General features: G+C 50.4%; 3 protein-coding genes across 6 annotated transcripts; all 3 read right to left on the minus strand.

The window, feature by feature from the left end:
* Positions 1-9,304: 9,304 nt before the first annotated feature.
* Positions 9,305-32,240, minus strand: PCYT2 (phosphate cytidylyltransferase 2, ethanolamine). 2 transcript variants are annotated; one of them, XM_039500677.1, is made up of 15 exons: positions 32,224-32,240; positions 31,859-31,965; positions 31,052-31,256; positions 24,118-24,206; positions 22,120-22,281; positions 19,555-19,621; positions 18,936-19,020; positions 18,202-18,246; positions 15,571-15,709; positions 14,792-14,874; positions 14,448-14,525; positions 13,118-13,183; positions 12,664-12,729; positions 12,067-12,155; positions 9,305-10,957 (listed from the first exon to the last, which is right to left on the minus strand). In XM_039500677.1, exons 2-15 carry the CDS (start codon positions 31,863-31,865, stop codon positions 10,849-10,851), a joined length of 1,290 nt encoding a protein of 429 aa, XP_039356611.1. In that variant the 5' UTR covers positions 31,866-31,965; positions 32,224-32,240; the 3' UTR covers positions 9,305-10,848. The 2 variants fall into 2 exon arrangements, with proteins under 2 accessions (XP_039356611.1, XP_039356612.1); XM_039500678.1 differs by lacking the exons at positions 31,052-31,256; positions 31,859-31,965; positions 32,224-32,240 and adding an exon at positions 30,265-30,504.
* A 5,222-nt stretch (positions 32,241-37,462) lies between these two features.
* Positions 37,463-48,840, minus strand: SIRT7 (sirtuin 7). Its single transcript, XM_039500683.1, has 3 exons — positions 48,712-48,840; positions 37,952-38,160; positions 37,463-37,794 (listed from the first exon to the last, which is right to left on the minus strand). Exons 2-3 carry the CDS (start codon positions 38,045-38,047, stop codon positions 37,576-37,578), a joined length of 315 nt encoding a protein of 104 aa, XP_039356617.1. The 5' UTR covers positions 38,048-38,160; positions 48,712-48,840; the 3' UTR covers positions 37,463-37,575.
* On the minus strand, positions 43,369-59,968 carry MAFG (MAF bZIP transcription factor G). Of its 3 annotated transcripts, none has more exons than XM_039500679.1 (3): positions 59,827-59,968; positions 49,569-49,630; positions 43,369-49,473 (listed from the first exon to the last, which is right to left on the minus strand). In XM_039500679.1, exons 2-3 carry the CDS (start codon positions 49,602-49,604, stop codon positions 49,021-49,023), a joined length of 489 nt encoding a protein of 162 aa, XP_039356613.1. In that variant the 5' UTR covers positions 49,605-49,630; positions 59,827-59,968; the 3' UTR covers positions 43,369-49,020. The 3 variants fall into 3 exon arrangements, with proteins under 3 accessions (XP_039356613.1, XP_039356614.1, XP_039356615.1); XM_039500680.1 differs by lacking the exon at positions 59,827-59,968 and adding an exon at positions 57,482-57,629; XM_039500681.1 differs by lacking the exon at positions 59,827-59,968 and adding an exon at positions 49,819-49,871.
* Between the last annotated feature and the right edge of the window lie 1,347 nt (positions 59,969-61,315).

The following is a 61,315-nucleotide window of genomic DNA, read 5'->3' on the forward strand; positions in this document are numbered from 1 at the left end:
CCAGGAGTGGAACCTAGGAGTCCTGCTCACCAGAAATGCTTCCTCGCTGATCTTTAGTGCAGTGGTTCTCAACCAGGGGTCCGGGGTCCCCTAGGGGGCTGCGAGCAGGTTTCAGGGGGTCCGCCAAGCAGGGCCAGCATCAGACTCGCTGGGGCCCAGGGCAGAAAGCCAAAGCCCCACCACCTGGGGCTGAAGCCAAAGCCTGAGCAATGTAGCTTTGCAGGGCCCCTTGGCAAATGCCCTGCTTGCTATCCCCCAGTGCCAGCCCTGGCTTTTATATGCAGAAAACCAGTTATTGTGGCACAAGTGGGCTGTGGAGATTTTATAGCATGTTGGGTGGGCGTCAGAAAGAAAATGGTTGAGAACCCTGCAAGCACCTAGTGAGTGATGTGCCATTGGGGACGTTCTCAAACCCATCAGACCTACTGCCTACCCCCAGTAACAGCCCCAGCAGAACCATCAGTCCCCACTGGAGCCCCAGCCCAGGCCCTCAACAGCAGCCCTCAGCCCCCAGTCCCACCCAACCTGATCGCTGCTCAGGATAGTTTATGTGGAAAGCACAGGCTGCCAGATGGCAGGCTCTCTGCACCCCCTCCATTTACATGGAACTGGCTCTGCAGCCCTGGTGCTCCCGTGGGTGACAAACACGAGTGATCAGCTCCCTCCAGGTGGCAGTTGATGCTCAAATGAGCCAGTGGAAAATTACTGCCAGAATGCAACTGGCAAATTACAGCCCGGTCTGCAACTCATAAACCTGGCGCCATTCCCTGGCTAGCAATTATGCTCAGAGTCACTGGCGGCACAGGCTCAGGCTCTGCCCAGCTCTCCTCTGTTACAGAGACCAGCACTAACAGGGATGCCAGCACCTCGGCCTGGCACCTCCCAGCTGGGGACAACAGGGATGAGAAAGCAGGGAGAGCTTGAAACTGGCATCTGCCGCATTTCCCAAGGTCCTGGTGGGCTCCTGGCAGCAGCCATGCCCAGGGCTGTGGGAAAGGGGGGGAGAGCTGAGAGTCAGGCTCATGCCAAAAGTTATCGCAGGCAGCTACTCAAAACAAGAAGAAACTCCCAGCCCTATGGGGGAGGCACTGTGGCCCAGACCCTCCCATGTGTGGCCCAGGCCGTGTCAGATGTAGCAGCATCTTCCCCCTCCAGTTGTTGGGTTGGTGCCTAAGCAACCACGCCTCACTCCAGGCAGCAGCGTAGAAATAGGGACTGTGCCCTCAGGGCAGGGTCTCTGGAGGATCAGATTCAAACCAGCGAATCCAATCAGCTCATAAAAACAACCACAGCCACTCCTGTGCCTGCCCAGAGCCCGTCCATCTGCAGGAGCCCCAACAGCCAGAGGAGTCTAACACATCTGGCGCTCAGCTATGCCACATGAGAGCAGCAGAGGGAATGGCCCCCAGCCTGAGGGGCCCCCACAGCAACCCACCAGCCCCAGCGCTCTGCAGCCTGCCCCGATGAGCAGATGCCTCGGGCTGCATTTGAGAACACTAGCCTGCCCCCACAGCCCTCACCAGCACCATGCCAGCCCCTCTTGCTGCTTCTGCTGAGGCAGTTAGTGCTGCGTGGGGTGGAGAGACAGGCAGAAACCTGACCACATGGAATTGGGTCTGGATCCCACTGCCAACCCCCAGATCCCAGTGCCAAACACATCGACCTTGTCAAGTATTCCCCTCCCCCGCCACCTCAGCTACTAGAGACATTTTAGGTCTTTATCAAACCAAGCAGGACTCAGAAGCCGCCTGTGTGGGGGGACAGGGCTGCTCGGGCGGGGGGGAGGGTGGTGGAGGGAGGGAGAGCCACATGCCAGATAAGCCCACACGGGGGGATTAATGGGAAATGGATGGGGTTTTGCTGGTCAGGACCAGTCTCCCGATTAGCACAGTCACGTCACTATTGGGAAAGTGTCTGCTTAGCAGGCTGATTTCCTCCCGCCCCACCTCCCCAAGGCTCTGGGTGCTGCCAAGCCAGGCCTGGCCCCATAGTCTCCTCACAACTCATCCGGCCACTCCCTACACCTGTGCGTCTCATCCGCTGGCCACACATCTCACCAGAACACCAGGTCCTTGATCCCAAAGTGGGTCTCAACGGTGCCACTTGTGCACAGTCGGACACGAAGCATGTTGTTTGGTGTGGGCCACAACTCGGGGTGGACAAGCCACTCCATGTTCTCAAAGAAACTGGGGAGAGCAGGGGGGAGATCCTTATAACCTCTCTCATCTACACAGCATCCCGCCGGAGTCCATCCACTCCTCCCTAGCCAGCTCCCCCACCACAGAGCCTGACCAGTTCCCCTCCTTCACCCAACCAGACTGCCCAGCCCTCCTTTCAACCCCACATTCTCCCCCTCCCCAGGCATCTCTCAAGGGTGACATCACAAGCTCAGGAGAGCTCCAGTGCCCAAGCTGTGCCCTACCCCAGTACAGGTGTTTGAGGCAGTTTCTGACCCAGGGCTGGGCCCCTGAACCCTCCAGGAAAGAAACCAAGTCAAATCCTTTTCAAGCCCCCAGCCAATGGTCCAGGTCCCTCAGCAGTAACAGGCAGCTTCTTCCAAAGCAAAACAGCACCCCCCCCCCCCCGCAAAGAGCACTCTTGGCCCCGTGCCCTGGCCCACCCTAGGCCCTGCACCGACTCCAGACCTCCGCAGCTTTAACCAAAAGCAAACATCCTGCAGATGCTGGGGTCCCTCAGCAGAGCCCCTTCTGCTGCCCAGCCCTGCATACACCCCCAAACTGGAAGATGCCGGTTGCCCTTAGGGATCCTGAAGCAGGGAGGCATTGCAGAACCGTCCAGCTGAGAACTTAGGGGCCCCCACAAGCCTGGAGCTCACTGGCCAGAAGAGGGGCCTGGGACCAGGGAAATGGAACCTCACAGGGCCAAGCTGTGGCAGCTTCAGAAGCCAACACATCCACCCACCCCAGCCCAGCAGGGGTCACCCCCGGACTGGGGCTCACACTACGCCTGAGGACGTGGATGAGCAAAGCCCCAGGATGAGGCTGGAAGAGAAGCTCAAAGCCTGGCAGTGGCAGTGGCAGCTCCTCGACAGGAGAGTCACTGAAGCTGCTGGTGCATCCCAGGGCTCCGCCACCCCCTCCTCCCCCAGCTCGTCTCGGAAGCAGCACTACACAAGCTGCTGCAGGCGCATTTCCATAATTTCACACGCGCCACAAACGACTCGGCAGCTCCCAGTCAATTCCCTGTCGGGCAGTGGTGACACTTTATTGACTCTCCCAATCTCTGCTCTCCTGGGGCTGACAAGTGCACAAAACGCTTCCCTCCAGCAGCAATAATGTGCTTGCAATTTCCATACTAATCTCCTCAGCTAGGAGGAGCCATCCCACACCACAGACAGGCTTTCCAAACACTCCTCTGAATAAGAGCCCCATCCTGGTCCTCCGCCCTTGGGTGGGGATGACAAGTGGCTGTCAATCCCCCGGCCTCCCATGTCCCTCCAACATCTTTGGGGGGATACGGTAGTACTGCTGCTGCCCCCCGTGCGTCCCAGGCTTCAGCACAGATGTGGCAGCTCCCCAACCCTGTGTCCTTGGCACTGGCTGCAGACAGCACCCCCAGAGCACTGACTGGTGAACAGTTCATGCTTCCTTCTCCCAACTTTACTCAGCTCAGGCCACTCTCCCCAATGGGCCTGGCTAGCCAGTAAAAATTATCCTTTAGATCAGGAGCTGTAATTGCTTCCACGATGCCAAGGCAGAGACCCAGGAGCTGCCGTCTCAGGCTGAGACTCTCCTCTTCCCCAGCAGCACCGGCAGAAGGATGCAGCAAAATCTGCCCTTTAATTCTACTTCTCTGGTCTGGCAGCTTTGGCTGGAGGGCAAAACCAGTCCCAAGCCCTAGGAGAGAAGAGCCTATCAACAAACACTCAGATCTCTCCACAGCTGCTATGCAGCCCCAGCTTTCCCCACCCAAAGCTACCCCAGTCCCAGGCTCTCTCAAGCAGGTGGCATTGTAGGAATGGCACAGAGCCCTGACTGCAGAATTGGGGGCAGTTTATATCATGGCCTGTCTCTGCCCCCACAGCAGGAGGTGCTGGAGCATTAATGGGAGTTGGAGAGAACACAGCTATTCTGGTCACTTCCAGGGGCGCCCGGTTATTCTGAGAGCAGGTGCACTGACCTGCGTGCATTCTGGAAGCCAAGGCCCCATGGGAGCCATACAGTAACTACAACTTCCAAGAACATCTCTGAAACAGAAAACAATCAAAGCCCAAACTTGAAATTCATGAGTCTTTCCCCCAATCTAACTCCAAGTTTTCTTCCTCCCCACAGGACTTGCAGGCCACAAGCAAACACAAGCACAGAAAAAAAGGGGCCCGGAGGCACTAGGAGACTGAAGAATATAAAATGCAAAAATATTTCTGCTCAGGAATCACAATAAGAGGCTGCGAGGAACTGCAGCTCTGCCAGGCACTGTCTATTCCATCTCATCAAGAGAAGCTGAAGTTCCTGAGCAAACGAGTGATACAAGCAGTCAGGCACCGAAGCACTGGGGAGAGCAAAAATTAAATAACATTGACATTTTTAATAACCATTGCAACTGTTTGGGCCCAGAGGCAGCATCTTTCTATGGAAACATTCAGCCGGGGGTAGAATTGCCACTTTTGTTGGGTTGTTTATATTTAATGACAAACGCTTCTTGAGTCTGACTTTACAGAGGGAGCCGAGAACTGACAGGTCTCACTGCGCCAGGGAATGAATGTGGAAATGGGAACGCTTCCACCCCAAGACGAAAGCTGAGCTCTAGGAAGGCCCAGAGTGGCTCAGGAGACACAACTTGCCCTTTTGGCAGCTTGAGGCAAGAGCAGGCACAAGTCAGCAGCTAATGGATCTGCAGAGGCACCCAGACGTAGCTAGATGAGCGGCAGGTGTGGTGGGGTCAGACACCAACAATGAGAAAATAAAAGTCCAGAATAAAGCATCAGCCACGTTTAGCCAACCCTCCAGTAACTGCCCCCTGACCACAGCCATCTGATGAGGCCAATGCAGCTGCCGTTCTGCTTGGGGCGCTCCAGTCTGCTTCTCCTCCCAGTGCCACCCCTCCTCCCCCACCACAGATGTGCAAAGGAGCAGCCCCAGAACCACTGCTCTGTGTCCTTAACCCCTCTCCAGCAGGCACATACGCCCCCAGCACAAACAAGCCCAAAGTCCTCCTCGATGGATGGAACCAGCAGGATGCTCCTGCCTAGCCCCCAACAGCTGATCACAGCCCCAAGGGCCTCATTAGCTCAGTTAGCAGCGGGGTGGGGCCCCTCCACAACTTCCCCCCCAGGGGAGGCTAGGCAGTGGGCCAAGCACAGTGCAATGAAGGGCCCCTTTCTCCCAGGCCCAGGGCTCTGCTCTGCTCAGCGTTGACTAACTGGGTGAGGGAAGCACAAGCTGAACTCAGGGAGAGCTGGAGGCAGCAGAAACCAACACCCATCAGGAGAGAAGGCCCCACTCCGGGCTGGGAGGCTGCAGAAAACATCATGGACCAGGAGGGATCCCACCCACCCCACTTCTGCCTGGCAGGCTCAGCAGAGACCACAGAGTCTGTTCTCCCTGGCCATTGATCCAGCTCTAGCCACTTTACAGTTGTTATAGCGGGTCCCAAACCACACCCAACCCTCCACTGACAGGGACCACTCTCCCTACCAAAATGCAGCTGCCCGGGGTAATCTGCGTAGCACAGGAAGGGAAAGAGGATGTTTTGCTGGGAACACACACATAGCTGAGGTGGCAGGGGAATGGAGCCAGGCCACCAGGATAACACTCCTACTGCAGAGGATGATTAATGGGCAGGAGGGGCCAGCAGCTCTGAAAGCATTCAGAACCAGCCACGTGGGTCGTCCACCACAGCGGGGCCAGGCTGAGCTCCAGGTGCAGCACCCACACAGTGACCATGCACACACAGCTGGCTGCACATGGGGTACATACAGGCTCCCGGAGCTGAGGCCACTGCACATGGGACTGTCACTGCCAACTCCCAGCAGCAAAGGAATTCAACAGGCTCACATTCTCCCCCACAAGATCAGCCACACAGGACAGCCATGGTACAGTGCACTGATGGGGCTGCAGGACCCAGTAGAGTACAGGGTAATTCAGCCCATATTCGTAGCCTCTCCTGGTTGCTGCTTATACTCCAGCATCAGCCCAGAGGCAGCACAGAGCATCTGACACCCAGGGAAGCACCATCTGGGTCTCATCCAAACAGTGGCTGCAGGACAGCACGGAGCAGGCATGCACCTAGGACAGGGAGAGAAGGGCCCAGATCAGTTGGCCCTAGATGTTGAAGGCAGAAGGGACCATTGTGACCATCGTCTGATCTCCCATACAGCACAGGGCAGAGAACCAGTCAGTGACCCTTGCATGGAGGGAACTATTCTTCCTTACTATGTACATAACAATAGCACACCCACTGACTTGGGGTTGAACTGGAGTGTCCCCCCTGCTCCGGGGCGTGATGCTTATACGGCCTGTAGCGAGGTGACCACCCGCTCCACCCTGGAAGGGGTTGGAAAAGCCCTGCAGAGGGCTGGGGCTGGGCAAGGTAAAACCCTGGCTGATTGGGAGAAGTGGCTGCAGCTGGGGCCATGCCTCAAATTCAGCAACAGGGCCTTATAAGGCAGCCAGGGAAGCCAGAAGCAGCAGTCTTTCTCTGCCTGTAGGGGGAGAAGGGCCTGGTTGCAGGGAACTAGAGACAGGGTACCTGAGTGGAGCAGGGCTGGGGACAGGCTGAGGAGCTGGGGAGCTCCAGCCTGGAAAGTCCCAGGCTGTGGCCTAGCAGAAGGCCAAGAGGTCCTGGGGGTTGCAGAGGGCAGCCCAGGGATAGGCCAAGGTAGCAGGTCCAAACCCAACCTTGCTGGTGATGAGTAGGCTAATACTGCAGCCTGCCCCAAGGCGTGGGAGTTAGATGATGACTGGCAGTAGCCTGATACTGAGGTGGAGATAGTGGGTTCTGGGAGGGGGAGACCCAGAACTGTGGGGTTACTGCCAGGGGGCAGCACCCCAGTTAAAGGGGCACCAGCATCCAGGGAGGGACAGGTGGGGCCAGAGGACAGGTGGATCACTGGCCTGCAGAGGGTGCTTCTGGCTGGTAAAAGAGCTAATTCCCTGAGAGACCAGCAGGAGGCGCCTCCAGGGGTGAGTCTGCACATCTACACTGCCCACAATTGCATCAGCCTTGGTTGCTGCCATCTTACATCTTGAGAGGCTCAGGTGGTCCCTGAATGGCAGGAGGCGGAGATGCTAACACCAGAACAGGGCTCTTCTGGAGGGAGGAGAGCGCAAAGCCAGTGAGGAAAGTCCCACCTCCCTGCGCAAAGGGGGAAATTCCTGCCCCCATCCAGCACAGAGGTGAAAGTGCTCTCCAGGCCATCAGCCCCTGTGAGATTTCCAGATGGCTGCACTAGCATCCACAGGGAGGCTGGGCTTTTGGGAGGGGTCCCCCAGGGCCTGCCCAATTCAAGCCCCAACCCTGACAGCAGCCAGGCTGATGTCTGAGCACATCCCAGGCAGAGACAAGCCCAGGCCAGCAGCACCATTCCCACTCACTCACCAGAAGTGTCTCTGGCCACCTGTTCCACTCTGCCGAGGGCAAGAAAAGACCCAGATCCTGGCCAGGATCCCACTTCCCAGGAGAGAGGCTGGGAAAGCCAGACCTGGACACAGGGGGCAGAGGGGACCTGCTGTCTACAATCACCTTAAAGTTGGCTAGTTCCTCGGGCTGAAGCCCTGGCTGTGGATGATTTTCATCTGCTTCACCAGTGTACTCTTGCCACTTTCTGCACCACCGGCAGGGGCCAGGCAGGAACCCAGTGTGACTGAACCAGTGTGGGGAGGGGACCCAGGGATGTACAGGGGGCAGGAGAGGAGGAGGAGAACAGGAACATACCTGGGCAGGTGCTGGGGGGAGAGAAGAGAGGGGAGGCGAGCACCCACAGTGAGCCAGGAGGGTCGGGGGAGAGAGACAGACAGACTGGAATGTAGCTGGGCCCTGGGGAGACTGGCCCTGGAGGATGGGGGGCAGGAGCAGCCCAAGAGCTGGGGAGCAGGGGCTGGGAAGGAGGGAGGCAAGAGCCACCCCAAGAGCTGGGGAGTGGGGAGGAATGCCCCCCCGAGCTGGGGAGCGGGGCCTGCGAGAGCAGTCCCCTGAGCTGGGGAGCAGGGCCCCGGGGGGGCATGCGGCAGTAGCCCCTCGAGCTGGGGAGCGGGGCCCTGGGGCCTCCCATGTCCCCACCCAGCAGCAGGATCCACACCACGCCCAGCTCCTGCTGGATGAGGCAGCAGAGCCCCACGGACCCAGGCCCAGGGACTTTTCAAACTTCGCTGCCGCAGACCAGCAGCTGCAGGCATGGGTGGCAACTTTGTAGAAATTTTGGTGGTGCCCAGAACCTGCCCCCCAACTCCACCCCCACCTGCCTAAGGCTCTGGGAGGGGGCTTGGGGGGGCGGTCTGGGGTGCAGATCCTGGGCTGGGGATTAGGGTGCAGGAGGTGTGCAGGAGGGGGTGAGGGGTGCAGGCTTTTGGATGGAGTTTGGGGATAGGAGGGAGTGCAGGGGTGAGGGCTGTGGGGCTGAGGATGAGGGGTTCATGATGCAGGGGGGCTCAGGGCTGGGGATCAGGGTGCAGAGGGATGAGGGTTGATGATGAGGATTAGGGTGTGGGGGGATGAGGGCTCTGGCCGGGGCTGAGGATTAGGGTATGGGGGGATGAGGGCTCTGGCTGAGGATGAGGGTTTGGGGCGTTGGGGAGACTCAGGGCTAGGGGGGGAAGGGCAGGGTAAGGGCAGCCTGCCTTGCCATTAGTGGAGGGCAGGCGCTAGGACCCTGGGGCAGCAGACAGCAGTTCTGCCGGGAGCTGCTCTACTCCTGCAGCTCCAGCAGGCAGGGGAGAGGTACAGGCTGCGGTCTGGGGGGGGGAAGGGGCATGCAGGGGGGAAGAGACATGGAGGGGGAGGGGGAGAGACCCAGTTCCAAATATTGCTGGAGCAGGGCACCCGGCCCTGAATATTCCTGGAGCCTGAGCACCGCAAATGTATATAACCTGCCGCCTATGGCTGCAGGGCCTGCCCTGCCTGCTGCGGAGCAAGGAAGGTGGCAGCTGCCGCCCAGCTGAAAGCACCACGCAGCCCCAGCCCGGCACCAGCTCTCCAGACGGCTGGAGCCGGGGCAGCGCCGGTCAGGCACGGGCTCGCTGCTCCAGCCGTCCCCTGGCCCACTCACTCAGGAAATGTGCAGTACTGCCCCCAGGCCCGGGGGCTCCTCCACTGCCCCACCCCCGTGCGGGGCCACTCGCAGCACTCAAACCGCTCAACACGTTTATTAATTTCCAACAAACGTACAATAGCAACAGACAGAAAATGGTTAGGCTGGAGCCACCCAACATCCGCCCAGGGAGGACCCAGCGCCTGCTACTCCCCCGCCACAGTGCTGCGCTCCCACGCGCGGACCAGGCAGGCGGACTGCCCGCTCCCTGGTTAGAACAGGCAAGGCAGCAGCCCACTCGCAGGACAGACCAGCAGGCAGACTGCCCACTCCCTGGTTAGAATACAGGCGAGGCAGCAGCCCACAGGCAGGCGGACTACCCGCTCCCTGGTTAGAACAGGCGAGGCAGCAGCCTATGCGTGGGATGGGCAGGCGGACTGCCCGCTCCCTGGTTAGAATACAGGCGAGGCAGCAGCCCACAGGCAGGCGGACTGCCCGCTCCCTGCTTAGAACAGGTGAGACAGCAGCCCATGTGCAGGATGGGCAGGCAGACTGTCCACTCCCTAGTTAGAACAGGCGAGACAGCAGCCCACAGACAGGAATGGGCAGAAAGGACAGCAGCCCACAGGCAGAAAGGAGAAAGCCCGCTGTGGTGTGTACTGAGGGCCAAAGTCCACATCCTTGCTGCTGTAGGAAGAAGGGCCCAGGGAAAGCACATGCGTGCAGCTAATGGCCTCCCTGATTCCCCTTGGGAAACTGTTGGCACTGAGCCCTCCCCCCCCCCATGCTCCTGCTCGCTGCACTGTCCACCCCACTGGTCCTGTTTCTCAGTATGGAAGCTGGCAATATATTAGCACCAGCCACAGGCACCACCGAGCCTTTCCCCCAGCTGTTTGACCCAGTACCAACAGAGCTGAAGCAGCTCTGAGCACTGCAGAAGGGAGTGGCCTGTTCCCAGCACCTGCCCATGCACAGAGCAAGTAGCTCAGCACACAGTAGCTGGAGGTCATCTCCCACAGACAGCAGCTGATGCTCTGTATCAACTGTGAGGGCCACTGCTACAGGTTAAGGGCCTGAATGATTCTCACAGGTGCTAAGAACCCACAAGCTCTCACTACAAATTCTAGGTGCTCAGAAGTCAAAATCAAGGGCTTGGGCAGGAGCAGACTCTTCAGTTTGTAAAATTCTTGTTGATAGCAAAAAAAAAAAAAAAAACAGGAAGGATGATCTGAAGCAGACAGACTCCTAACAGCATAACCAACCAAAATCCCACACCAAGTGGAGCAGAGTCCTGCAGAGGGCACAGCACTTCCCACATGTCAGAAGCCAAAACTGACAGAAGGTAAAACCACACCATGTTAAAACATTAATCAGAATTAAAACTTCCTTTAAAGGGGTAACGCAGATCTCCCCCTAGGAAAGGAGGTGGCTGGGGGCTGATTAAGAGAAAACTAGGAAGCAGCATCCCAGCTTGTCATCTCTGCACAATCTGCAGTAGGATATGAAGAGGGAAGAATGTGTGAGATGTCGTCTTGTTGGAGCCAGCAGCACTGTCCTTGTCTAGGGTAGGCAGGCTTGGCTTACTTCTCCAGAAGAGAGAACACTGCTGTGCTCTCTCCTCCACACACTTGTTCTCAATCATCCTAGCTCTGCAGGCCTCTCTCATGCTCCTCTTCCTCCATTTTCTTCATGGCCTCCAGCACAGCCAGCTCTTTTGCTTCTTTCTTCTGGTTCCTGGCTTCAAACTCCAACCTGCAACAAGCAGGAGATTCCATGAAATTCCCACTCTCCCATTCACCAATATTCCCAGCAGCCTTTGCCCAGCCTGTAATAAGGGGGCCCATAGCCCTTCTCTTGACCAGCTGGCACTTCAGAAGCTTTAATGTAAGCCCTCTGTGGAGTCACAGCCTCCAGAACAGCCACAGCCTTAACTCAGCCTAGCAAGTAGTTAGCATTATGTAGTGCAGGCAAAGGCACCACAATTTAGATTGCAAGAAGGGCTGTTTGCCCTTCTCCCCAGCCTCTGTCACCTGCCAAGTTGTGAAAGCTGAGGGATTCTATGATGTGCAGCATACACCAAATGCAAGAAACTGCTCATGTGCAGTACAAAGGAAAGGGGCAGATCCAGGACACACACCTAATGAAGTGGTAAAATAACCTACTATACTGATTACAAAGATGATCCTGAAATCCATACACAGCTCTGCCAATGCCTCAGTCCTGCCCAGCCCTATTCCAGTCTTAGCCCCTCCTAAAACAGGTGGCTCACTGCCAAAACTACCAAACTAGGATTTACTAATGGCCCTAGCCAATGTCCTTGGAAAGGAAAGGCTTAGGCTTGAAAGGGCAAAATGCCAACAGCTGGCCAGAGGTGACAGCATAACGGGTTCCCCACAGCAGGGGAATTCCTACTCCTCCACATTTAATAAGAATAGTAAATAAATAAAACACAAGCTTCTGTGAGAAACTCAAAGAGGGCACGAAAGTGCTTTAAGACTGAATGAGTGAAAGCCTCACTGGGAGGTAGGAACTACATTAATTTTAGAGCTGAGGTAAGGTATGTACATGTGTGCGCTCAGCTGCAGAGTTACATACGTGGGCATGTATGTACATGGACAGTCTAGCTACTCATTTTCATGTACAGTTTTGGAAATTGGGCCCTAAGTGACTTTCCCCAAGTTACAAAATAAATCTGTGGCAGAGTTGGGAACAGAAGCCAGGTCTCCTAACTCCCAATTCTGTGCTTTAACCACAAAACCTTCCTCCTCCTGTCTGTTCACTATGGTTTGTCCTGATGCTGGTTATGAGATCAATCCGGGGCTAAATGTGAGAAGAACCACCTGAAGGTCAGGAAAGCCAACCTGTTCTTAATGATTCTTTGCACAATCAGGTCTGTAGTGAGGTTGCTGCCACTGTCCACCAGCCGGAAAATGCCACGTCTCTTGGGCTCCTGAAAACAAACACAGCAGGCTAAGATGGGAAGAACATCAAGGTCTTTGGATTTAAAGCCCAGTGAGTGAACAATGAGCAGAATCCAAGGCAGGTCCTGAGGGCCCCCAGCCTGGCACAAGATGTAGAATCCTCTCTTAGGAAGCAAAGAAAATCTCTGCTGAAAGCCCACAAGCTGCATGGGTGCCAAGGCAGAAAGTGAGCTGGGTGCGCCACAGATTGGCTGCCCAAGGCTGGCGTAGCAGAGCTGAGATTAGAGGATTTTCCACTCTACCATAAAGGCAACAAAACAAGTCAGAACAAAACAATGACTAATGGAAAGGAACCATTCTGGGTGTTCTGTCGGTTCTGATGCTGCAGCTACATCAAGGGAGGATGGAAGCCAAAGCCGCCTGCCAGGAACTTGTTTGGGTAACACACAACCTGACATGCACACTGAGCTGTGAGTATCACCAGAGCCATGCCACATTCGGCATAAAGGGGGTCAGTGGCGGCTGCTGGAGGCTTACCTGGTATGGATCGGAGCCATCCTTATCTGGCACCACCTCAGTCAGCCCATGACACACAAGTTCCACCTGGAGAGATGAGCACATGGTCACTATTATAAATTCCTTTCTGAAAGTGCCACTTCTCCATGTCGGTACCACTGGAACCAGATGGGGACCTGCCCCAAATTCTATGCCTACTGCAGGGGCAGCCTGGCGAAACACCAAAGCCAACAGCTCACCCCATAAAGGTTGACAAAAGCACCACAGAGTCATGAGATGAGACATTCACAAATTAGCTGGTGTTGTGCCAACTCCCCCACACCTAAGTGCTTCCCAATGCCACAGTGTACCTTAGCCAACAGAGTCCTTAGCTCTGCCCACCCTCAGTATGCACAGACATACAGTCCAGCAAGCAGCACCTCACGTGTATGTACACACACACACAGCCAAGAATGAAAGAGGAGCTGGCACTCACCTTGAAATGATCCAGCAGATCGGCAGTAACTGCATACGGGGCGCCAATCACCACCTCGGACACATACTGAAGAAGGAGAAGCCAAGCATGATTCCAGACCCAAGAACGCAGTGTCTGGCCCATCCCTCAATAGTGGGCTAGCTGCTCAGTTGTGTGTGTTTGGAGATTTTAATAGGGGAACTGCAGTATTTGGAAAGGGGTCTCTACAGCCAGTGAACATAATACAAGCGCTTTCTCTCCTCTAAAGAGCCTGGGCCTCATTATGGTTCTCCAGGTAGCAACAGGCTAGTGGTGGAGCCAATATGCAGTGAGTTTGCACCACAGTGGCAGACACCAGGAACCTGATAAGAGTAAAGTACTTCAGCATCTTGCTGCTGGAGAACTGCAGCCGTGCTTGTGCTATGTGAATTAAGTGTAAAAGGATCTAAAGTAAGAGCAAACATACATGTTTCCTACATTAATTCTGGTTGTATGCACACAGCATACCCACAGATGAATGACCCAGGGAAAGTATTTCTGGCGCTCCTTTAATCAGAGATTCCTAGAGTGCTACAAGAATCCTTTCAACCAGTGCAAAGTGCAGCCACTTCTTCGGAAGAATACAGCAACCCTTCTACAGTGCTCAATGACGCTTATCCAGGACACTGTGGTTAACATCCCAACTCTTCATAAGAACGCCTTGGGATCTTTAATGACAAGTGATCATAGCCTTGGTTTTACCTTTATAGCGTTAAGCTGAGGCATGGATTCAATATGCCTTGACAGAAGTCGTGCCAAATACTTGAATGCCAACACTGGCTCCCACAACACTTGGATGTTCAAGTGGTCTGGCACTGACCAAGCCTGCCCTTACTTAGCTCAGGCATCTTATGAGAACGTAGCCCATCATGGCTTGGCAAGCCAGTCAGTTAAAGTCACCTGACTGGTCAATTACTACCTATTTGACCATATTTCAACAGTGGCAAATATTCCAGCAGGAATACCCTGATGGGGGCAAAGCCCTACTGTTTTGATTGCATCATGGTGCCATGCTTTCATTTTTTACAGCTTCATATCATTGTGTTTCATGTTTTTCTGAGTTAAAATAACTCAGGTAACTTGATTTTTGTAATTAGGCATATGCATCTGTCTAAAGCTAAGCCTACTGGAGGCCATAAAGTCTTACTCTTTTGTTACTGTTCTAATAAATCAGTGCTTTAAAACATCTGACCATGTTTGACATCGACAATATTTGACTAGTCAATTTACCAACCCTAGCCCAAAGCACTTTGGCTGCAGAACAGGACAGCAGTGTCTAATTCAAGAAGCAGAACTGTAGCCAGACACTCACCCTGCATGCCAGGACGCTAAGAGTTCTCTCGTGGATGTTCATGATGGGATAGTTCTTCCCTTTGTAGCGATTCACTTCCTATGGGCAAAACATAGCAGTCACCATTAGGGTAAGAGATGAGCCCTCCACCCTCCCCTCTCTCCCTCCCTACATGAAAATCATTCTGTCACTGTGCAAGACTGTGACTCTCTCCTGAAGGCTTCCAGAGAACAATCTGTCTGGCTCAGAGAACATGGCCCCGCAACGAGGATGAAACAGGCATCCCTACTGCTCTGAGCCCACATAGAGGACCTGGCCGCCAGGACAGTTCTCTGCCAGGACTTTAAGCAGCATTTCATACTGACCTGATCAAAGTGCAGCCCAGCAATGATGTAGGGTCTCTCAGCCAGCAGGTGCACTTTCTCCAAGAAATCCACGTGCCCAATGTCTATGGCTTCTGTTAAGGATGTGGGCCCAGCATCACAGCTGGGGCAGGAGGAGGAGGAGAGCAATGCTAAGAAGCTGCAGTATGAGATGGGGAACCTGAGGAATTTTTGTCACTTGCTGCCCTTGTGCTCTGGGCATCTGCCCTCTTCCCATGAACTCTGGGCACCTACCCACACACCTTCCCAGACATTGTGTTAATCTGATTTTATTCAGCCTCTTCCAAAATTTTCTAAGGGCTTTAGAAGCTCTGTGGAAACTGGCCCAGCCCTGGAGACTGGGACAAACAGGGAAAGAAAAATATTCTCACAGGCTGATCCACAGCATTGGCTGACCCTACTGCATGCTATGTTCAGCACTCCCTGAACAGCTGTCACTTAGGTCACTGTGACAGGTGGCTTTTAAGAAGGGAATAAAGGGGATCTTGAAAGGTCCAACCATCTTCACTCCCCAAACCCTGTTAGCTGTAAATCCATCACTAAAATGGAGCTGCAGCTGTTTTCTCAAGCCCATTTCCCTGTGACAGGCCAAAAAGCCACCAGTTGAAGAGCCCTGTTCCTTCCCCTCTTTCTCTCCAGAGAGAAAAGGAAGAGGCAGTGCACAGTCCTAATCCTCTGCTCCAGTGGACAAGTGTAGGACAGACAAAGACCACAGCCTTCCCTACCCATCCCTGTCTAGGCAGCACAGAGTCTAAGGATACGGAACAGGTCAAAGGCTCCAGCCACATAGATGATGGTGTCTCCTGGCTGCGGCTCCTTCCCAGAAGCAAATTGGATGATCTTTTGGGATGTCTGCAGGAACTGAGAGACTCCAGTCCACGGGCTGTGACCTTTAGGGCCCTAAGCAAAGGAGAACAATATTTCAGTCCCAATAGCACAAAGCAGGTTCAAATGGGATATGGGTATCACATAAGTAGCCCGACAGACAGGGCTGTAGGAGGAGAATGCTGGCAAAAAACCAAGCAGGAAACCTGGCTAGCAGCAGCTTGCATTCCTTCCTGGGATTCAGTATTCAGGCATGACCACCTCCCCTGACTCACACAACAGCTCCTTCTGACCCATCCCTGCTAGCTAGTCTCTGAGCTCCACCAAGAACCTCATAAGGAGATGCTGGAAAGAAAATGGGAAGGAGGATGAGCAACAGGGCAGCCTAGGCCTGGTATATTAATTTAGCAGGCAAAGATAAACCAAGATGGGATTAGATTTACCAAACTGGGAGGGGTTGCAAGTGCCTTGGAGGATAGAATTAAAATTCAAAATGATCTAGACAAACTGGAGAAATGGTCTGAAGAAAACAGGATGAAATTCAATAAGAAAAAATACAAAGTACTCCACTTAGGAAGGAACAATCAGTTACACACATATAAAATGGGAAATGACTGGCTAGGAAAGAATACTGCAAAAAGTGATCTGGGGGTCATAGTGGATCACAAGTTAAATGAGAGTCAGCAGTGTAACAGTGTTGCAAAAAAAAAAAAAAAAAGCGAACATCATTCTGGGATGTATTAGCAGGAATGTTGTAAGCAAGAAACGAGAAGTAATTCTTCCGTTCTGCTCTGCACTGATTTGGCCTCAGCTGGAGTATTGTGTCCAGTTCTGGGCACCACATTTCAGGAAGGACATGGACAAATAGGAGAAAGTCCAGAGAAGAGCGACAAAAATGATTAAAGGTCTAGAAAACATGACCTATAAGGGAAGATTGAAAACATTGGATTTGTTCAGTCTGGAAAAGAGAAGACTGAGGGGGGACATGATAACAGTTTTCAAATATGTAAAGGTTGTTACAAGGAGGAAGGAGAAAAATTGTTTTTCTTAACCTCTGAGGATAGGACAAGAAGCAATGGGCTTAAACTGCAGCAAGGGAGCTTTAGGTTGGACATTAGGGAAAACTTCCTGTCAGGATGGTTAAGCACTGGAATAAATTGCCTAGGGAGGTTGAGGGATCTCCATCATTGGAGATTTTTAATAGCAGTTAGACAAACACCTGGTCAGGGATGGTCTAAATAATACTTGGTCCTGCCATGAGGCAGGGGACAGGACCAGATGACCTCTCAAGGTCCCTTCCAGTCTTATGATTCTATGAAACGGAATGGGGTTTGCCCTAGCCCCACCTACCACAAAGCCCCCCACTCACCCACCCTTTCATCAGGCAAGACAGGATTTTAAACCAATTATTAAAATGAGAGCATCCAAAACCAATAAACCAAAATGTCCAAGTCCAATGTGAGCACAATTCAGGAGGACAGCGTTTTAGCCCCACTGTGTGGCAGGATTGTGAAACAGCCGTAGATTTAATCACCAGCTCATTTTCATTTATTTTGGAAACCCAAATGCCAACAGTTCTAAAGACTTAAAAAAGTATGACGAGAACTCATCTAAGACCAGGGACGTTCTCCAGGGACAACATTCCCCCCAGAAGGGATGCTATGTAATGAATCAATAGGATGCCTGCATGTCTCAAGATGCTTTCAGGGAGTGTGGAGCCCCCCAAATCCTACAGCCAGTGACCAGCTGCGATGAAGGGGATACCTTAAAGACCATCTGGAAGAGCACAAAGTTTAAAACAACAAAAAACAAAGAATGACCCAGTCTATCCAGAAGATGGACAAGGTAAAATCCAGAGCATGGGAGCAAGTTCTTCTGGGCAACGTTCCTGCTGCAGAATTAGGAGTGTGGGGGTCTGATAACATACCCTACATTTTCACAAACCCAGGGGGCCGGACCAGTTTGTTCGTCAGAAATAGCCACAGAAATGTCAGTGTGACAGGCTGAATGTTGCTGTAGCGTCAGGAGCATTTTCCTGGTTAACGGTTGGACCTGCAGGTCCCAATTTTTCTGAACTGAGCACGAAATCACTATGATTGTACATGTAATCTGGGGGCACCAATAAGGGATGAAATTGAATTTGTGCACTTAAGTACAGCATGCCTCATGCCCAATCTCCTCTGAGCACACTTAGTTTAAAAGGAGCATCGTCTCCCCTTGGTGGGAACACGGCTCAAGAGAAAGGTCCTGGGAACCAGGGAAAAGTGGCGAAAAATGGAACTTATGAGCAAGAAAGACACAGCAAGATGCTCAATGAGTACTGCAGACCTCTGCTGTGTTTACAACACAGCTCAGTCCACCCAGCTTCCCAGGCCCACTCCAGACTCACCTGTTCACTTCCGTGGCTACTGCAGAGATTGTATAGGCCTGGCAGGGGGTTTGCTTTGGTTGTCACTGGGCAGGAAGATCACCTTATACTGCAGACTGTAAAGCACATGTGGAATCCTTCTCAACTAGTCCACGTGTGCACCACCTGGCTCCCCACTGCCTGGAACCCGCACACTCACCTTCCCAAAGTTATCCTTGTGCTTCCGGTAATCCAGGTCTTCATCCTGCACAGAGGAAGTGGAGAATCAGAATGCTGATTCTGAGGTGGATCTCTCAGCCCAAAACAAGCTCCTGCTAGCAAAAGCATAGGGGAGCCTAGGCACCAGATGGCACCAGATCCCAATCCTGCATCAACTGATTTATCAGCATTTAATACCCAAACCTTGTGACCTGGCCCAAAAGCCAGAGAGAGCATGGCTCAGCATCTGACCCTGATCTTGCCCATACGTGGCAACACCCAGCAATAACCATAGGCCCCAGAGGGGCAGCTTCCTCCCTGGAATCTCCAGGGCATCCTGTTCTACATCCAAGAATAGGATGGTGTCTCTGTAGAGATTGTCATTCACTCAGAGAGGTCACTGGAAAGAGGCGTGTGTTCCCCTCAATGCTGCCTCTTGGTGCCAGGGGGACCAAGCCTTGAGTCCCCTGCACAGCAACGCAGAGTGTCAGCCACTATCCTCTCAGGGGGCCCTACTTCACAGAGGTCTGAGCAAAGATAAGCAGAGGATTCAGCCAGCCCTGCCCACATCTGGCTTGCAAAACCCATCAACATTGTGTGCAATAGACCCAGGAGTTCCAGTGTGGAGCTCAGCTCTGCCATTCAGGATGAAGGTGACTGATGAGGAAATGGCTAAGCAAAGGCACTGGGAAATGCCCCAGCCCCAGGGTTACCACCCACAGCTGTCTGACTCACTATGTTGCTGTGGTGAGCCTTGGTCATGAGCAACATGCGACCAACCAGATCAGTAGTGGACACTCCCTGGGTGCGATTACATTCCCTGCAAGAAAACAAGCAACGAATAAGTAGAGGATGTAGAAGCAGTGGTCCCCTCAATCTGCAGGAACATTCATGAAAAACTTGCCAAACCAGGGGCTGAGGCTGGGAGAGGCCCTTTCCCCCACATAGGCAAATGTTCTTTTCCATGTGACATGCTATCTGAGTCTCTGCACCTTTCCTGCTCCCTTTGCTCACCACTCAGTGTGTGCAGCTCCTGGGAAGACTCACCTTGTTCAACTCCCCAGCACTGCTGTCTGCAGTCCGTGACTTCAGTGCCACATGCCTTACAGCTCACTGGGGACAGGAACAGCCCCATGCTATCTATAGGATGGGAGGCCAGCCAGCTGTTGCCTGCAATGCCTCCTGGAGGCCACACAAGTAAGGACAACTAAAGCAGCAGGGACACACCACAGCTAATAAAGACAAGGTGAAGATGCAACTGGAAGATACCAGCATCTCAGCTGAGCTCCACCCCCTCTGATTTAAACAGGAATTCCCAGCAGGTCTGATTAGAACAGGAGTGGCAATGGGTTACCTGTATCTTCCAGCTGCCTTCACCTCTTCATAGGTGTCCTTGCCATCTACAGTTAGTGTTATGTCATCTACAGAGAGACAGAAACATTAGAGCACCATCCCCTTCTATGCCCTGTGCAAACTGAATGAGCTGGTGGGGAAGTGGGGAACTCAATGGCTGAGTGTGACCAGCACACAAGTCAGAACAGGAGCAAAAGCTTCATACTTCTGCTCTAAATCATGGTGTACACACAGCCAACCTCTTCCATGCCATGGAACAGTTGGGAATTTGCCACTCTTTCCTGACCTGGGAGGAAAGCAGATTAATAGATTCTAAAAATCATTTAGTCTGACCTTCTGTATAACACAGTCCATGGAATTTCATCCAGTTACCCCATACTGAGACCAATAACTTATGTCTAACTAAAGCATCTCTTCCAGAAAGGCATCCAGTCTTGATCTGAAGTCATCAACAGATCGCAAATCCACATCCCTGGGTAGTTTGTTCCAATGGTTAAATCACCCTCACTGTCAAAAATGTGTGCCTTCTCTCTAATTTTAATTTGTCTGGGTTCAGCTGCTAGCCACTGGTTCTTGTTCTGCCTGTTTCTGTTAGATTAAAAAGTTCTTTGGTACCTAGTATTTTCTCCCCATTAAGTTACTGACACACTGAGATCAAGTCACCTCTTGATCTTCTTTTTGATAAGCTAAACAGATTGAGCTCCGTAAGTCTCTGCCTGTAAGGAGTCTTCACTGCAGAGTTAACTCAGGCATTGCTTCCTAAACTCTCCCATGCGCCTAGAAGCACAGACAAGTCACACATGGGCTAATCTAACCCAGGTGCCAGTCACCTAAATTACCCTCTGCAGCAAAAATATTCCTTAAGGCATTGTTACAGTCTTCAAATCCTCTCTGTGGCTTTTTGCTGCACCCTCTCCATTTTTTCAATGTGCACAGCAAGTCGCTATGCAGTATTCCAGTAGCAGTCTCCCCAATACCATATACAGAGGTAAATTCCTGGGGAGGTTCCTCTCAATAAGAACATAAGAACGGCCGTACCGGGTCAGACCAAAGGTCCATCTAGCCCAGTATCTGTCTACCAACAGTGGCCAATGCCAGGTGCCCCAGAGGGAGTGAACCTAACAGGCAATGATCAAGTGATCTCTCTCCTGCCATCCATCTCCATCCGCTGACAAACAGAGGCTAGGGACACCATTCCTTATCCATCCTGGCTAATAGCCATTTATGGACTTAACCACTATGAATTTATCCAGTTCTCTTTTAAACACTGTTATAGTCCTAGTCTTCACAACCTCCTCAGGTAAGGAGTTCCACAAGTTGACTGTGCGCTGCGTGAAGAAGAACTTCCTTTTATTTGTTTTAAACCTGCTGCCTATTAATTTCATTTGGTGACCCCTAGTTCTTGTATTATGGGAATCAGTAAATAACTTTTCCTTATCCACTTTCTCAACATCACTCATGATTTTATATACCTCTATCATATCCCCCCTTAGTCTTCTCTTTTCCAAGCTGAAGAGTCCTAGCCTCTTTAATCTTTCCTCGTATGGGACCCTCTCCAAACCCCTAATCATTTTAGTTGCCCTTTTCTGAACCTTTTCTAGTGCCAGTATATCTTTTTTGAGGTGAGGAGACTACATCTGTACACAGTATTCGAGATGTGGGCGTACCATGGATTTATATAAGGGCAATAAAATATTCTCAGTCTTATTCTCTATCCCCTTTTTAATGATTCCTAACATCCTGTTTGCTTTTTTGACCGCCTCTGCCCACTGCGTGGACATCTTCAGAGAACTATCCACGATGACTCCAAGATCTTTTTCCTGACTCGTTGTAGCTAAATTAGCCCCCATCATATTGTCTGTATAGTTGGGGTTATTTTTTCCAATGTGCATTACTTTACATTTATCTACATTAAATTTCATTTGCCATTTTGTTGCCCAATCACTTAGTTTTGTGAGATCTTTTTGATGTTCTTCATCTCAGCATTCCCATCCCGCTTCTTTCTGAGCCCTCCAGCCAAAAAGGGCACCCCATCCAGAAAGTGCAGGTCCCACAGCACAGGGAAATGAATGGGTTCCAACCCTGGGGTTCTGTAGTTTTTGATCATGGCTCTGGGAGCAGTGATTACAACCCCCTGCAGCAATAGTGCTCTTGCCTATGTCCCAGACAGACCTGTGAGCTGGGAGAGCCTGTGTAGCTGAATGTCTGAAAGTCTCCCCTTGCCCTAGTATGAAGCAGTTCCATACCCTCCCTGTATTACATGGTGGAATACAAGGCTGTACTGCAAGGAACAAAGACCCCTAGTGCCAGGGAAAAGCCCTGAATCTCTGGCAGAGACACTGGAGTTGCTGCTGTTCTGTCACATTTCCAGTTAAACTAGTTTATTTCATATTCCCCTTTGACATCACTGTGCCTTGGAGAAGCTATACCATCGAGGGTGGGGAAGGAACTTTTCTGTTCACACAGAGGCAGTGAATGATCTGACAGAGGGGATGAGCGCAGCAGAACCCACCTGGCCTTCCCTGCATTTGGCCCCTTAGCTATACAGAGCACCCAGAACACTTACTGCCGTGCACACAGAAGTCACAATTATACTTGTCCAGGGTTTCCAGTGTGGTGACGTAGGGAGCTTGTGCAGCAATCTCATCCACCCACTTGATAGCTTGCACCATTTTGTACCTCTCCTCCTGGGTAAAGACAGGTGGTCCTTTGTGCTTGGCAATCTCCTCTGGATAACAAAGAAAACAAAGCCAGTTACACACACACACACACGCTATAGAGGCAATTCCACCAATTCCCCAAGAGTCCCCTCAGGAGCCCCAGTCCCCAGGGCGGCCTCATTATGGGGATAGCCCACAAAACCATAGCTTGGTGTATGGGAGCCCAGCCCAGAAGGGAATAGAGGGCAGGAGTGAGGTCTAACTGACTCCATAACAGGCCTGAACATATTTTACCTTAGACCCATTTCGTAGGTGTGTAACAAGAGCCCATCCCAAAATCCAATCTGAGGGAGGGGTGGTCCATGCCTCAAATGCTACCTGCTCTTACCCTGCAGTTCTCAGCAGCTAGAAAGTGAGTGGGTCTGGCTCCCTGGCAGCCCATGGAAGGGAATTCCCTTTGTACCCATTAGTTTCACTCAGAGATGTGGCTTGGGCACCAAGTCAGTGCACATGGATTTCTCTAGAGTCTAGGGATGGCAGACACCCTGCAGACAGTTACCAAGGCATTGGGGGAATCCAAATGCCAGTAACAGAGGGTCAGGAATGATCCTCACTCCCAGACAAGGCCTGGTCTATGGTGGAAAACGAGTGCCACTGTAATGAAATCAATTTAAAAATCTATCTGGACACACGAGTGCAAATCCCAAATAGACACACGTACACCAGTTAGATAAGTTATTTTAAGCACAGTCTGAGTACTGTAAATTGGTTTAAGGGTATCTCTGCTGGGGGTTTGCACCTGTGTGACTAGTAGACTTAATTGTTTAAGGGGGGCAGTATGACCAATGGTTAGACCCAGCATTGGGACTCAGGAGACTTAGGTTCTATTCCTGCTCGGTCACTGGCCTCATGGTGACCTTGGGCAAGTCCCTTCCCCTTCCTGTGCCTCAGTTTTCCTATCTGTAAAGTGGGGGTAAGGATACTGCCCTCCTTTGTAAAGTGCTTTGAGATCTAAAGAAAAAAAAGCACTACATAAGAGATAGGTATTATTATAAGCTACACTGGTGCAAGTTTTCTAATATAGGCCAGACCGTAGAAACAGTCCCATATGCTCTGCACTCTGAAGTCTTTCATAGAATCATAGCAATATTAGGCTGGAAGGGACTTCAAGAAGTCAACGAGTGCAGACCCCTGCATGTAGGCAGGACCAAGTAAACCTAGCCCATCCCTGACAAAGGTCTGTCCAACCTGTTCTTAAAAACCTGCAATGATGGTGATTCCACAATCTCCCTTGGGAGCCTATTCCAGAGCTTAACTATCCTTATAGTTAGAAAGTTTCTCCTAATATTAGCCTAAATCTCCCTTGCTGCAGATTAAGTCCATTACTTCTTGCTCTACCTTCACTGGACACAGAGAACACAGTTGATTACAGTTCTCTTTAGAACAGACGTTAACATATTTGAAGACTTATCAGGCCCCCCTTCAATCATCTTTTCTCAAGACTAAACATACTGAGGGGTTTTTTGTTAAGCTTTCCTCATAGGTTAGGAGAGCACTGCTGTTGCCCTCCTCTGGACTCTCTCCAATTTGTCCACATCTTTCCTATAGCGTGGCATTCAGAACTGGACACAGTACTCCAGCTGAGGCCTCTCCTGTGCTGAGTAGAGTGTGACAATTATCTCCCATGTTTATATACATTATCTACCAGTAAGCAAAAGGGTAACTAAGACGATAGCAATCCCACTCGGATACTAGCCAGAGATACCCCTCCTTTGATGGCTCTGTTGCTGCTAGAGGAGCTGTAACTGGCAATTTGTTGTGCCTCAGGCTCACCATCCTCAGTGCTGATTTTGTTGGCTGACACTAGCAGCAGCAGGAGATGAAGGACTGAGAAAGCCTCTTACCATCCGTGTGGACTCCCACAATGAGATAGTCTCCCATGGCCCGAGCCTGGCGCAGCTGATTCGAGTGGCCATAATGCACCATATCATAGCTAGAAAGACAAAGGGTCAGTGTTAGGCCTAGTGGACAATTAAGAGAGCTCAGCTGCATAACAATGTGATTTGATCATCCTCCTGCAGTGCAGTCAAAGACCCTCTTCCACTCACTCCTTCCCCACAAAAAAGATTCAAAAGGTTAAAGTCTCCAAGCAGCTGAATCTCTGGTAGTCACTTTTATGCAGCTAACCTAGACCAGAAAGCTGTATTATCACTCTGCAATAAATTGGCTGGAGGAACAGGGCTATTAAGGGAGCCCACAGTGTGTCATCCACACAAAGGGCAAATCAGTGCCAATGTTACCAGAGGCTACATTCCATCAGCCAGCTCTGCTCCTCACATGATTGAAAAAGCCTGTTATCCTGGTGACAACTTGGAGGAGATCCAGAAGTAATTTCCTCTCCCTCACACTCTCTGTGGCAAAAGAAGGTATTTCTATAAAGAACGTGGGTGCCCAAAGATCCAAGCAAGACAGGGAGAACTTAGACCCTTCCCTGGTTTTATCATGTCTCACAACTAAAAGGAATTTCATAGGAGCTGGCGGTACACTGAAGCCTCAAGGAAGCCCCATTCAGTTCCCAGTACTGGACAAAGACAAAGACCAATGCCCTATAAACACCTAAGAGACAGAAATAGCAGGGACAGTCCTGGAGCATCTTCTCCAGTAACTCACTGTTCCTCAGTGGAATTCACCCTGCAGGGCTGGCTCCAGAGCTCAGGTGTTCGTGTGTGCACACACCAGGGTGGATAAAAATGATTTAAAAAATTGGATTTTATTTAAATACAAATTTTAAAATTTAAATACATGTTTATTTTATTATTTTACTTAAGCAAAGTAAGCAGTCATGGGATAAGAGGGAGGGTCCTCTCATGGATCAGCAACTGGTTAAAAGATAGGAAACAAAGGGTAGGAATAAATGGTTATTTTTCAGAATGGAGAGAGAGGTAAATAATGGTGTCCCCAGGTATCTGTACTGGGACCAGTACTGATCAATATATTCATAAACAATCTGGTAAAAGGGGCAAACAGTGGTGGTAAAATTTGCAGATGATGCAAAAACTCAAGATAGTTAAGTCCAAAGCAGATTGAAAAAAGTTACAAAGGGATCTCACAAGACTGAGTGACTGGGTAACAAAGTGGCAGATGAAATTCAATGCTGATAAATGCAAAGTAAGGCACATTGGAAAACATAATCCGAACTATACATATAAAACGATGGAGTCTAAATTAGCTGTTACCACTCAAGAAAGAGATCTTGGAGTCATTGTGGATAGTTCTCTGAAAACATCCACTCAATGTGCAGCGGCATTAAAAAAAGTGAACAGAATGTTGGGAATCATTAGGAAAGCGATAGATAAGAAAATAGAAAATATCATATTGCCTCTATACAAATGCACAGTACTCCCACATCTTGAATACTGCATTCAGATGTGGTTGCCCCATCTCCAGAAAGATGTATTGGAATTGGAAAAGGTACAGAAGAGGGCAACAAAATGATTAAGGGTATGGAAGAGCTTCCATATGAGGAGAGATTAATAAGACTGGGTCTTTTCAGCTTGGAAAGATATGATTGGGGGGGTACGATAGAGATCTATAAAATCATGACTGGTGTGGAGAAAGTAAATAAAGAAGGGTTATTTATTCCTTCTCATAACAAGAACTAGAGGTCACCAAATGAAATTAATAGGCAGCAGGTTTAAAAGAAAAAAAAGGAACTATTTCTACACACAACATACAGTCAACCTGTGGAACTCTGTGCCAGAGGATGTTGTGAAGGCCAAGACTATAAGAGTTCAAAAAAGAACTAGGTAAGTTCATGGAGGATAGGTCCATCAATGGCTATTAGCCAGGATGGGCAGGGATGGTGTCCCTAGCCGCTGTTTGCCAGAAGTTGGGAATGGGCAACAGGGGATGAATCACTTGATGATTCCCTGTTCTGTTCATTCCCTCTGGGGCACCTGGCATTGGCCACTGTCGGAAGACAGGACACTGGGCTAGATGGACCTTTGGTCTGACCTAGTATGGCTGTTCTTATGTTCTGTTTTTCAAAAGAAACCTTTAAAAATAAAATTGAAATTGACTAATGCCTAAACTTATTACATGCAGTATTGTTGTAGCTGGGTTGGTTCCAGGTGGATGAGGTCATATCTTTTATTGCACCAACCTCTGTTTGTGAGAAGCTTTCGAGCTTACATAGAGCTCTTCTACTTCTAGGTCTAGTTGGAGGAGGAAAGAAAGGAGGCGGGGAGGCAGTGTGGACAGGGTTTCTTAGGGCTTGTTTACACTGGCGATTTACAGCGCTGCAACTTTCTCACTCAGGTGGGTGAAAAAACACCCCCCTAAGCGCAGCAAGTTTCAGCGCTGTAAAGCACCAGAGCTGGTAGCTGCGCCCCCCATGGAGGTGTTGTTTTTTTGTTGTTGTTGTTTTTAAAAACAGTGCTGGACGAGCGCTCTCCCAGCACTGGTGCAGGGACAACACAAGCCTTAGCATTGTCAACGTAGACTAGCTCTAAGTGGGTTAAAGATTGTTGTAATAAGCCATAAATCCAGAGGGGTGTTAATAGGCCTCTTCACCATGAACAGTCCCTTGAAATACATGTTAACTGTTTATGCTAAACAATCTGTCCCACTTGTATTTAGCTGTGACACTGAGCCCTGATCTACACTGGGCCAGGGGTGGAGGAATCTAAGTTACGCAACTTCAGCTACATGAATAACGTAGATGAAGTCGACATACTTAGATCGGCTTACCGTGGTGTCTTCACCGCGGTGCGTCAACTACTGCCGCTCCCCCGTCGACTCTGCCTGCGCCTCTTGCTGAGCTGGAGTACAGGAGTCGATGGGAGAGTGCTCGGGGGTCGATTTATCACATCTAGACTAGACACAATAAATCGATCCCCGCTGGATCGATCGCTGCCCGCCAATCCAGTGGGTAGTGAAGACATACCCTCAGTAAGTTTCCCAGACCTGAAGAACTCTGTGTCACCTCAAAAGCTTGTCTCTCTCACCAACAGAAGTTGGTCCCATAAAAGATATTACCTCACCCACCTTGTATCTCTAAACTTATAATATTAAAATAATTTCAATTAAATACAAAAAATATTAGGCAGTACATGTTTGCGACCAAGTTTTAAAGAATGTCAAAAAACTTAACTGCTGGAAGTCACTAGCTAAGTATCTGGAACCTCACTTTATTGAAGTGCTAAACCAAACTTCTGACAGCAATAGCCTCTTCTGCCAGTGCAGAGGGAATATCTGCATCATTACAATTTCTTCAACTATATTAATTCAATTACTAGTTCAAAGTTAAAAAACTAACTGGAGTTGAAAAAGCAGGAAAGCTATGAATAAAAATTAGGTGAAAGAGGACAAAGACTACTAGTTCTAAAATCTTGAAGGACAAAGGTGATCGGAAACATTCAGTTCAATTCATGAATGATAAATACTTCTAATTACTGAACTAGCTAGTTTTAAATGTAAAAGTTGTTTAGATAATAAGAAAGTTTATGCATCCAGCACATTTAAGGTGGTTGTATTTTTTTTTTTAAAGTGATGTTTTTGTGCATTTTTTATTGAGTTTGAGTTTCTATCCAAATACAACTTCACACAAATTGCAAGCAAAGAAGTTAAGCTATATAATTGATCTATGTCAATGGTTTTCAACCTGGGGTCCGCAGACTATGTTAAGATTTCCAAAGAGGTCCACTCCTCCATTTGACATTTTTTGAGGGTCCACAAACAAAAAAAGGGTTGAAAACTGATGATATAAATAATGTATATACACACAATGTATCTTCTGGGTTAGCACAAATCAACATGTTTTAATGGTTATCAACCAATGATAATCAACCTTGTTTAGGAAAATAACTAAGTAGTACAAATGCAAACAATTACAATTGGTGATTTAAATCAAGGTTTTCTGCTTGTTTAAATCATGATTTAAATTGCTTTAATTTAAATCATCCATCCTGCCCAGGAATGCTTTAATGGCCTAGGATCATACCACAACTAGCCTTCAAGGCCTTTCATGACTCTTCTCACCTCACACCAAGTCACCCCCCACCCATCCTTCAACCTGCCAATGTCTGCTTCTCCCACACTTGAAGTCCATACTGCCCCCTCCACCCAGGAGAAACCCTTCCCAAATTCATCTGCAAGACCCCATCTCTCTTCTCCTTCAAATCCCTCCTCCAGGTCTCTACAAGTAATTAGCCAAATCAAAGACAAGTTGAAAGGAAGGCACGTTTAGTTAATGAGAATTTATTTATTAATTCATTATTATAACCATGTTTAAAAGCTGTATCCCTCTCCTGTGAAGGTGAATTGCCATTTTAGATAATGACCTCTTTAAAGTAGAGACCATGTCTTACATTCCTGAGTAGGGCCGTTGGTTGCTACCGCTTATCGAAACAACTAGTAAAATCAACTACTAAAAGTCTGGCCAAAAAGCAAAACAAAGTTCTCCAGACCAGCACAAAGCTTCATCAACAGCTCCCTGCAGAAGAGAAGGAATTTTGGGACGGTATTCCATTTCTATGGTCAGACCCAACTGTTTGGATGCATGGGAAGACACGTGCTTATGAGCACATCTTGGCAGATTACTCCTGAAACTCTACAGCACAGGATAAATGGGGATATAGAGAGGCAATTCTCAAGTGAAGGCTCCAGAACACAGTAACCCACAAACCCAGGAATGCTGCACAGAGGACTGATCAAACTCCACAACTAAGGAAGGTAAGAGAAAAGATAAGACTGGCATGCAGAACCCAGGTCATTCTAGCTAGCTCACACATTCATGTCACTGCTTACAGGAATCCATTTGTACTGCATCCAACAACTGCCTATGCTCAACCTGCCCATTTGAAAATAAGGGCCATTAAACACACACACACACACACACACACACACCCCTGAAATTCAAGGAGTAATTCAGGTGAGCATGCAAAACCTTTGCACGATGGCCTTGACAAGAAGATGGATGTTGACAGAAGAGTTTAAGTTCCAAAGTCCTTCTGAATGACGCAGGACAGGGAGTGCAACAGAGTAACAAAAACACCCAGTTATATTACTCGGGATAACTTGTTTTATGTTCTCTCTTTCTTTATATACACATATAGAAAGGACAAACTCTCCTGCTTTGGGGTATAAATCATCTGATAGGGGAAGTTCCTTCCTAACTTATGGGTAGATTATTCCAGAATTGTCTGCTAGATGGATTCCTGCACTTCCTTTTGGAGCACCTGGTAGAGCTACTGTCAGAGACAAGATTCTGAAAAAGACTAGTCTTGGTCTCACCTGATATCACCCCAAAAGGGGCACCTCTGCTTGACAAGCCAGCAAAAACAGTCCAACCAAGAGTTCAGATGACTGCAAGTCTGCACCTACCCACCTGATGCCATCTCTTCCTCTGAGACCATGTATTACAGAGACAATAGCCACCCCCCCAACCAGTTGCATCTTTTGTCCAGGACATTCAAAAAGCAACAAAGAGTCCTGTGGCACCTTATAGACTAACAGACGTATTTGGAGCATGAGCTTTCGTGGGTGAATACCCACTTCGTCAGATGCATGTGTATTCACCCACAAAAGCTTATGCTCCAAATACGTCTGTTAGTCTATAAGCTGCCACAAGACTCTTTGTTGCTTTTTACAGATCCAGACTAACACGGCTCCCCCTCTGATACAGGACATTCAAGTCACGGCACATCCCTGGGTCCCTGGTCACACCAGAAATTGGAGTCCCACGGACACCACTGGCCAGCTTGCGCAGAAGGAAGTTTCAGCTCCCTGAGGGAAGCACCGGCCAACCTGCCGCCTTGAGACAGGGCTGATCCCCTTCTCCCCAGGGCAGGGTACCAAACCTTCCCACTGCGCGGGTCGCTTCTCCCCAGCCTGTCTCACAGGCACCCCCGGCCCCAAGGGCTCGTGCAGAGGGGGCTGAGGAGCCGGAGCCGGGCCCTCAGGAGCTCCAGGCCGCTGGGCAGCCCCCCCCCCGCTGAGGAGGCGGCGGCCGGGCCGCGGCGCCGTCTCCCAGGTAACGGGGCCTCGCTCACCAGCCATCGCACCACACGCGGACGGGCCTGTGTGCGGCGGCGCTGCCCCTCGCGGGGCTGCAGGAAGCCTCGGCCGCTCCGTTCCTCAGCATCTCGGACGAGTCCTGGACCCCCCGCCCGGAGCCGCCACGGGCCGGAGCCGCCTCAGTCACCTGACCGGGGGCGGGGATAGGCCGGCCCAGGGCGCCGCCATCATGGCGAGATCACGTGACCACACTCCCAGCCTGTCCCGCCCCTCCCTCCCCGGGGCGGGGCCAGCCTGGCAGAGGGGCTTTAATGCCAAGGCCGCGGCCACATGCCCCCAGCAGGAATCCCTCCCCCCATGCCGCGCAGGGCTACCTGAGACCCGCACCCAGCCCAGGGCAGGACACAACCGGGCTCCTGCATCCAGCCCCAGGGTCACCCCCACCAGCCAGTCTCAGACCCAGGAGAGTCCAGGCTTTCTTTACTTAGCAAAAACAACCCCACAAGGCAGAGAAACAGCAGGTGCACCAGCCTGCCAGTGCTGCTAGAGAGCAGAGTGTAAGTGCTGAGGTTAAGGGAAAGGTTTCAGACTGCAAGCCCCGTTGCCCAATAGCCAGCTGTCCTCTGAGCTTTGTCATCGCATAGTAAAGAGTTGCATGAAAATATGGCTCCTGCAGTTTTTTCCAGTTGCCCCCACCTCAGACCAGCAGAGTCTGTGTGTGGAGTCCATGGCAAACCCAGCTGAGTCTAGGACAGTAGGGAAAAGCCATCCTGAATGGCAGCAGCTGATGTATTTCCATAAAAATTTACAAAGTCAATTTACTTTTTTCCTCTTAGAGCCTTTTGCACAACCCCTGCCAAACCAGCCACCCGAGAGAGAGAGGCTGAGCTGAGAAGCTGGCTCTTGCTGCTGCTCTTGCATCTGTGCCTCCTCCAGGCTCCATGGTGGTGCCACGGGTCTCCGACTGTGACTGCCTTCTTCATCAGGGCTAAGGGGAATAGCCAGAGAGAAGATAGGATCCTTTGTTCTACCAAAACAAGACAGATGTGTAAGAAAGGCTCCTCAGCCTGCTGCTAGGGAATTCAGCACTACCACACAGAGGAATGAACCCATTGCTGAAAATTACACTCCTCCATCCTGGATGTAGCCAGTGAGCAGCTACTATTCACTCAGTCCAGAGAAGCAGCTATGTGACTAAAATCACCTCTTGTGCCCTCCCCTGGAAGGCAGGCTTTTGGACTGCTCTGCCATTGCAAACATCTCACTGCCCCACCTCTGCCAGTAGTTGTTGACAGTGCCTTCTGGGTCCATATCTACCCAGATGAAAATCACTATTAAACTACAAATATTAAAATATATTGAACAGGCAGAGGAATGTTCTGTAGTAAACAGGCACAGGAGGGTGCAGTCTCAGCACAGGCCTGGGAATTTGGAACTTCCCCATTATAATCCCCATGTCAGCAAATCACTTCCCTTCCCTGTGCCTTAGTTTCCCCATCTGTAAAATGAGGATGGCAGAAGTGACTTGCTTTGTAGGAGGGAAGTGAAGGGGGAGGTGAGTTCTCTATAAAATAGATGAATATTATTGTCGGTAAACATGAGGCAGCCACCAGGACTGAGGCTCCTCACCTGTCATAGCATGTGATCTCCAGACCAAGTTCTTCCATCAATAATCTCATAACATCATCACATTTCCCATGTAGTTTCAGGGCAGCAAGATCATCCTTTGGAGTCCACTGTGGGAGGCCAAGGAAGTGAAGATAAAAATCCAGACAGGTTGAATGAGCAACCCTTGTATGATCCCTGCACAGCACCCTATCCAGACCTAACAGCCTTGTATTGTGGCAGGGGACCCACGTCCCAGTCTGTCCCCTGATCAGATTCACACTAGCTCCCAGACTCTTTGTGGGTATGAATTCCAGCTTCCCCTGTACAGCAGGATGTAGGCGCAGAATCATTTCACATGAGGCTTTTCCCATTTTTTAACATCTCACCTGCAGGTTCACAATGTAGAGTTTTGGACGGCGACTGGGGGGTTTGCTCATGCACCAAAGATGTGGATACTTTTTCAAAACCTGGCATAAAATAGAGACTGTCAGTATAGCTAAAGGCAGATGTGAATGCTGGAATATATCGGTGAGAGCAGGTGGAATTTATTACCAGGAAGGGGATGAGGGAGGAGTCAGAAGAGAGACTACCCGGCACCAGGATTTATCACATGTGGTGGGCGAGGCCTGACACCAGGATGTTTGGGAGGAGACTGCTCCGCGCCAGGGTGCATCACCAAAGGAGAATGCTGCTAACAATCTTCACTGAGCGTCTACAGTTACCTTTAAGCTGGAACCCAGACATAGAATCACATCTGCTTTGCTCGCAGCCTCTGTTGCTGCTTCCCAGTTCAGAGGTTCCCTCAAGGTCCCTTTCTCCCCGAAATGGACGATTGTGTCTCTCAGCTGTGCCCCACACTTATGGCACATCCTGCCTGTATGATGTCTGTGCAGGGCTGTGCGCTCCGTCACATCAAACACTCGCACATATTCTCTATTGGGTGTGCAGGAAGTACAGACCTTGTGCAAGAAGGAAGCAAGGAAATGCAGTTATGTAACAGGGAGGTTTGCCATTGGCCTTGCATCAGTTAGCCTTGGTTTGAGGCAGAGCCCCTTTAACAATAGGTGTTTCGCCCTGGTAGGGAATTCAGACCCAGTTGGTAAGGGGGTCAGGTGACTGCCTGATGAGCACCTGATTCCTATAAGGCTGAATGAGCTCGCTTTCTAGGTGGGAGCTACAGAAAGTAGGGTAGTTCCCGTTGCAGGGGTATGCCTAGGCAGACTGTCTATAGGAGGACTGAGGAAGAGCTGCTGGATTTATGCTAAACTGTTTCATTTGTGGGTTTTCTAAAAGACTGTCAGTGCAACCAATAAATGGTGCCCTGAAGCAAGGGCCTGAACAGACCCCGGGTGCAGAGTTTAATCCTTCATGGACTGGGAAGACAGGCCAGCAACCTACAACCCATATGAGCCCACAGAATAGCAAGCCTGTGCCCTGGCTACTCACCTCTATGTACATGTTTCCATGAAGCTCAGATATTGCTGCTTGGGGTAACCCACTCCGTAGGTGGAGCCCATCACAGTTCTGAGACACCACATGCTGTACCTTGGAAGGAAGGAAGCAGGGACATGGCAGGGAACTCTGGATGCAAACAGACTGATCTCAGTACAACCCCAGAATTTGAGCACAGTTGGCAGAGACCAAGCAGGGTGGGAAAGAAATGACTGAGAAAACACAGAAACTAGCACACATTTATGACAGAAGTTAAATGGCTCCCACTGCTAAATAAAGCTCTGCTAGGAGTTATCACTATCACCCACCCACAGTAACAGGTTTATAAAAAAGTGTGGGAGGAGGGGGGAGCTATGGAAAAGGTGCTGCTGCAAAGGGTGGGAGTTACATCCAGGGGTGCAAGTGGGCTGGTACAGCGTACCAGTAAGAAGCTGGTACCAGCCCGTATGCAGCGACATTAAAGCGCTGCCAGAGGGTTCTTTGCCACGGCGGCACGTTAATATTGCTGCCCCCTCTCCTCCAAGTCAGCAGCAGTGATGTGGGGGAGAGAGGGGCAACAACCTTAAAGCACATAATTGTCCCACTCTGGGCTGATGGGGTGTGGGGCAAAAGGGCCAACTGCACTAGTGCCAGCAATTTAAAAGGGCCCAGGGCTCCAGGCTGCTGCCACTACCAGGGCAGCGGCTGAAGCCCCGGGCCCTTTTAAATCACCACCGGAGCCCCGGGCAGTGTGGGCCATGCAGTGAGAATGGGCTGGCTGGGGGAAGCTGACCCCCTCCAGCTCCGCCCCTCTGGGGGCCCACTCCGGGCCCCCATACCAGTAAGAATTTTATATTACTTTCACCCTGGTTACACCAATAAGACACTAGGTTATTACAGGAGCACAAACTCTGCTGTTTCCATGTGGACATCTGGCCTCCTTCCGTAAGCAACAGTAACTACGTTCAGTAACCCAAGGAACACCCCCAGCAACTAGTCTCTATTGATTTTCCAGTCTCTCCCTTCAGATCCAGGTACCACAGCACTAGTGAGCTTAGGACCTTACCAGGTTGTGCTTATGTAAGCAGGCAATGCTCATATGGGTGAGTGTGGGCTCCGCTTCACTCAGATCTGTAGCCCTTGCAAACGGAAAGGAAAGGAACAGAAGAGGATCCATTAATCCCACATTCAGATTTCACTTTCTGCTGTGCAGCCCAGAAAGATACTCTTGGGAGGTTTGCAAAGACTGTCACCCCATTAGAGCAGAAGGAAAAAAATTAGGAATGTCATCTGCTTACCTGATACTCCTCCCTTTCTGCAGTAATGTCCAAACTCCATTAGGACCCCTGTAGTCAGGGATTGAAGCTGCCTGCATTACAGGAGGAAAAAAAAGGAAAATTAGACCTGCTGAGAATGCTCCCCACACCACCAGTCCAGCCTTGTTAGTTTATCTGACTCTCACTTCCTACATTCCCCACAAATTCATCAGCCCTCTCTCATACAGGTCTGTCTCACTCGTTTGAACTCACTCTGACAATTCATCCAGAATCATCATCCTTCACAGGGCAATATTCTGTCCATCTGCCCCATTCGTTCAGTTTTTGCATTTTTATATTACATCCCCAGTATTCTCCTCCCTCACATAATTGATATAATTTCTGCTACTTTTTCCCCACTCAGTATTTCCTATTTCCCCACAAAGAACTCAATTCCTGAATCTTTCTATAGTTCCTCCAGATATGGTGTCATCTTTGCTGGCCTATGCTGGCCATTCTCCATCACCAATGTCTATAGCACAGTAGCACCCTGACACCTCAGTCTGAACCATGCCCCCATTCTGATAGGGGCTGTAGAAAAAGAGAAGAAAATATAGTTCCTGCTTCAAAAACTTCACAATCAAAAGTGATAAGTGACATACACAGGCGGAGAGTGCCTGACTTCAATGCCCACTTCTCCCGGAAGGGACCACAAAGGCAGACCATTTTTATACAAATTTATAACTTAAAATTTATGAAGTGCCTGCTAGACCTATCTTCCCTTCAACCTAGCCATCATTAACTGGCCAATTTCTTATTGGCTATAGGACAGAAGTCGGTCTTGAAGAGAAATCTGAAGGAGTGGCCTTACTGATCAGATCAAAAAGAGCAAAGAGTCTTGTGGCACCTTATAGACTAACAGACGTTTTGGAGCATGAGCTTTTGTGGGTGAATACGATCAAGGAGGACATTCTTTGTACAGTGATCTTGGCTGCTGCCTAGCACTTCACACTATCCCAGAAGGGCTCTGATAAATAGTTTGTACGCGTCAGAGCCTCAGCCTCTCCTGACCAACAACTGCCTTCCTGAGACACAAACATGAAGGTGTCCTGCCCATAGTCCAGACCCTAACCGTAGGCCAATCTCAGTCAGGATCCTAGGACTCCTAATACTTTGCTTACACACCTTCCTGGCCTCATGCAATCCACTCACTAGCCAAGAAAGCTCTCTCTAGAATTTAGGGCATAGAAACACTGCTGAAGGAGCTCCAGCAGCCTTAAACACTCATCCCATTCAACCCTACCGTGCTGATCCCAGCTCCTGTATAGATGACCAGGTGTTTCGCACTTCGGACAGCTGCAGCCAGCTCAATAACCTTTCTCTTTAATTCCTCTGGTTCATCACAAACCTAAAGAGAAGACAAGGAAGTTAGAGCAATTTCTCTAAGGTGCCGTGTGTCACTCTATGCAAATTGCTGGTTAACTCCCTTCTAGTCTCTTCTCTTTTTACTGAATCCTTACTGGCTTCAATTAAAAAAATTAGAAAAAAAATTGTTTGAAAAGGATATCATTTTCTCATGTGCATACCTTGATCCTAGATATCAATGCCTACTGTCACAAGAAGACAAAGTCAAGGTAAAATTTAATTTAAGCAAAACGTGAATGAAAATGGAAATGTTTCAGTCAGAAATAGAAAATAATTTTGTAATAGAATATCAGACACATCTGAAATTGAAAGACTGGATGATGAACTGCAACTTCTTCTTAAAGCTCATGAAATCTCCAAAAATAAAGAGATATCTGGGTGAAGAAAAGCTCAAAAAAAGGATTGGGACAATTCTTGATTCATTTGCAGATGAGCCACATCTCATTAAGAAATAAATCATATTAAACTACTGGAAACATCATAAGAATGTCATGCCCAAGATGAATCAATTTACAGTTCCAGAAATACAAGTGAGTGGTGAAAGAACATTTTCAGGCCTCAAAAGTATCTTTTCACCGCACAGGTCCAATACAACACAGAAAATCTTACAAGATGTTATTTTAGTTTGCTCAAACATGTTGTTCATAAAAAAAAATTCTATTTGACAGCACAAGAACACTAGGAAAACTCATGTAAATGTTAATCAAAACAGTTTCAGGTCTTTTTTTTTAAATTTAAATCAGATTGAAATTTGATTTGAACTAGTTTGAATCTGTAACTGAAGTTTTTTGGGATTTTTTGATGGCTTGAACCAGAAAAGAACCCAAACACATTTAATACAACTGAACTCAGACCTGAACCGAACCAAACCAAAATAAATACCAGTTTGACTCCCTGGTTCTCATTCTGCATACCTGGAAGCTGCAGTGTCTCATCCTAGGGAGGGGCGGAGGGGGGGGGGGCGGAAAGAGCTGGCATACAAAGCCAGTCAGGAGCAATTTCTTCTCTGAATAGAAAATAATTGACATGGACTATTAAACCTTGATGGTGGGTTAGAATCTCCTAGGACAGTGACACCTTTACATGTCCTTTCCCAAAAGGACAATTCTCCACTGAATTTGATCCATTTTCTGACAGTTTCCCTGGCAGACTAATTCTACAGATTACAGAAACTAACCTCCATTTTTTTTTTTTTACTGCCACTCATCATTATGCTATTGGAGCTCATGCAACAAGAGTTAGGTAAGCAACATGGAAGTCCTTACCAGAGTCTGCCTCTTTTCCCTTTTTTGGTTAGAGGAAGCTCTGTTTGCGGCTGACTTTATTCTTTTAATGGAAAAAATATTTGTTGCAAGTGTCATTCTAGTTATGGTGGAAACTTTTACCAAAGGTTAGACCTGAGACTCACTAGTCTAGTCTGGAATTTCATTCCATACCTGACTCCTCTCAACTGAGAATTTTCCAGCTCTCACATGCTTTGCTCTAGGTAGTGTGATCCTCATGGTCCCAGAGGCGTGCAGGGTCCTGATCCTTAGCAGCTTTGAAGATTAGGACTATGCCTTTGAAGTGGCAGGGCAAGCGGACAGAAATCCAAGGGAGGGCGGAGGTCTGATGTGCTCACGTGGCTTAGCGATTCATTGGATAACAATGATTATAGCGGGGTCCGCAAGAGGGGCATTCAACGTCCCAGCACGAGCGAGCACCCACCTCCTCCTGCCTCCTGCGCAGCCCTTCGCGCTTCTTGCGCCGCCGCTCCAGCTCCCGCACGATATCCTCACACTCGCCCAGGAGCAGGCTCTCCTCAGGGTTCCGCTCCGCCACCGGCTTCTTCAGGAGCCGGGACACCTGGCATCCGGAGAGCAAAGACACGGGTCACCCACCGCGCCCGCCCGAGGGGGACTAGGCGCAGCTGGGCGGGCGGGCGGGACCCGAGGCGGGGTAGGACCGCGCTGCGGCGGATGAGTCCGACGAGGGACCCGGGGCTAAAGGGAGGGGGCGGTACCTGTCTGCGCCGGTCCCGCTGCTCCTCCTGCTGCAGAATCTCGGCTCGTGCTGCCGCTTTCCGCTCCGTCCGGCTCAGGCTCCCACCAGCCGCCATAACGGCCGCAGGACGCCGGCCGCTTCCGGGTACAGAGCCAAGAGTAGACAGAGCTTGTACTTCCGCTTCCGGCTACAGAGTCGCGGGGGATGTTCACTTCCGGGCCAGAGCGGCTATTTCCGGGTAAAGAGAGTACGTTGGGTTACAGGACAGAGCGGGCGCCTAGCAGCCAGCCGGGGGCGGAGCGATGCGCTAACGGCGCCTGCGCGCTGAAGCGCTTGGGCTCCGCGCCGGCCGCGGAGCGAGGCCCTTCGCCGGGACGCCCCCCCGCCCCCCAGTTTGTACCTTCCCCGCGGGTGGCGGGGGGAGCCCCACCCCCTCGCGCTGGGGAGCCCTGCCAGGCCCTAGCACCTCACTCAGCCCGTGGCCAGGAGCCCCTGCCTCAGCCTCGAACCCGTCCGGGCGGGGCGGGGGGGGGGGGTCGGCGGTGGCTGTTCCAGGAGGTAGGCCCCGGCCCCGGCCCCTGCCCCACGCCGCGGCTCCGCGAGGAGAGGCGTAAAGTGACACTTCCCCTCCAGCCCCCACAGGAGAGGCCACCCTGAGCTAGCAGCAGAAGGCGGAGATGGCACGAGCTAGGGCTCAGCTGCCAGGAGGAGAGGACAGAAGCTGATGAAGTACAGGTAGGAACTGAAGAGAAACCACCCAGAGTCCCAGTCACTTACATCACAGGAAGGCAGACACCTAAACATTGACAAATGTTAGAAGCACTTGTATAAAAATGCAAGAAACCTAACTCCGAAGCTGGATGGACTTGAGTGCCTAGTAAATGAGAACACTGATATAATAGGCACCATAGAAACTTAGTGGAATGATAATCAACAGAACACGGAAGAGTCAAATATGGGAAAAATCTTAAATAAATGAAACAGTACCGTAAAATCTCTATGAATGGAAGTTCTGTGCTTGAAAAATAAAGGCATAGCAATAGGAGTACATGACGAGGAGGGTGATGGTGATTGTGAAATGCTGAGAGATTAGAGAGGCTACAAAAACAGAAAACCCAACAATAGCGAGAGATTGCAACTATCCCCATATAAATTGGTACCCGTCCCCCTCAGGATGGGATGCAAAGACAATACAGTAATAATTGGAGATTGGTCTATCTCCTAGAACTGGAAGGGACCTTGAAAGGTCATTGAGTCCAGCCCCCTGCCTTCACTAGCAGGACCAATTTTTGCCCCACATCCCTAAGTGGCCTCCTCAAGGATTGAACTCACAAGGATTGTAAAAGTTTCTAGACACTATTGACTGCTTCTTGGAGCAGTTTGTCCTGGAACGCACAAGGGGAAGAGATAATTCTTGATTTAGTCCTAAGGAGCGCACAGGATCTACTCTAAGATGTGAGTGTAGCTGAACCACTTGGTAACAGCAACCATAACATATTTAAATGTAACATCATTGTAGGAAGGAAAATACCAAAGAAACCCACCGTAGTACCATTTAAATTAAAAAAGAGGAACTATACAAAAACAAGGCAGCTAGTTATATGTAAATTAAGAGGAACAGTTAAGAGTGAAATGCCTGCAACTGCATGGAATTTTAAAAAACACCATAATAGAGGTTCAAACAAAATGTATACCCAAAATTAAACAAAAACAACCAAGGACCAAAAAAAAGTCACCATGGCTAAATAGCGTAAAAGAGGCAGGTAGAGTTCAAAAAGACATTTTAAACAGTGGAAGTCAAATCCTGCTGAGGAAAATAGAAAGGAACATAACCTCTGGCAAGTCAAGTGTAAAAATATAAGGCAGGCCAAAAAAGAATTTGAACAGCAACTAGCAAAAGACACAAAAACTGACCAACAACATTTTTTTTTAAATTATATGGGAAGCAGGAAGCCTGCCAAACAGTCGCTGGGGCCACTAGATGACTGAGGTGCTAAAGGGGCACCCAAGAAAGACAAGGCCATTGCAGAGAAACAAAATGAATTCTTTGCATGTCTCCACTGCAGAGGATATGAGGGAGATTCCCACACCTGAGCCATTCTTTATAGGTGACAAATCTGAGGAACTGTCCCAGATTGAGGCGTCAATAATAGAGGTTTGGAACACACTGAACAGTAATAAGTCACCAGGACCAGATGGTATCACCCAAATACGAAATTACAGAACTACTGTGGTATGTAACCTATCGCTTAAATCAGCCTCTGTACCAGATAACTGGAGGATAGCTAAAGTAATGCCAATTTTTAAAAAAGCCTCCAGAGGCAATCCTGGCAATTACAGGCCGGTAAACCTAATCTCAGTACCAGTTAGATTGGCTGAAATTATAGTAAAGAGCGGAATGATCAGACATAGCGGAACACGATACAATTGGGAAGAGTCAATATAGCTTTTGTAAAGGCAAATCATGCCTCACTAATCTATCAGAATTCTTTGAGGGGGTTAAAAAAACCTATGAACAAGGGTGATCCAGTGGATATAGTGTATTTGGACTTTCAGAAACCCTTGACAAGGTCCCTCACCAAAGGCTCTTAAGCAAAGTAGGGAGTCATGGGATAAGAGGGAAGGTCCTCTCAGGGATTACTACCTGGTTAAAAGATTGGAAACAAAGGGTAAAATAAAGAGTCAGTTTTCATAGTGGAGAGAGGTAAACAATGATGTCCCCCCAAAATCTGTACTGGGACCAGTTCTGTTCACCATAATCATAAATATGGAAAAAGGGGTAAACACTGAGGTGGCAAAGTTTGCATACAATACAAAATTCCACAAGATCAGTCCAAAGCTGTTTGTGAAGAGTTAAAGGGATTTCACTACACTTAATAATTGGGCAACAAAATGGCAGATTAAATTAATTCTTGATAAATGCAAAGTAATGCAAATTGGAAAACAATCCCAATTATACATTCAAAATGGAGTATAAATTGGAAAGATCTTGGCATCATAGTGGATAGTTCTCTGAAAACATCTGCTCAACATGCAGTGGTAGTCAAAAAAAAAAAGCCAACAGAATGTTAGGAACCATAAAGAAAAGGATAGATAAGACAGAAAATACCATAATGCCACTATATAAATAAATGGTACACCCACACCTTGAATACTGCATACAGTTCTGGTCACCCCATCCCAAAAAAAAGATACATTAGAATTGGAAAAAGTATAGAGAAAGGCAAAAAAGTGATTAGGGGTATGGAACGGTTTCCATGTGAGGAGAGATTAAACTGGTACTGTTCAGCTTGGAAAAGATGACTATTGTGGGAATATGACAGAGGTCTCTCTCTCTCTGTACGTATATACAAGGTTCATGAATAGTGTGGAGAAAGTAAGTGCTATTTGCCCCTTCATACAACACAAGAACCAGGGTCACCCAATTACATTAATAGGCAGTAGATTTAAAACAAACAAACAGGAAGTATTTCTTCCCACAACATACTGTCAACCTGTGGAACTCATTACCAGGGGATGTTGTGAAGGCCAAAAGGATAACAGGGTTCAAAAAAGAATTAGATAAGTTCATGGCAGGGATCCAACCCCATGCTCTGACTGCCAGAAGCTGGGACTGTCCTATAGTCGATGGATCACTCGATAAATTGCCCTCTTCTATTCATTCCCTCTGGAGCATGTGGTACAAACCACTGTCAGAAGACAAGATACTTGGCTAGGGATCATTGGTCTGATCCGGTGTGGCCATTCTTATGCTCTCCTTATGTTCTTATCCTGCCAAAGGCAACACAATGAGTTGCAGGCACATCATGGTGTAGTTGCAGCTTGGAAGAGGCCTTAGACCCAACGCCTGCCTTCTCTGTGGAGAGGCTCATGACTCTATGGGCTTTAAGTTGGGTAGAGTTTGCCCTGGTGTCTTTGGTCAGCTTGCCCTCGCCACACTGATGTGTGTCCACTACCCCCCCCCACCCCAAGGGTATCACATCCCTGGGGCTCTCCGGTGTTCACAATGAGAAGTGTGCAAGGGGATACTGTGAACCTCTGGGCTCTGGTTCTTTGCACCTTGGAGCCTGTGCTCTAGGCTTTTCTCTTCCTTTATTGCCCCACTGCCAACCTCTAACTTCATTCTCTCCTCTTCCTCCTGCTGACGGAGGGGATTTCAGCCAAGGCTGGTTTGTGTGTTTTTCCATGGGGCCAAGTCTCAGCATCAGGTCAATGGATCCCTCTCTACTCAGTGCTTGTGAAACCCTTTAAAGAATGCCTCCACCTGGGGAAAGACATGGCTAGGTTCTCCCTCCTACCCCAAACTTCAGTTCTAGTCTAGGACAGCATCTCCTCCATAAAGAAGCCATTCCATCACCCAACAGTGTCCATGAAGTGAGGTGTGAGTGCCCCTTGCACTCCAGTCCAAAGTACTGCATCTTTCTCCTGAGACACAGGCTGACAGGGGACACACCTGGAATCAATTGTGTCTTCTGTTCAACATATTGGAGTCTTATCTACATGCAGCTTTTGTATTGCTTTAACTATACTGGTTTGAAACTCAGTTAAAGCTGTACAACCCTCTAATGTAGATAGTTATACCAGCATAGCTTATTCCCATAAGTGGCCAGAAACAAACAATACCACTATAAGGGAGAGGTGAGGTATTGTAAGGTAGTATCTTATTGGTTGATGGTTGTGTGTGATGTTGGTGGAAAGGACAAGCTGTTAAGTTCACAGAGCTCTTCTTCAGGTCTGGAGAAGGTAAACAGATCATCCAAGCTAAATACATCATGGGAGAAACTGTTAAGCATAAGTACTTCACACATGCTGTAGGACAGTGGTTCTCAAACTTTTGTACAGGTGACCCCTTTCACATGGAAAGCCTCTGAGTGTGACCTCCCTTTATAAATTAAAACACCTTTTAATATATTAAACACCATTATAAATGCTGGAGGCAAAGCGGGGTTTAGGATGGAAGCTGACAGCTTGCAACCCCCATATAATAATCTCGTGACCCCCTGAGGGATCCTGACCCCCAGTTTGAGAACCCCTGCTGTAGACCATTTAATTTTAAGTGGACAACTAAGGGTTATCAAGCAGTAGGGTGTGTTACAAACTGTAGTGAGTCATCAAACCAGTGTCTCTGTTAAGGCCATGTTTTTTAAGTGTCCAGCAGAGCTATGAATTTAAGTTCCCAGGCTCAGATAAGGGACCTTTATACCAAGAATGGCATCCCCAGGAGGGGACTATTCTTTACAGAAAATTTACCAAACAGTGAAATTGGTAAAGAAAAAGGCTGCATAAACCAGGCCTGGAACAAAAAAATCAGTGTCTGCAAAATGGAAGAGTTTCTCAGTTCAGAAGAGCGCCCCCAATGGAGCAACAGAAGAGCCTGAAACAAACCTTACCGCAAGGCTGCCCACCAAATCTCCAGGGAAGATGCTCTGGAATGGGTCTCTTTAAAAGAAGTTTATTGGTCATATACAAAATAAAGAAAGCCTCATATCAACAAACATACACTATATACAGAAATAAATTAACAACACCGCCAACGGGGCCGCAACAGCAAATCCCCGACAGTTATCAACAGATACCTATCTACAGATTGTAAGAGGACAATAATTTAGTAATAAATACTGATTATTAGCTGGACTTGGCTTTGTTATAGAAAAGCCTTGGACTGAACATTTTATTACACCCCTGTCACAGATCTTGCCCCCATTTCTAATCATTTTTTATATTTACAAATTAGATTCTGTTTAATAAAATATATTTTTTTCCATTTTAGAGTCCGTTTAAAATGGAAAAGAAGCAAATACATGATTCAGAACTGAGCCTTCCAGGCCCGGTCCTCATGTTTGACACAAGCCAATATCGACACTGCAGGGCAGCATAGCCTGGGCAGCAGCCAAGGCGCCCTTGTCCTGTCACTTTGTGCTCAGGATGTTATTTCTCCAGTAACATTCCAATTTGGCCAAGGGTGTAATAAACTCCAGGCAGACTGCAGTGAGGTCACACTTCAGGCAGGGCTCAGCAGTTTGGTAGCTCCTTCTCCCCTTGGAATAGGGCAGTGACTCTACTCCCACTGCTCCACCATTGCACTCTGGGAATTCATGGCAGCACAATACTGTCCTCCACTAGGGAGCGGTTCACGTGGCTGCCCAAGTGAGGAACCGGGGCTGCAGAATCATTCACACTGGCTGTACCCAGAGGTATCATACACAAGCATCCAAAGCTCACTCATGCACCCAACCTGACTGCTCCCTGCTCCCAAAGGGAGCAAAGCCAGCTATTGAGAAGAGAGAGTGTTGCCCCAGCCAGGCTGCCCCTTAGCACCTGCCAGCCCTGCAGCTGAAAGAGACCCAGCACTACCTCCTCATATCTGAGTGAGGAGGGGAGTCACAGTGTACTCACAGGTCCCCACCCTTCCCTTTACTATGGTGGGAGGCAGCAATGTACCCTGGCAGGAAGGGAACCTTCCTCTGAGGTGAGAGCGTTAGTGTTTGTTCCTGCCAGAAAAACCACAGCTTGAAGCACGGAGCTTCATTCAGGAAGGCATCTGCAAGCAAAAGGAGCAGTCCCCTCCCAGCAATGTCCTCCCTGTGGGCTGGTGAAAGGACAGGACACAGTCCCCATCTAGCCATTACCCTCTGGCCACTAGGGATGTGGTGGGGGGAGGGCAAGGGAGGACTCTGCTCATAAAAGGTTGGAAAAGATATGCCACCCCCAGCTCTTCGTAAATCCCCTCCCCCCCCCCATGCATTTCATACCAGAGATACAGGGATGGTGGTGACCATCCAGGATCTCACACACACACACCAGCCGACCCAAGGGGAGAGTGCTCTGCATGCCCCTCCCCACCTGCATGAACCCTCACAGAGCAGTCCTAGCTCTTGCCTGCACACTGCAGTCTGCCTCTTCCTAAAGAGCAATATCCATCACGTTGCCTAAGCCAAGAGATCACTTTACACAATTCACCACAACATACATAAGTCCCTGTGCACGTCCTGGGTGCGACAGCCACGCCTACACCCAGCCGTGCGAGGGTGGATACACTTCACGGGTTCGCTTTGCAGCCAGGCCAGGAGCAAAAACCCCACCCGCTGCGTCAAAAAGGTACAAAGAAAATACAACACCCTTCACAGCAGGAAACCAAATGAACAAGCACCTCGAAAACAAGAACTGTCACACTCTGAAACGCTATATATGAGAGAGAGAAATCAAGTGAAGGGTTGGGGGGCCTGACTCACACTGGGACAATCCATAAACACAAGAAGCTGACTGGTGCTGGGGTGAGTGGGGGAGTGCCCCCTTTAGCATAAACAGGGATTCCCTGAACACAGGGGCAAGAAGGTATTCAGATTTGACACTTCACTAAAATCAAAGAACCAAAACCACTGACGTGGGGCACAGACCACAGGGAGCTGCCCGGAGCCCCTCCAACACACTGGTCACTGACGTGGGGCACAGACCACAGGGAGCTGCCCGGAGCCCCTCCAGCACACCTGACACTGACATGGGGCAGAGCACCAAGCACAGAGAAGGGAAGCAACTTGCCCAAGGTCACACATGGAGCCAGTGGCTGAGCCAAGAGTGGAACCCAGAAGTCCTGGCCCCTGGTGCTGAGTTCATTACTCCACATCACACAACCACAGCTTTGCTGTCTTTGCACCTAAATCCTCTATGCTGAGATGTGATGTTACTGAATATGCTCAGTCAATCAGAGAGCTGTTTGGGATAACAGACTAACAAGCACAATAAACAAAAACATCAAGAAGTGGAAAAGATTCTGTCTGAGTCAGTGTCTGCTGCCTGTTCTCTCTGTCCTCCAGCACTCATGGCACCCAGACCTAAAGCATCCTCTCCCGGTAAAGGCATGGACCAGGACTCCTCTGAAGATGGATGATGGGTGAAATGTTGTCAGTCAGGGAGGGAAGTTCCAGGCTGTTAGATCAGGGTTGGAGTAGGACTGAAAAGGATTGGCAGCCACTAACAGGGGTCTCTCTGGCCATGTATATCTTCTCAGGAAGATGGTCGCCACCTGCTCCTTCTGTTGCACAAAAGCTGATGGGGCCTCCTAAAACCAAATCCTTTGGAGCAAGAGCACAGCACCCAGCTCGCTACATAAATACACCCCTGGCAACCGTGTCCCCTGCATCCCAGGCAGGGCAGATACGCTAGGCTGCCTCAGAACTGCCTTCTGCACTCAGCTTCATGTGGGGTACCCAATTTCAAGCTGGTTCTGAGGGGAGTCTGGACTTGTTATTCTGGGCTCATTTCAAGGGTCTGCAGTTGAAGAACACCTAGCGGTTGGCATCTTCTGAACAATGGGAAGACAAAAGACCCAGAAGACTGGGGAGTTAAATCCCAAGGAGCCGCACTGCATGCTGCGTGGTCACAAACCCTTCTGGAGAGTTACAGTCTCAGCAGGTTCCTGGGGGCTAAGACCAGAGATTGAGGACATCTACTTTTCATAATGGAGACTAGAGAAAACCCCATGACTTGGCGGGGGAACACGGGAAGGTGGGAAGACATCCCAATCCTCTCCTCTGTCCAATGCAACTCACTGGGAAGTTTGACCCCAAAAGCTTCTTCCTGGATCCCAGATCGAAGCAAAGCAGAAAAACCCCTCAAGCTCCAGAGTAAGGGTGGGACTTAATGGGAAATCCTCCACAATGGACTACTACTTTGCCCTGAGCCCATACATTCCAACCTGTCCTTGGCCCTCCCTCTTCTTACTGAATGCTTGGCTTTTGGCAGGCATACCTGCTTCTCAGTAAAAAGCAAAAATCTCTGACCATGAGCAGGGTGGGCATGAAATCTGTGCCCAGCCAGATAAGGTCAGCAATACAAAACAAGCTCCTAAGCTGGTGCTGCAGCCTAGCCCAGCACCAATGTACTCTGTTCCCTACACTCAGCCTTCATCCAGCAACCCAGAGATCACCATATGGAGCTCAGTGTCCTGTCAGGCTGGTCTCCTCCCACTGTCCTGCCACCTGGGGGTAACAACAATGAGTTTTAGCTTCCAGGGGAACAGCTTGTGGGAAGGGATCAAGACCTCAGATAGCATCTTAGCTCCGTCGCACAGCCTTGCAAACTACATGCCAGCCTAACATACATGTCACACCTAGAAGAAGCTGCACCAGGAAGTTGGGGAGGTTGGATGGAGAGGAAAGAAAGCAACTATGCCCTGGCTTCCCTTTCAGTAGTATGCAGACACTCAACAGCAAGGGAGTCCATCACCAGGACTGAAGCAACTTCCTGCCCTGCTCAAATGTATGAGGCTCATGGCCAGCATCTAATGAGCACTTAAAGTTCCTACTGCAGGATCTAAAAGGAAACCAAAGCCCAGAGCTATTTCCCATTAGTCTCCTCCTAAACATGACCTCTTGGAACAGTCTCCATTGCTTCACTTCCCCTGACATCTTTCCTGCTTGAAGAGTAGCGGGAAGCAGTCTTACAACAGTCTGCCATGTTCAGGTAACAGCTACCAAGAACAACCTGGTTAGCAACAGCCGTACCTCTGAGGCAGGTGGCTGCCAGCTAGGGAAACAGGCTGTTGGGCTATACAAAAGGACGGTGCAGAAGGAGAGGCTCCTGAAGATGTGGCACCATCTTTTCACATCCATCAAGTTGTTCTGACTTCAGTTTAGAAAGGTCAGGGTGGATCTTGGCCCTCACTGGTTGAGGAGCAACCTTGCCTATGTGCCAAGGACCTACTGCAGGCCTAGGACAGTGCCCATGTCAATCCCTGGGAAAGCAAAGGCAGCGTGAAGACAGGACATCCAGACAGCAAAGGCAGCTATTGGCACCATCACATCACAGCGCCACACAAGAGCTCAGAGAGCACGGACAGCGCAACACAGTGGGAACACGAAGGAAGCCAGCGAGTTCAAGAATAAGTCACTTTTGGTACAATTGCAAAAAAGATATCAAACAGGACTTGCCTCTTTTTTGTCTTTTTCTAAATTTTATAAATAAAGTCTGATAACTCTTTATAAAAACTAACCTCGGAGCCACAGAGAGTTTGCAGGAGGTCATGAGAAACTTTAAAATTATTTTTCTTTATTTACTTTTCAGCTAGCAGAGTCTGAGAATATTTCTCCATTTATATGGTCAAATATTCCCGCTCGCTCCGGTAAAAAAAGCCGACTATAAATATGCTCTCTCCTCTGTCTGATTTTAAACTTAGATAATTTAATAACTCTTAAAATGAATGTTGCTCTCTTTAAATAAAAGGACTATTTAACCACAAACTGGTTGTGTAAACCATCACACTAGAGACACTTGATACCCTCAATAGATGGGAAAAAACTAGTGATTTTGGTCTTGTTCAGTGCAACATGTTAGGTACAAAACTGGCCTTCAGTCACTATGGTACCTCCTCCTCCCCCCATTGCTGGCCCCCACAGTGTCCCCATCATCTCCCCCACACACCCCTCTAGAGCAGAGACACCAGGGAACTGCAGTTTCCTCCCTTCCATTACTGCATGTGTGTGGCTGGTGCAGTGAAAGTCACAAGAAAACCTGCCTTTGGGACACAGGCGGCGTGTCTAGAAGTTAACACAAACTCAGTTACACAAACTACCCCCCACAGCAATCACTGATACCAAGTGAGACAGAAGCAGCAGATTTGGACACCTGGCTAACAGGCACCGAGATATGCCACTTGGAAGTATAATGGAATAAATCCTTCGGAAGTGACTGAAACCAGGGATCCCAACTCCCTGCCACACAGCCTCCTCTGCCCTCCCATCCCCAACCCACTGAGGAGCGTCATGGGCCTCAAGCACACACCTTCCTCCATGCTGTGCAGAATTTCTTTGGCTAGAACACCAAGGTCTTTCACAGTCTCTATCCCAAGGATGCCCCAGAGGGCTGTAGACCCATAGGTGGGAGGCTCTGTTTGCACAGGATGGGGGGTGTCACCACTGGTCATATCAATCTGAACAAGACAAAACACAAAACTGGAGTGATCAGCAGGCCAGTCCCGAGCAGAGAGGAGGGAGTCCTGACCCACCAGGAAAGGGGTTTGTGCTTTGGGGATTCCAGGTTAGCTTTGCACCTAACTGCCCTGCACAGACAAGCCCAGGCAGCATTGCTTTACTAAGACCGGGCGTCCGTTTTGGATTTCACTATCGTGATGACACTGGTGGTGGCGACTTTGCCAGGGACGAGGGGCCCCATGCTGGAGGTGATAGGGCCCCGAGCTGGGGCCACAGGGCTCCGGGCCACGGTTCTGGCGAAGTTCTGGAGCGCCTCATACTTGGAGCGGAGGGCATCAAGTTCCATTTTCATGCTGGCGTTCTCAGAGGCCAACTTCTCCACCTCTTGCTGCAGCTCTGCCTTCTGCTTCTCCAGTTCCTCCTTCTGGGTGACACGCTTGACACGACAGCTAGCCGCGTAGCCTCGGTTCTTCAGCGTGCGCCGACGCTGCTTCAACTGGATGATCTCCTCTTTGGACAGGCCCCGTAGATGCTGGTTCAGCTCACGCACAGACATGGTCACCAGCTCCTCATCTGTCAAGCTGGTCCCATTCTCGCCTGGCTCCCGCTTCACCTGGGGGGAAGAGGAACACATGCATTATTGCGATCGCCTGCAGAGTGCCAGCTGCTAGTCACCCATGCTCCCAGGCCACCCCCCCCGCCTCTTACCTTTAAGGCTTTGTTTCCTTTGTTGGGGGTCGTCATAACACGAGAGCCTTGTCAGTCAGGATCTGAAAGAAAGGAAGGGAAGGTCAGAGGTTGGCCTGTGGGATCAACTCCCCAGGGGCAACCTAACCCTGCACAGCACCCAGGGGCTCCAACAGGGAAGGCTGGGGCAAAGCCTGCTGCCAGTGCCAGTCTCTCCCACATGCTATGCTTAGCAAGCACCTGTCTCCCAGTCTGAACCAAACAGACTCACAAGCAACTGATCCTGCCCCTCAGCAGAAGCTGCTGCTCATCTCTCTCCCTCCTCACCCGAGCGCCTGTGAAGACTTAAGCCAAGTGCTGGCAGTGGCTGGGGAGGGAAGGGGGGGGCACGCAGAAGGAAGATTAGAAACACTGGGAGGAGTCAGAGTACAAGGAAGCCACATATTTAAAAATAGCCTAGCAGGCTGGGTCCAGAGCATGGCTGCTCCAAGCCTGTCATGCTGACTCAGCACATTGGCAGCCTCTGAGCCTCTCAGCCTCTCTCAGAATCCCCAAGCACAACCAACCAGGTGGAGTCATTTAAGTGTCCTCCCTCCATAGGGGGCCTGAAAACAGCCACCGTTACCTGTGACCCTTTCTGGCCCAGTGTGAATTTTAACCCCAGCCTAAGAGTCCAGAGGACCCAGACCAGTGAAGTCCAAGGAATGGTGATTCCAGAAGCAGCTGTGCAGGTAGAAAGCCACTGGCTCTGCTAGAATCCTGTTTGGCAGTGCCAGGAAGCAGATAGTCTCCACTCTCAGCTCCCGCCACCTGACCTGCACTGTCCCTCTCACCTCACAGTCCAGGGGTGCATGTCTACTTAGCAAAGCTCCATGGCCCACTCAGAAGTGGGCGAGGGTAAAGGGACCCTGCAGCACTAGAAAAGTATTCGCCCTGCCAGCCACCATAAAATAATCCCATTGTCTGTTTGGACTGGTACCACACAAGCCCCACTTCGTGCCTAAGTATTTCCTCAACCCCTAGCCTAGCCAGCTTCTGGCAACCCAGCCTTTCTGCAGGGGCTGGGCACTTTCCACCTGACAAGCTCCTCCTCCTGTTAAAATGCCAGGCCGAAGGCCCACCACCAGGGGTAGTCAATAGGTAGACTGTGGGCCAAAGCCAGACCGCTAGATGCTTTTGAACAGACTCTGAAATCGTATCATCATCATTATTGTTGGGATTGGGTTTTTTTATTATTATTATTTTTTCTGGAGTCTGGACCTTGACCAAGAAATATGGACCTTGACAAAAAAAATTGATCATCCCTGCCACCACTTTCCCCACCTCATTCAGGGTAGTGAGTTCAGAGACCAGGGGTGATAAATTAAAGATGAAGAGGCCACAGAAAGAAGAGAGTGGATCCCTTTGCTATCATCAGTGGGAAGATTTGAGCTCTTCCCTTCACACAGCAGCCACCTGGGATTCAGACACAGAAACACTGACAGCTGTAATGGAGACTCATGCTCCTAGGTCCTTCCTCCTCTAGGTCTGCAGTTCTAAAAAGACAGTAATAAACCACTGCCCTGTCTAGGGTTTGCTACTGTGAAGCCTCCTGAAATCTCATTTGATATAACCCCAGCTGTGCCCCCAACAAGAAGAGACCGTGAGCCCCCCCTCGAGATCTGCCACTGCCAAGTCTGGGATGAGCACTCCCATCCAAATCCAGATTGAGAATGCCTTTATATTCGTGTCCTATCCAGACACAAGCAAGTTAACATTTTCATAATAAAACATGCAAGAAACATTGACACAATGCTGAGAATCTGACACAAAAGTCAGTAAATACCAAGTTACGGTGCTCCAGCAACTGCGGCTCAGGTGTCATGCAATGCATCTACCACCACTCACCAGAGAAGAAAGGCTTCAGCACTTTCCAAGATTCCTAACAAACAGGCAGGATTCAAATGCTTCTAAAGTGCCAGAGGCTACTGGGAGGCAAGTAATTTATGCCCAGAGGACACAGCCTTAGCCACTCACAAGATGCTAACTATGCTCAGACAGTGCTGCTATAAAAGGTCATTTCTGCCAGCCAGCCTCCACAGGAAGCTGCTGCACAAAGAGCAGGCTAGCATAGGCCATGAGCAGGACAGCTTGACATGACACCATGCTTCGAAAATGTATCCTTCCCTCTGGTCATTTCATTCCCGCTCACTGAATCTTCCCCACACCCCACTACAATGGAGTTGAAATAGCCTGTTTACTTCCTCATTCATGGAAAAAGGGCTCTTACTGGCAGGAGCTGCGGGGGGAGGGAAAGACTTTCACATTTGTAGACCCTACAAATTTAGCCTTGGCACTGACATTTTAGACTATATAAACATTTAATATCCAGAATATAGTCCCAAGCAAAGTATTAATATGGGGGAGGGGGACAGAGGCAGATTCACTCAAATTTAGAGCCTAAGCTGCTCAGCAATGTTCCTCAGCATGAAAATTCCAGATCTCCATTAAGCATGTCACAGGAGCTGCCCAGAGAACACTGCCTCACTCTGCCCTCCATCCCATGCACTGTGCAGTATTTACACATGCCCCTTTACTGCTAAAACATTGAATTCCTGCAAACTGGGTGTTTGAATGCACTGGGCTGTCAGGAATAGGTGCTATCATCCTCCTCATTCCTCAAGCTCCCAAAAATCATACACCCCATGCAAACTGCTTCCAGATCTGAGAGTCACTCTGGGAACAGGTTTCAGAGTAGCAGCCGTGTTAGTCTGTATCCGCAAAAAAAAACCAGGAGTACTTGTGGCACCTTAAAGACTAACAAATTTATTTTAGCATGAGCTTTTGTGAGCTAAAGCTCACTTCTTCGGATGCATAGAATGGAACACACAGACAGGAGATATTTATACATGTAAATAAATAAATATTTATACATATATATATGTATAAATATCTCCTGTCTGTGTGTTCCATTCTATGCATCCGAAGAAGTGAGCTTTAGCTCACAAAAGCTCATGCTAAAATAAATTTGTTAGTCTTTAAGGTGCCACAAGTACTCCTGTTTTTTTTTTTACTCTGGGAACAAGAAGAGATCTGAGAAGAGTCAGGGACAGGTGGGAGCTGAAAGGAACCAGTGGTGGAGAGGCAATGGCTGGGTGCTTCCAAGCCACTGCAGGTAGTCAGAAAGCTGGGATGGGATGAGGGTAGGAGAAAGATCAACAGCTTGGAAGGGAGCCAAGGAGTGGGAGAAGCTGACAACAAGTAAACTCTTCCGTGTGTTTTAAGGGTTAAAAGGATTGAACAGAAGGAATTCAATTTGTCAGGCCTTGTTCTCTATCCAAACCTAGCCCCCCAGCACCTCTGCAGCTGTAAGAAGATTCCAGTCGAAAGGATCTGATGATTCCATCCCCCGCCCCCCAAGAAGAGATCAAAGGTGGAGAAGCATCACTCGGAAGGTACCAGTGCCTGAGTTTCCATCACTGAGGGGAGGACAAGGAAAAGGCTTGTTGGTCATTTTCCAGCCCTGACAGGAAGGCCAAAGGTAGGGCTATTCAGGAGCCTACACAAGGACACGCAGAACCGTCATCAAGGCAGACACACACTTGGTCTAACTCCCCAGACTGCTGATTTCTCAGCTTTTCAATGGCTTCATGAAGAAAGATCACACTGAAAAGTGCCAAGTGCAATGGCTCCAAGGGGAAAAATGCAGCCTCAACACATTTAACCAGAACTCAAAAGGCCTGAACTCAGCACAAGCACAGCCAACTCTCTCCTCAGCTTAAAAAAGGGCACAACAGAGCTGACAGCAAAACGCATGATTCAACACAGGCTCCATTCTCAACATTCCCGATTCACAGAACTGTGCCATCAAACTAGTGTAAACACGCTGACGTCACTCCTTCCAGCAGCACAGCCAGCCTGGAGACAGCTCCACTAAGGGAGGCCCATCCTCAAGGGATGTAGCAGCCGGAGGAAGGAACTGCAAAGTAAGGGTTTTGCAGGGGGGATGGCAGGCCAAACAGTGGTGCTTACACAGACAGTAAGGACACCGCTTAAATATTCTCCCTGACTGTACATGTGGAAGTGGAGACAGCACTTCCTCTGAAACTCCTCTCTTCAGATCACCCACTGATTCACACTGCAGCAGATGGGCCCCGAGTCGAACTAGTGCCCAGAGCATCTCCGCGGTGTAGCTAAAATACCTGTCTCCATGTGCACAGTTTAGCTGAATTCAGACAGAGAATGGGACTAGCTGATTCTCAGATACTCTTTCCCTCAGCACGTTAACCCCTTTCTATATGCACAGCTCTGCTGGGCAAGGTGCATCACTTACATAGGAGATGGGAAGTGGCCTAAGATGGTGTAAAGCAGAGGCCTTCCCAGCTCTGAGCAACAAACCTTCATGCAATAAGCTGTCAACTGAGAATCCTGTCTCCCAGGAGCAGGAAATGCCAGAACACAAGAAAGGAGAATAATTCTACTGTTGAGCAGGACCTGCAGCCCACCCTGAAACCAGGGAGGGAAAGGTTCCAGTGGCATCTGCTGCTCCCCACTGCATGCAGCTCAAACTTTCTAAACCCTTCCAAACCTTGTCAGCTCTGGGCAGGAGACTACAATTAAGTGTCAACCAGCAGCATGTCTTTCAATGAGCAGCAACTCACCTCACACTTCTCCCTCAAAGCTGGAAACTGGTTGGGCTCAGGAGAGCCCAGAGTGCAATTCTCAATCTTTTCTAGAGGATGCAATGAGCCTCTGCACCTCTAAACCCCTTTCCCCTAAGAAAATATGTTAACAGCAACGCAGAACAAAACCTCCCTCTCTCCCAATGGTACAATGTCCAACAGCTGCCCCAACTCAGAAGCTTTCATTCCAAGTGACACTGTATAGACAAAACAGAGGAGCCCTGCACACCCCTGAGTCAGGTCTCTGGGCAGGGCCGCCCTGCGGGGGGGAGAAGCAGGTGCCCCTACGAGAATATAGTATTCTATAATATTGCAACTTTTTTTTTTTTATGGAAGGGGCCCCTGAAATTGTTTTGCCCCCTGAATCTTCTGGGCGGCCCTGTCTCTGGGGTACAGAGACAAGCAAACACTCAGGTCTACAGGTAGGAGGGATGGCAGCTTCTTGGCTTGTCCTTTTCTCCAGCTTTTTCCTTCATGGGGAGACCAAAGATGAAAGAAATAGTCCAGCCTCTGTGGTGACTGACAACACAGATGGCTGAAGAAAGTCTTCTGTCAGCCCTCACCTGCCACCTCATACAAAACAGCAACCACCACCCCTCAGCTCAGATCCCCAGATCACGGCCAATGAGGTTACTGAACAGCAGACTGTGGAACACAGCAGGTGCATTGGCTCTATCAGAGTCTTCTCCTGCAGTGTACATCTTCACATCCAAAGGGAGTTGCACCTGCTGCTCTTCATATACCTCTACTCCATCCAGAGGAGCTGGGAGAGCAGATAGAAACCTGTACCTCTGTGGATCACCCAGATAAGAGTCTCTGCAGCACATCTGCTCCCTGACATTACAGTAATTCCCAGAATGTAGGGCAAGAGGCCATCCATGTAATAAAGCAAACCAACCAAAATAAATACAGAACATGCTTGTCTGGACCCTTCCTTCCCACTACACCCATCTGTAGATCTCTCTCAGAATGGGAGCACTTCAGGTCAGGAAACAGATCTGTTGTGCTTGGCAAGTGCCTGGTACATTTTAGGGGCTACTGCACTCAAAACCAAACAAAGATGAGGATTCACATGGATACTGGAGAGTGACACCTAGTGTTTTTAACACAGGACTGGGATGCAAGACACCCAAATCCTACTCTTGGCTCTGCACTTACTGTGTGGCTTTGGGGAAGTCAGTCTCTCCCTGCCTAAGTTTCCACTTCTGCAGTGTGGGGATAATATTGCCCTGCTTGCCTCACAGCTGGGAGCTTAATTCATTAACATTTTGTACTAAATGACATTATGAATAAATGCCTTGCCACTACTAAACATTTTGATTTGATAGGATCTTTAGAAAAAGTTGTGTGTGGGCTGGGGAAACGTAACACAATGGCTGACATTGTGTCAACTGCGTTTCTATGGCAATGTGTTTTTAAAAGATCGAGCAACTAGAGTTAGGGCTTGTCTACACTTAAAATTCTGCACCTCTGCAGCTGTAGTGTTGGAGTGAAGACGCTATCTAAATGGACAGGAAATATTCACCAGTCAGCAAAGTTAATCCACCTCCCCAAGAGGCAGCAGCTAGGTTGATGGGAGAATTCTCTTGTTGACCTAGCACTGCCTACACCAGGGGTTAGGTCAGTTTAACTGGGTCACTTGGGCTGAGGGGGTGGATTTGTCATATCCCTGAGTGATGTAGTTATACCAACCTAATTTCCTAGTGTAGAGCAGACCTTACACTAGCCAGGCTAGAAATGTATAAGGCATATAAACCCTCCTGCTTCGGGGTCTAAGCCAAACAATAACAAGTAGTCAGGGACAGGAGAAACTACCCCCATGGGCTGGTTATTCCATAATTGTTCATTAGTGTGTTTCTTGCACCTTCCTCTAAAGCAGCTGGTTCTGGATACTGTCAAAGATTGGACTAGATGGACCACTGGTCTGAGCCAATCTGGCAATTCCTGTGTTCTTACAGGTACAGCACATAAATCTAGAAGTAGGCAAGTATCAGCAAAGAGCTTTAAATCTTTTGGTGAGACATCCTTGAGAAACACAAAACATTCTTAATTACCCATTCCGTAGCAATTAATTCATAAATACTGCTGTTACTGTTAAACTCATATGCACCCTTGACAGAGCTGGGTTGCCCTCAAAGGCAGAGGTCTTCAGCATATTTACCAGCAGGGTTAGGCCTGACCCCACTTGTTTTGGTTCACTCTGCCTTGTGACAATGCATTTGGGTTTAGCAGAAATCTTGCTACGGAAGGGAAGATGGTGCACTGTTGCACGGTTGCACACAGGTGTTCACTATTACCCAGGGTTCTTTGGTGTCTCACAACAGTTGGGTTTAGCTGATCTTTGGGCACTTAGAGGAGAGTAGCGCTACAGATCTATTCATTCTGCTTATGTTTAGGGTATTCCAGCCTCCTCAACCAAGCCCTTGAAAGAGTTGTGTTTATTGTTACAAAGACCACGTGTCTCTCAGGGGACCTGCTGGGGACTGTACTGTAAGACTATCACCCTAGCAGATCAATCAGCTTAACACTAGCTGAGGCAGGAGAGGTGCACAAGCATGCAAAGACATATCACACAGAGCCCGAACACTTGTGTGAGAAGTACACAGAGCAGACAGTCTGATGGTCTCACACTGAGCCCAGGCCCAGGAAGCTAGTTCCGAACAGGAAGTGTTTTCAGAATCCTTGTTCGTACCCCACCACGTAGATCCACCTCCCACAACAAGCATTTCTGTTTCCACCCTACATCTTGTCCCTCAGCCGCCCGAGTGGTCAACGCAGAGACCCAATATATGGATGCCACCCAACTCTGTGTGCTCACACATTCTGGTCAGGATTTTAACTCCACCATTCATCCCACTGCCTGCACCTGCAGTTCCATCCCACAGCAGCCAGGCACACGAGGGGAAGACCTGCTGCCCCTCATGACAGCGCTACCATGTCACTTTCTCAGCAAGTGAGTCAGCATGTCAAGCTCTGACCCCTAAACATCTGTTTGCAGACACAGACTGACCAGCACATTGTGCCCCTGTCATTAAGCCCCCCCACCACCTCACTCCCCTCTCAGTGCCCCGTTCCCCCTTGGCGCTGTCTACCCAGTGAGCTCATGCTGATGAGTCAGCAATGTCTCTGTTCAACATTCACAAGGTGCATGTAGAATGGGGGTGGGGGTGCAGGCACCAGCTCCTTGGAAACACCATCTCTAGTGTGACCCACAGCAGCTCTAAGACGCTTCCCACCACAGCCCCAGACACCTGATGAATCAGCAGCGCTCACCTTTAACACCCTCAAGCAGGTCTGCACATTGCAAGGGGCAAACAGCAGGGAGAGAGCAACACACATCCTCCCCCATCCCCCTGGGGAAGGTGGGGGGGCTCCCTACTCTCTCTCCCCTCTCCCCCCAGTACCCCAGGGGAAGGCGGGGGGGGACCTCCTTGTTCTCTCTCTCCCCCCAATACCCCGGGGGAAGGCGGGGGGGACACACCTCCCTGTTCTCTCCCTCCCCCCAATACCCCGGGGGAAGGCGGGGGGGGGACACCTCCCTGTTCCCTCTCTCCCCCCAATACCCGGAGGGAAGGCGGGGGGGACACCTCCCTGTTCTCTCCCTCCCCCCAATACCCCGGGGGAAGGCGGGGGGGAGATACCTCCCTGTTCTCTCCCTCCCCCCAATACCCCGGGGGAAGGCGGGGGGGGAGATACCTCCCTGTTCTCTCCCTCCCCCCAGTACCCCGGGGGAAGGCGGGGGGGGAGATACCTCCCTGTTCTCTCCCTCCCCCCAGTACCCCGGGGGAAGGCGGGGGGGGGACACCTCCCTGTTCTCTCCCTTCCCCCCAGTACCCCGGGGGGAAGGCGGGGGGGGACACCTCCCTGTTCTCTCTCTCCCCCCCAATACCCCGGGGGAAGGCGGGGGGGGACACCTCCCTGTTCTCTCTCTCCCCCCCAATACCCCGGAGGAAAGCGGGGACACCTCCTGTTCTCTCCCCCCAATACCCGGAGGGAAGGCGGGGGGGGAGACACCTCCCTGTTCTCTCCCTCCCCCCCAGTACCGCGGGGGAAGGCGGGGGGGGACACCTCCCTGTTCTCTCTCTCCCCCCCAATACCCCGGGAAGGCGGGGAGATACCTCCTCTCTCTCCCCCAATACCCGGGGAAGGCGGGGAGACACCTCCCTGTTCTCCCCCCCCAGTGCCCCGGGGAAGGCGGGGGGGACACCTCCCTGTTCTCTCCCCCCCAATGCCCCGGGGGTAGGCTGGGGGGGACTCCTCCCGTTTCTCTCCCTTCCCCCCAGTACCCCGGGGGGAAGGCGGGGGGGGACACCTCCCTGTTCTCTCTCTCCCCAATACCCCGGGAAGGCGGGGGACACCTCCCTGTTCTCTCTCTCCCCCCCAATACCCCGGGGGAAGGCGGGGGGGGACACCTCCCTGTTCTCTCTCTCCCCCCCAATACCCCGGAGGAAAGCGGGGGGACACCTCCCTGTTCTCTCCCTCCCCCCCAGTACCTCGGGGGAAGGCGGGGGGGGACACCTCCCTGTTCTCTCCCTCCCCCCCAGTACCCCGGGGGAAGGCGGGGGGGGACACCTCCCTGTTCTCTCCCCCCCCAGTACCCCGGGGAAGGCGGGGGGGGACCTCCCTGTTCTCTCCCTCCCCCCAATACCCCAGGGGAAGGCGGAGGGGGACACCTCCCTGTTCTCTCCCTCCCCCCAATACCCCAGGGGAAGGCGGAGGGGGACACCTCCCTGTTCTCTCCCCCCCCCAGTACCCCGGGGGAAGGCGGGGGGGGACACCTCCCTGTTCTCTCCCCCCCAGTACCCCGGGGAAGGCGGGGGGGGACACCTCCCTGTTCTCTCCCCCCCCCAGTACCCCGGGGAAGGCGGGGGGGGGACACCTCCCTGTTCTCTCTCTCCCCCCCAATACCCCGGGGGAAGGCGGGGGGGCTCCCTGTTCTCTCTCCCCCCCAATACCCCCGGGGAAGGCGGGGGGGACACACCTCCCTGTTCTCTCTCTCCCCCCAATACCCCGGGGGAAGGCGGGGGGACACCTCCCTGTTCTCCCCCCCCAGTGCCCCGGGGAAGGCGGGGGGGGACACCTCCCTGTTCTCTCCCTCCCCCCAGTACCCCGGGGGAAGGCGGGGGGGGACACCTCCCTGTTCTCTCTCTCCCCCCCAATACCCCGGGGGAAGGCGGGGGGGCTCCCTGTTCTCTCTCCCCCCCAAACCCCCAGGGGAAGGCGGGGGGGGACACACCTCCTGTTCTCTCTCCCTCAATACCCCGGGGAAGGCGGGGGGACACCTCCTGTTCTCCCCCAGTGCCCCGGGAAGGCGGGGGACACCTCCTGTTCTCTCCCCCACTACCCCGGGGGAACGCGGGGGGACACCTCCGGTTCTCTCCCCCCCCAGTACCCCGGGGGAAGGCGGGGGGGGGACACCTCCCTGTTCTCTCCCCCCCCAGTACCCCGGGGGAAGGCGGGGGGGGGACACCTCCCTGTTCTCTCCCCCCCCAGTACCCCGGGGGAAGGCGGCGGGGGACACCTCCCTGTTCTCTCCCCCCCCGTACCCCGGGGAAGGCGGGGGGCTCCCTGCTCCCCCCCAGGAAAGGTGGGGGCCCCGCCCTCGCTCGCTCCCTCACCCTCCTCACGGTGCCGCCGGGGGGGCCGGGGCCGGGGTGGCGCTGGGAGGGACCGAGATTCCGGGATCCGCCGCCGCCGCTGCTCACGGACGCGTCACGTGATGTTTGGGTCACATGGCTCCATTCATGAAGCGGGGGCCCGGCGCAACCGCCCCGAGCCTTAAAGGGGAGGTGGCCGCGGTCATTAGTGTCGGGGCAAAAAAAGACATCGCGCAGGTGGGCCTGGCCCTTAAAGGGCAGGCGGGCGAGCGCGCACACGTGTGGGGTGGGGCGCGCCCGAGGGTGCAGGCCCTGCTTAGGGGCCTAGAGACGGGGCCTCTGCCCCATGGGCCGGCCTGGCCGGGGTGAGCAGCTGGGCTGGGAGCCGAGTGCTGCAGCGTTCCCCCGTCCCACAGGCCAGGGCAGCCGGCGCCGGGGCTGCTGCGTTTCCACCCTGCATGGCGCCTGCACTGGGGTTCAGTGCCGTGCTGCCAACGAATACCCGTGTGGTGCGGGCTGTGCAAATGATCCCCCACTAAGGCCTCCTGAGAGCCGGGGAGACACTAGGGTGACCAGATGTCCCGATTTTATAGGGAGAGTCCCTATTTTGGGGGCTTCTTCTTATATAGGCTCCTATTACCCCCCTCCCCAACCCAATTTTTCACACTTGCTGTCTGGCCACCCTAAGAGACACGGGTGAGATTGGATGCAAGATGGGGGAAAATAAAGGAGAGGTGCACCCTGGCTTCTGGAAGGGAAGCAATCCTCTGGATGCAAGAGTTCTGTGTAGCATTTCTGGATCTTGAGAAAGGGTGTGACTTGGTTCCATGGAGCTGGTGTTTGGAATATTGAGATTGGGGGGATGTCAAGAAATGGAGATGAGAGAGGTGCTATATCGAAGATCAAGAGCTCCGGTGGTAACAATACATGGAATGTGAACAGTGGTGCTGGTACTGCACTCATGGGAGGGACACAAGGGGGGGCATGTGACCTCCCCATATGACCCTCCATGTGACTCCTCCCTGACCCCAGCCAGGGGCCCCATGCTCACCCCATCCCCTCCGACAGCCACCTTTGTATATACAAACATCAACATGCTTAACTACTCACTTTCCCCCCGCATATGTAGTATTCAGTCTGTTTATATGGGAGTTGGGTGAGGAGACATTTCAGAATATGTAGGATTTATTAAAAGACAAATTTTAACTAGAACTGTATCCTAAACTGCTTTATGGTATTGTGCCCAAACATTCAATTTCAATGGGGAATTCAACAGAACAGACTGCTAAAACTCTTACCAGTCCACAAAAGTGGTCCATAGTCATGCAAATAGTCCCATTGTCTTCAGTGGGACTGATAAAATGATTAAGGGTTTACAGGATTAGGTTTCAAATTTGTAAATTGTTCTGGATTAAACTGACTGCCTGAGCTGTCAGATCAGAAGGAGCTTCATTCAAATAAAGGTGGGCAGATGTGTGATAAGTCTTGGCTACTTGCTAAAATGAGGAAC

The sequence above is a fragment of the Mauremys reevesii genome, linkage group 15 (genome assembly GCF_016161935.1).
Source record: "Mauremys reevesii isolate NIE-2019 linkage group 15, ASM1616193v1, whole genome shotgun sequence".
In the NCBI taxonomy this organism is placed as follows: Eukaryota; Metazoa; Chordata; order Testudines; family Geoemydidae; genus Mauremys; species Mauremys reevesii.

Excerpts from the sequence above, each read along its gene's own strand:
- PCYT2 (XM_039500677.1), bottom strand. Across the intron at positions 14,526-14,791 it reads CTGGGCTGCACTTTGATCAG|GAAGTGAATCGCTACAAAGG; the intron begins GTCAGTATGAAA and ends TTTTGCCCATAG. Across the intron at positions 13,184-14,447 it reads TTAGCGTCCTGGCATGCAGG|TATGTGTCCGAGGTGGTGAT; the intron begins GTGAGTGTCTGG and ends CTCCTTCTTCAG.
- SIRT7 (XM_039500683.1), bottom strand. The coding sequence starts at position 38,047 with ATGGCGGCTGGTGGGAGCCTGAGCCGGACGGAGCGGAAAGCGGCAGCA. Across the intron at positions 37,795-37,951 it reads AGCGGGACCGGCGCAGACAG|GTGTCCCGGCTCCTGAAGAA; the intron begins GTACCGCCCCCT and ends TCCGGATGCCAG.
- MAFG (XM_039500679.1), bottom strand. The coding sequence starts at position 49,604 with ATGACGACCCCCAACAAAGGAAACAAAGCCTTAAAG. Across the intron at positions 49,474-49,568 it reads AAGGAAACAAAGCCTTAAAG|GTGAAGCGGGAGCCAGGCGA; the intron begins GTAAGAGGCGGG and ends TCTTCCCCCCAG.